We start from the raw sequence: 60,948 nt of genomic DNA on the forward strand, positions 1-60,948 counted from the left end.
CTATGAGGAAGAGGCTGTTGTCCAGTACAAGCAGGCTTCAAAGCACCTCAGGCAGGGTGGACAAGTACAGCTGGAGGCCACTGAAAACTTGAAGAAACTCTGTGGCTATGGCCTTGAACCTAGCTACCCATGTCAGATGGGGGCCTGTAAGTGTAATGAGTTGTGGTACCTGTGAGGACAGGGTGCAATGCAAAACATGGTGTAGTCACTTTAGAGGGATCACTCTGTATTTACCTAAGCACGTTTGCTTAGAACTTGTCATTTTTCCTCTGCTTTGAAAAAAAAATCTTTTAAAAAATATTATTTATTTTCACAGCATCCAAAGCTGTGGGGTGTGACCCACACAGAGAGGAAGCAGTGTCATGGAAGCAGTTACCTTTACACTAGCACTGCTATGGGCTTGTGCTAGATCCTCCTGCTTTAACTAGCACAGAAAATACCCAAGGGCAAGATTTGGCCTGCACTTTGAGGGACAAAAGCCACCACTGCCATGGGATGAAGCAATCACACCAGCTCCTCCCTGATGTATAAATGCGTGAACAGATTAGATAAGTGATCTGGGCTAGACTGACTGCAAATGTGCATGAAAATTGCAGCCCACAAGACCTGATTTCAGCAGTAGTGTTAGAGGCCCTGCTCACAGGAGCTTTAACTCAGTGATGCACATACCTGGAGGGTCTGCAATCAAGGAGACCCGTGTTGTTCTTTCTGGGAATTTTCGAAGTTATATTAATTAGTTAAACAGCTAATGTAATGGCAAGGCAAATACATATTGCTAAAGCTCATGAAATTGCATGGATTTCCAACGTGGATCTGATTAAAGGGGTTCTTCATGTACCCTGATGTCTCATTAGCATAATTAGCTTTGCTCTGAGTGAATTGATTCTTCAGCAGGATGAGACTTTTCAAAGTGGACGTGATTTTACAACAATGAAGTTTGTATTGGACTAAATGAAATGCTAAAGAAAAGCCTTTCCTTCCATGGGCATTTTGAGTTTTTGAACGAAAGCTTTTTTATTGTTGTAGGATGTTTTTGTTACAGTCAAATATTTTGACAGAATATTTATCTCCTCATTTTCATTATTTTTTCACCAGAGGAAAACTCAGCTTTTTTCCCATAAGAACTCACTGAAACATAGAGAAGAACAGTAATGGACTAGGTAAAGGAGCGTAGCTAATTCTAGTATAATTACCGAAGAAAATAAAGTGTGTAAAAAAGCAAATGTCTCTTTGGCTTAGTATTTTTTACAAATTGCATATGCAAGTTTGTTTTTTTTCCTGAGATTTTATTTCACTTCAGTCAGTCAGTTTAATCCCACACTGACCTCCATGCACAAACTCCACTGAAGACCTTGCTTGAATAAGGAGATGAGTGCAGAATAGATTTGGCAGCCTGCTTTTGCAGGCTTTACTCCGAGAGTAGCATTAATTCATGTAAGTAAGCTTATGTCAGTTGGACTTGACCATTAGTAAACAGCTAACAGGTGTGGAATCCAGAGCCCCTGGGCAGTGGATATTGGGTATGTGGTAGATTTTTGGGAGGATGAATTTTGAAGGATGGGGAGTATGAATTTGGTGCTGTGAGAATCTGAATAGCTCTCCTGCAAAGCAAAGGATGGGAACTTTGTTCTTTTGAATTATATTTTCTTCCTGCAAGGTGGGTTGAGGAGGTCAGGAATTGGGAGGCTGTTAGCAGACTCCAGAGAGCTCGATGCTGTGTTAGAGTAAATCACTCAAAGACAGTCCAAGCTCCTTTTCTAGTGCAGCTTACCTTCCTGCAGATAACTTGCAAACTGGTACAGCGTCTAACATTAGGAACAGATTTCACTGGGAGCAGAGGGCCCTCCTGTGAATTTGGCATTAAAATGAAGGGGTCATGGTTTCCCACTAAGGGGAAGTCAGTAGGGTGGTATCACCCTCCTTGACAAGAGCCAAGCTCCACAGCACAGAGCTGACTCTCTAACAGTAGACCCTAGAAGACAGCTCTGTCAGCTGAGATGACAGATGGGTCAGGGAAGCTCAAGTGCCCTCATTCATCTTTGGAAACCATCCCTCATACTGTGCTACTGGGCACATATAAGCTGTCCTTAAACCCTTTCCTCTTGGAGATGTGGGGTGAGGAGTTGGTGCTCCTGAGTAAATGATGGAGGACTGATCACAGGCCAGTTCTTTTTCCTCATTCTCCCAATCCACCTGAAGGTTACACTGAGCATGGCATAGCTATAAGCCCATAATCTATTCCTCTGTAAAGGAGAACCATTCTGAAAATATCTCTGTGTCTGTTGGAAGGGTCCATGCCTGAGCAGCAGGGAACGTTTTGCACCCCTGGTGTTTGGCAGGTTCTGAGGCTACAGAGGCCACAATATAGTAAGATGATAGTAGGTTCATGAGTCACTTTTCAAACATACCATTAGCAAAACAGGCTGCAAGAGGCTTCATTGCTACTTAGGATATTATAATTATGATGTCTCAATTTGATGTGCTGCTGCTGAAAGGGGACAAATGCATGACTATTTATAAGTCAGTGTTAGTGCAGTTGTATTCTTCTCTCAGGGAAACCCCTGATTCCTGACGAGACGCAGCCGTGACCTCATTGTGGAAGCTAAGATGAACCCCTAATGTCCTGTGCCTTATTCACCCAGGTGACAACTAAGCTCAAAAGAAAGCATTTGTGATTGAGGTGTTCTCTTGATTTTCTCTTCCTCCTAATGACCTCATGTTAGCAAACCAGGTCTCCCTTCTTTTAAATAATTAAATAATTAAATCCTCTTGACTGAGGATTTCTGGTAAGTGAGAAAATACTGGAAGTTGCACTTCACTAGAATCACCTTGGTTTTATCTTTTTTATGCACGAGCGATTGTCCCCTGTCTGAGACAGAGTATTGAGTTAGATGGGCTTTTGAATGGGCCCAGAACTGTTGTTCTTATATGCTGCTGGGAGTCTCTGCTTGTGCAGTGCCCGTACTATCAGAGCTGTTTAAATTCTGGCTCCCGGAGAGGTCTAAGCAGAGAATTCTGTGTAGCCCGTTATTCAGGTTGGTGCACATTCTTGGGAGCAGCAACTTAGCCTTTTATAGTTCTTGCTTCAGCTGCAGTCTACTAAGGCATTTTTCCTGGTGACTCTTGAGATCAAATCGTTCCTAAAATTAACTGTCCGGTTAAAGTAGATTAAAAAGTGGTAAAACTCTGCAATATGAGTTTGGAGAAGAGGAAGGTAGAGCCCATGCACGTTACAAGCCTGCCTAGAGTTCACCCTGGCCACTGTGACCCATTGCACAGCCTGGGAACGGTGCGTCAATCGACTGCATTGGACAGAGTAGATCAGATACAGCAGCAGCCAGTGTGGGTAAAGACAGTTGCTGCACCTCAGGAGATATGGGTGAATGCACACACACACCAACATCATGGTCGATCGTAGGCACACTGTCAGCTCCCACGTGTATCTGCTGTGTTCTCTGGCATAAATTTGTTTCTGATGTGGTTCCCGTGCACGTGCTTAGATGCAGCTGGTCAACCTACCCTGATTCACCACATGGTTGTAGGTCACGGCCAGGCAGGAGGGCTGTGCTGCAGCTCCAGTGTGGCTGGCTGGGATTAAGCATGCCAAGAAACCTGTTCTCTGCAGCCAGAGCCATGGCACCATCCCCCTCACTGCACTGAACATATGTGAACATATGCCTGAACTCCCCTCACATGGGACTCTACAGCCATGTCTTATTCATCAGAAAAGAAGGTTTTGAGTGGTCTGTGAGTTGAGGAAGGTGAGAAAAGACATATGGGTAAAATGGGGAGGACTTTCTGCATTTACAGGAGGGCTTTGAAAAGCATCCTCCATGAAAAAGAGGCCCTTGAGTTTTGATTACTGAAGCCTGGCCAGTTATACAGCTGTGCCTGGCATCTGCAGTGCACAAGGCATCTCCTGGTTGTCTGCCCTTGTGTGTTTTCTTTTCTGATAGTCACAGGTGTGTAGACAGGCATGTGGCTTATTTACTTCTCCTGATTTAGCTGATACTATCTTTTTAAATCAGTGCATCCTTAGGTCAGACCAAATTCCCATTAAGTCCCACTGGATAAGAAGCATGTCTTGGCCCTCTCGGCTGTTTGGGATCTCATGTTGTTTTTCGAAGGGAGAGGAGGGTCAGCCACAATGTCTGAGTCAATCCCTCATTGCCAAAATACCAACATTTAGCTGTTTTTGTCTTCAGAGTCCTGTGCAAAGATGCATGGAGCGGAGCCAGCATGGATCCTGCGTTGTCTCAGTTTTATGTCTGAGGACAGTAATGCGTTGCATGTGATCTGGGCAAACTGCAGAGGGAATTGGTGCCAGGGAGAGGAGCAGGGTGAGGCTGTGTTCAGCTCCGAGACCTAAACATGGACCACCCCCATCCTCCTGCAGAGCTGAAGTGTTGCCTCAAAAAGGCTGTGCCCTGGCTTTGAGAGCCTGGGACCCTGTGCCTGGGCTGCCTTTACCCTTCTCGCACTGTGCTGGTGGCTCATCAGCCTCGCAGTGGGCTGCCACAATTCACAGTTCTCCTTTATAACTGCTCTACAGGAGGAATAGCCCCTTCCCAGTCTCTCACCTCTCTCGTACTGGTAGGCAGCGAGGGAGAGGGAACATGTAGGGGCTGCCACAGGAGCACCTGCACTAAGCCAAGAAGCATCTTTTTTTGCCCAGTGTGCCAGCACGACAAAATAGGGCTGGGGTGCTTGACATGAATTCCTCAATGCTACCAGAATGCAAATAGGAACCTGTTGCTCCTAAGTAGTTACAAACTGACCACAGCTATGATGAAGCCCTGTCTTTCCATTTTAAGACCATTTGTGAAAGGAGGGGTGTTTTATTTTTTTTCTTTTAATGCCAATCTCTATTGTTCAAGGAAACATTTGCTAGGAAACCAGGGCTGGGGAAAAGGAAGCTCAAAGACAGAGCAGCCAAACCCTTTGCAGGAATCTGCTCTCTTTTGAAGGTTAAAGCTTGTCATTTTTTGATTTACTGGAAATGATTGGTGTTTCCTTTGTTCTCCTTTGCAGTGGCTGCTCTGATAAGCCCTGAGGGATGCTTTCCTTGGACAAATCTGGAACAATTACAGCAAAAGAAATAAGGAAAATAACCACATGTCCTGTTTTTCCTTATTCCATTTTCATTAATCAGCTGTTTGCCTTGTTTCAGACATAGGCATTTGGACCCTGCCTCTCTTATAGCTGGGGGCTTTAAATGGCTACAAACCCAGAAACACATCCATTACAGGCTGCTGTAATGAGAGTATCAGCAAAAGTGCTCTGTAGTCTGATCTTCTGATTTTTGGAGAGCTGGCTTCTGGGGCTGTTATGGCTCAGAGATGAGAGCTGTTTCTGAGTCGTGCTGTGAAGCTTGTTGGCAGCTCTGGGGCCTCTCCATATTCCCACAACGCAGTGTCTCACCCAGGCTGGGCACGCCTGTGTGCAGCCCAGAAATAGTAGGGGAGATGCTGTAGGTTGAAGTCCGTTAGCAAAACCCCATTGATTCTGGGGACAGGGATTTCTGGATCTTACTGTAACATTAAACAAATATCTTCTACTAGACAGGGTGTAGATTGGGGGAGCAGGACAGTGACTTGGCCAGTGCAGGATGCAGAGCACATGTAGTATGACATGATGCTACAAAGAGGGACAAAGCTCACCGCCCTGATGCAATCCCTGACCTTCTACAAGTGGAGTCCTTTTACAGTGCAGGAGCTACTCGACAGGGTGCCAGTCCTCTTGCTGTTTTGTTTCACTGTGCCCATGGGCCTCCCATGTGGAGAAGGCCAGAGCCTCAACCCCTGTTCCCACTGAAGTACTGTGAGTCTTTCTCGTTTACTTCATTGGATTGCTGCCCCGTCCATGACTTCTCTGTGCCTTGCTGTCTCTGTCTGTAGAAATGCAAGGTAATACCCATCATCTCCCAGCAGCACTCTGAGGCTCGTTTATTTTTTATGAAGCACTGTGAGATATGTGGATGAAGTATCATTTGAGCCCCCAACTCACAAAAGGCACAGCCTGAGGACTTTTGACTGCTATTCCTTTGAACTGTAGGGGCAAACTTTGAATGTGGTGTTACTTGCTGTAGCAGCTTTATTCCATGCAGTTTGCTCAGTCCCAGAAAGCTGGAGATATCTGCTGATATTATGACCATGTATTATAGCACTGAGTAGGAAGAAGAGGGAATCATTGCATCTCTCTTTTAGCCTAGAGCTTAGACATCAATATGAACATTGTTGAGAGGACAGTAGCGGAGTGACCCACTTGTCCAGTCCTCCTCTGCTCCTCCATATGGCTTTGTATTTCAGGCCTGGCAGTGATCAGTAGCTCTGTTCTGTGTTGGCTGCTGCAGCACAAACACAGCCCACTGAGTCTGAGAGAATATGCACGAGCTACCAGCTGGGCTGGTCACCTCCCTCTTTCCTTGTTCCTATACCATCCTTTAATGCCAAGAGAGCAATGTGATGGCAGTGCACACCAACCCGCTCCAGACATCCCAGAAACCTTCTCTGGTTTTCTTCAGGCGGACAATGTTGGGCCACAGCTGATAGCTGGGTAGTGGGGGCAGCTGGAAGCAGATATCCAGCAGCACTGTTCATAAAAGTCCAGATGAAGGATTGAAACACCTGCTAGCACCAAGAAAAATGTTTGCTATGGGACGTTAGGAATTACACCCAGTGGTACACATAACTGCTTGCATGCATAATTTCTTCATCATTGCCAGTTAAAAGGGCAGGTGATGGATGGGCCAGTGTAAGCCAACAGCACTGTGAAGAAAGTAGGCTCAGTCCTTGCCAGTCAGTGGAAATGATGCCTTGCAAACTGTTGTCTTTAATACTTAAATGTATCCTAAGTATTGCGAGGCATCTCCTTTTTATTGCACAGATATATATGCACATAGATATGTATTAAATAATGCTTCATCCTCTTTCCTTTAGATAAAATCCTTCAGTAAGAAAGTACATTGCAAGAATGAGTCCCTCCCATTCAGAACAGTTTTAAAATGCACGGGGTGAAATCATGGCTGTAGTAAAATCAGTGACACCTTTTCTATTGATTTCCTCTAAAGACCTAGTACAGTTCATACCTTGAGTGAACCCAGGCGAAGCTAAAGGATCCCATCAGCAAGAACCACAATGAGAATAGGTGCATGATGAAACAAGCCATCTGCCACAGTCAGGGAACTTGGAGTCACATATCTGAGCCACATATTGCCAGTATGAAGCTGGTCCAAGGGAAAAGAGTTGAATTAGCTGGAAGATACAGGGCCTTAACATTTCTCCCACGCTGTGCCTGTCACCACAGCTTCCCTCCAAGAAGCTGCTGGAAGTTGGTGGCTGCAAAAACTCTACCACAAATTCTTCCTCAGGGCTGAATTCCCTCCTTTGCATGTAAAGTGCCTGTAGGGCTGGGTTTGGCCCATGACGTTTTCCTAGCAATACTCAGCAGATGGAGACGGGCAGGTGAAGATGTGTGCCCTGATGTCTACCTACAAAGCAACAGTTCACTGTTGCTGGTGAATGCAGGGGATGGAGATTCCTTGACGCAATCAGGAGTAGACAGTGCAAGCCTCCTGGTACTTTCCCACTCTAGCACACTATGTTTGCTTCAGCAGCTCACCTTTCTCACTCCTCCTAGAAAGTCTGTGGCAGCAATAAGTACGTGTGCTAGCAGCAGCTTGTGGCAGCTCACTGGCTGGCCCTGTGGAGAGGAGTGCAATCATCTGAGCTTTGTAGGCAGCGGGAGATGTACATAGTTTCATGGCTTCAGTGTCAATTCTGAGGGGAGCACTTGAGACTGGTGCAGCAGGAGGACTTTGCCCAACAAGAGATATGCTGTATGTGAATGTCCCAGCTGGGCTGTACTACTTTCACGTCATACTATACTTGAGGAAGCACTGGTTTAGCAGCAGGGAAGTAGGTGGAGATGGATGGCAAAGACGCTTACCTCTAGAGCACTCATGTGGATCCACCCTAAGCTGACAGTGACTGGGAAACCTTGTCAAGTTGCTCAGGAAGCTCTGCTCAGAGGAGCATCCTAGCACAGCTGCCACTGCTCTGGTGCCTTAGCAGAGAGAGACTGCTTGAATGGTGGGCCTTGAAGGCAGAGAGGTCTCTGAGCTGGCTGAGCACATGTGGGCAGCCCAGCACAGTCCTGTGTTGATGTCACTTGCATGGTGCATCCCTACCCCTCAGCACACGCAGGGTCAGTGGCCACAGCTCTTCTTTCTGATCCACTCTAGCTCATGGGAGGCCAACTGAGGTGTCTCTGCATCTGCTTTCTGGGGGCAGCTCAGGAACCCATGCCCTGCATCTGTACCCCTCTGTGGCAGCTTCCAAGGAGAGCTGTCACTCACATCGCTGCTCTGGATGTTCTGCCTGGGCATCCAAAATGGAAAAAAAGAAAAACAATGAAAAAGCCTGTGAAGCTTATGGCAATGTTTTGCAAATAGTGCTTCTTGGAGAGGCCTCCTTTTTCTCATAGGTCTCTCTCAGATGGTTTAGAAAAGACCTTGTTTCTAGAAAGTGCTGAGCCCTTGGAAACATCAGCTTGGGCGCTTGTCAGGGAGGTAACCAAGTAACCAGAAGTACTGGTTGCTTTGGCAAATTTGGGTAATTACCTTATTTCTCACCCTCCATGCTATTTATCGTTTCCTCACAAGTCATGAATGAGGGAAGTGAATTACCAGTGTGGTCCTTGTTTGTGAGCTTGCAAAGCCTGGGATGGGGCTCAGGCTTTTCAAAGGGAAGGACTAAATGTCAAGCCAAAAGGCTGTGTTGGCTAGCATTGCACAAGAAAGGCTTTAATGTCCTACTAAGTTTCGTAACAACCCCTTCATCTGAAAATTCTTTGAGCCTAAACCTAATACGGGGGTGTAATGAATTCAGTGCTCTTTTATTAGACAGCTCTGATTTCTGCAGTTTTGTAAACATCCCCAAATCCATGTGGCACTGTAGTAGCTGTCTTTCAGCCACATATCTCACAGTGCCTCACAAAGGAAGGGAGAGATCCCATGTCCCCACTTTTCCAGGTCACAAAGGACTAGGCAGCCGGATTTGGCTCCCAGCCCTTGTCTATGGAAGGAAAAGCTTGCCAGGCAGAGATCAGTATCCCCTGATGGCCCTGAAGTGGAGGAATCTGTTCAGGCGATTATTTGTTTGCCTGTATTTGAAGAGCACTTGGTGGAAATAACTCCCAGCTTGCAGGGGTAGAGTCTTAACTGGTGCAAGCCTGATGTCTCAAGTGCCTGCTGGGACATAACCCACTATGCTAAGTGCAGTCTGGGCAGATGGTCATCCCAGTGGTATCTGTAGGACTTGCAGCCGAAGCACCGGGCCTTCCCTTTCCCTATACTGTGGCAGGGAGGTGGGTGCATGCTCTGATACCAAATGCTGGCTCTGGGTGACTTTCCCTGCTCTCTCTGTTAGCCGCAGGCTTGGGCTGCCAAGCTGGGATGTTCTGTCTGTTAAAAATTAAAGTGTAGGCAAATAACCATAAATCAAGTCACTAGGTTCAGGGAAAAAAACAGGTACAAGGCTCACCACAACCTACACTGTTATTACTGACATTTCAGGAGAGATGTCACTGTTCTTAACTGAAACCTATGCTGTAAACTCAGCTGGGATGATGAAGTTACTGTCGGTGTTGCTGGGTGCCCTGGCAGAAGCTGCAATGAGCTGCAGGGCAGGAAGCTGGGCAATGTAGAGGTGCTTTATTGGCAAAAGAATGGATTTCAGCAGCAGGCTGATGGAAAAGGGTTTCTCTGTGAACTGAAAAGAAAGAGCTTTCCTAGCTTGGGCAATCTAGAGGCAAGCTTTGGAAACTGAAGCTCTTTAATGGTGTCTCTTCATAACCATATTGCGAGGGTGCAGGACTGTTATCTCCAACCCAAACTGCTGACTCTTGGGATGGCTTCCGTTGTTTTTTTTTTTTTTTTTTTTAATATTCTGCCTCTTTATTTAACAGCTGAGATGGTAGGTTTAGGCCAGTATCTCCTGAGAAGTCTCTAATACTAGTAGTTAAAAAAATAGATTTTTAAAGAATCACTGACTCTTTATAAAACATGGAGTCACATTTAATTTGGAGATAATTTTGCAGATGTAGCACATCTTGTCCGTTGTTTCCTCCCCTCTTTATTTTGCTAATAAGCTCATTTGCATGGAAGCAAGAACTTCATTCATCAGGAATCTTTCTTCTTCCTTTCTTTTGCCTGTACTTCGCCTTCTCTGAGTGATTCACAGAGTTTTTCACAACACCTACTTGAGTTTCTGCAAAATGAGAGTGCAAATTCCAGGTGTGGTGGGTCAGCCGGGTCTTTACACTGGTCAATCTGCAGTGCTATTAGTGCACCAGTTACGGTGGCATCACGCCTGGTTTTCACAGCAGAACTACGAGCAAGCTCAGCCTCCAAGGGGAGTGTAGCACAACATAAGAACAGAGAGTGCTGCTTGTGTTTACAGACTGCCTGAGATCTGCTTGGTCTTGCTCTCCTGATGAAGCGTCCTTGCTAGTGAACATCAGGGTGCAGACCCACCAGTGTGGTCAGTCCATACGCTCCCCCTCCTCTACCCAATAGTTTTTCCCCATCCTGAGGATGCAGAGAAAAGGCTTGGAGGGATGTTTCTGGGGGTCAGCAGTACTGTGGATGGCATCAGAAGGCAGGGAAGGATTTAAACTTGCCCTGTTGCCGATTTGTCCTTTCTGCCAACTTTACAAAGATAGTAATGTTGGATGAAGTTCTCAGACTTATGTGCATGTGGAGACCTTGAACTTGATCCTGCTGTCACCTGTATTATGTCCAAGGGAGCTACATCTGATTTAAAGTCTGCGTGAAAGATGACACAGAGGTTTCTCACAAGGGTTACTATTGCTACTGTGGTTGCACGAAAGTGTATGATAGCCCCAGGTATGCAGTGGGAATCCCAGTTGTGTCAAATGCTGACCAGCATAGAATACGACAGTTAATGCCCCAAAGAGCTACCTGCCTTTTGATTGGTGTAAAGATATAATTTGCTTTTCATTACATGCAAGCATTGGTTAAGTTTCTGCAAATTTCTGTATTGAGCCTTTTCCAGAAAGGTCTGACTTGAAGACTCCCGCAGAAATTTCTTCAATTAAAACAGTTATGAAAATTGTTTTTCACTGCAGAGGAAGCTGCAACTCTCTAGGCTACCTGCTGCAGAAGAAAAACCAGGCACCATATGCAACACAACTATTGCTCTCTCTCTCTGTCTCAAAAATGCTGAACTATGGGAGAGAATTCGTCCCACCAAACGCCCACTAAGCACATTTTTTAAATCTGGTTTCTCAGCCTTTCAGGAAAGGAGAAGCAAAATCTAACTATGTTCTTCTTGCCTGCTGGAACTGGGCCCTGTTTCATGAAATTAAATGGCTAAGGAGGAAAAAAACTATATCCAAGTTAAAGATGCTATTCTCAACAAAGAGAACAGTATATGCAACAGCTTCTGCAGCATTTTTGCAACATGATGTCTTTTCTTGCAGACTCTGAGTTAGGGATTGATTGTCTAAGCAGAGAATTGCTTGATTCAGAAATGCTTAAGGCACACTTCATGAACTGTTTGCTAAGAGGATGAATAGATGGGCACATGTGTATATAAATTTATAAATCATGTCTTGTTCTGCCCTGAAGAGGACAGCTGAGATTGGATTCTTTGTCATTTGGTTTCATGTTGTCTAGGCTAAGGATAAAGGCAGTAGTGTTTCACACATGGGGCCATAATCTGATGCTGAAGCTCTGAATGAAATCCATGGAAAACAGGAGACAGCATTTACAGCGAATGCTAGTGTTAGAGGAAAGGGATATCACCACAAAGGCAATAACAACATTCTCGCTGCCTTGAGTGTTCACAGTTATGGGGAAATCGATTGAGTTTGTCTCATTTTGATTCCCCTTTATAGCAATGGGCTTTTTTTGTATGAGGGTACTCACATTCTGGTTTGACGCTATCGTGTCTTTGTCAACGCCAGTGTAAGCTACTGATGTCCATCTTGGTCCTTGCCCCGCTTTACCCAGTGCTGCTTGTTTCTGCTAAGTTGGCTGGAATTTTTCGACAGCTTCATCCCACTTTGAGACTGGGGGGTTCTGAAGCTGCTGTCAGAGTACTTGTGACATCCCTGCTCTCTGGCTTGCGGAGGAATCACTACAAAGTTTGCACAAGTCCAGCCTGTCAGGAGCCCATGTAGTGTGTGACTTGTGGTGAGGAACTGAGTGCAGTGCCTTCTGTGAGCGTTGCTCTGTCCTGAGCATATGTGTACTCTCACCAAACTGGTGAGAGTACTTTGGATGATGGTGCTTTCCCATGCAACGTCTATTTTGTGAAGGTTAAGATTATGGACAGAACTGGAAGAGTCAGTACTTTCCTGCTTCCTGGGGATGGGGAGGAGAAGCATAAATCTCCAGCTGAAGGGCAGAGATGACAAAGAAGAGACTTAATAAAGAATAGTAGAAGGAACAGAGAGGACACATAGTAGATTTGCAGCAATACTCATTGCAGCTGTTTTGCCTTGTAACTACACAACAGCAGATGTGGTCAAGGCACAGGGGATTTCTTCTAGGCACAGCTCATTTCTAGGGCTCCTTAGGGCATGGGGGCAGGAGTGGGGGCTCTTCTCTCAAGAGGACATTTGTTTTCCAATCGGGAGAGAGTTTTGGGAGGGAGTTTTGGAGGAGGGATGTTGAGGCTGAGAGACCTTCCAAGGAAGCAGCACTAATGTTAAGAGCAGAGATGGTCTCTGCAGAAGGGACACTGGATGGTGGAACTTCACCTGGAGAGTGCAGGAGTGTCTGTGTCACTGCTGCTATCAGAGATCATCAGAGGGATGCTCTGAGCAGGCATGGGAGGCTGAAAGCACAGGGGCGGGAAGGCTCAGAAGCTGGCTGACCTCATGAGCTGCAGCCAGATTCATGCCCCTTAGAGCCTTCCCTAAGGATATGGCGTTAACTGCTGTTCCTATCAGCAGAAACACTGCTGTCTGGGCTGGTGTCCTTCCCACAGTGCTGGAGTGCCAGAGGAGAAAACCTGAGTCCCTCAGCTAAAGATGTGGTTTCCGCTAGCTGAGTTTGCTGCCTGTGGGTTATCGCATCTAGAAAACCGCCAAAGAACAACTATTAGACCACATGGCAATTCTTATGGTGCCCATGGGAGAGACTACGAATCGCAGGCCAAAACCTGCACTGTAGTTGTGGAAAATCCTGAACCCACCACCTTCTTCCAGAGGAGCTGAAGGGACCCATGGATGAGGGAGCATATGTGTGGGGCTTGGGTTCCTGCCTGGCTTTGGCTCACCTCAGTTCAGTGCTGAGGCAAATGAGGCTCAAAGCCCACAACGTGCTCCTGTGCTGGCTCAGCTTCTCAAAAATCACGATGGGTGGCTCTCAGATCCCAGACAAGTGTCATAGTGACTCTGTTCCCCACTGGCAGTTCAGGGTGAAGTAGACATGGTCCTTGAGATCTGAGCTCCTTTCCTGAGTGTTGCATGCAGGCAGAGAGGGGGCGAGCACTTCACAGGCACAGTGTACAGACGCACATGGCTGAGGCACGCAGTGATATCACGGTAACCAGGAGAACTGCAGCTGAGTGGTTGGAGAAGTGCATCCAGAGCCCTGGATGTGTGCGCAAGAGCTTTGAGTCATCTCTCGTCTCGCTTGTGCTGGAGACACTGAATGAAACACAGAAGATGTGCAGAACAAAGACTTTGATCATTGCAATGTCGTTACCTTACAAGCTTGGCTGGCCCCTACACGCATTTTTCCACCATGGTGATGTCCAGGAAGACAACCATGTGCAGCCTCCTCTGGAGCCCTGGCACAGTAGGTTCAGCTAAACAGCAGTGAAGGTTTTCGGCAGGCTGTGCCCTACCTCTGCCCCATGCAGGCCATGCACAGAGCTCTTGCAGCCTGTCTAGTGACAGCCTTGTGCCTGGGTAGCTGACATGGCAGCCCAAACATCCCCTGGGCACAGAGCTTCCACCTTGTAAACTGACCACAAGCTATCAAGGATCGACTGCCTCTTGCTGCAGTATGTGTGAAAAGGATTAGGAAGGATGAGCAAGAAGTGAAAGCTGTTTCTTCTTGACAGTTTTCTGAGCTATCCAGTATCCCTCTTTCACATTTCTTCTCCTTCCTAATTTTATTTCCAGAGAGTAACTCTCAAGTATGGACTGAAGAAGTTGGTCCTTTGTTTGGAATGTGTTGAGGGTAGTAAACATGCTTTCTTTTGCTTCAAACCAAATAATCTATAAGCTCCTAGAATACAAAATATTATCAGCTACTCATTTAAAAATGGTCTTTCAGTCATTGCCCTGTCTGGGGAAATGAGTAACAGGCGAGAGAGCTCGAATCCCATGTTTGTATTTCTTGCTTGTCATGTCTTCTCCAAAGGGCTCCTGGAGGCCACTCACTACTGTCTGCCTGCTCCGTCCTTCACAGGTGACCTTTCTTCCTTTACTGGTGGTTGGGAAAAGTTGGTCTTTAGTCAGCTCCAGGAAAGGTCAGTTATCTAACCCAGATGTGTCCCAATTCTGGCAGATTTATTTTGGCAGGAGCATGCTGCTTTTCAAAGAGCTTAGAAGAAACCTTCCTGCCAGTAAATGTAGATCTTATGTCTTAATTTCTTCTGAGCGAGTTTCTTTTTCTCTCTGGGGGGATTTTGTAGTCTTCCAAAATTCCTCCCTTGATATTTGTGTCTCCTGAAATGTGTCTTCCTTGCCATTAGAAATATGCTGCTTGCTAATACTAGACCATCGTTTGCACTGAAAAAGCCAAACTGCATGGACTCAGAAGGCAGATGAGTGAAGGGAGTGGGGCAGCTTTTGAAATGGGTACCTGGTCTCCTTACCAGCTCAGGACTCTTTGCTAAATATGGGCCAGCTTATGTTTAAGAAGAGCAGAAGGAATGGAAAGCTTGGAGGGAAAGCTTGCAACTGCTAGCAACAGTTGCAGATGTTATACTCTGGGTTTATTTATTTGGATCTCCTTAGCACATTGTGATCTCAAACTCTTCCGTTCCGACGAGTGTAACTGGGTAAACTGACTCTGGTACTTTTAGTCCAGCTTGAAGTGAACAAGTGTTCACGTCTCTTAATTCACACACACACTTCCATTTCCTTCAGGCTGGCTGCTCGTCCTCACTGTTCATCATTGCTCCATGTCATGCGGTCTCTGCTCCAGGCAGGAATCAGACCAGTTACAAATGCAGCTCTTACCCCAAAGCTGTCTGAAGCACAGTGGAAGGCCCTCAGTCACCAGTGCCTGTGTTGCCCCTGTTCAGCAAATAACTAAAAGATCTCCGTTTCCAGGCCTGTTGACCCTACACTGTTTGTCAAGATTGCAGTACCCTACAATGTTTGGTAATGGCAGGGTGGTCCCCAAGGATTCTTATTTGTCTTTGGTATATCAACATTCATCAGAAATTATACTCATTTTCTGAAGAGTCACAGTTTGCAAATCTGTGGATCTCCCCTTAGTGCTTCCTGTTCTTCACATTTCTGAAAATCATTCATTATTTCAACTTAGCTTGTAATCAGTATACATCGCCCAGAGAATGTGCCCTGGGATTTTCTGATGCTACTTCCCTAAATCAGCCTGTTGCATTCAAAGCAAAATAATTCTGCTTTTCCTCCCTTATTAAAAGTAATAATTTGCACTTATGTAATGCCCTTCGGATCTCCTTTGTGACCATTAGCTAACCCTTTTATGAGACATAGGTATACTTCTGCTTCACAGATGAGGAAAGTAAGGCAGAAGGAGGCTAAGGCCAAGGTCACTCAGCAAGTGAGCAGCAGAGCTAAGTCTGTAATTCAGATAACCTACCCTTTCCTTCCTGCTCCAGTCACTACTGCACAGCGCTAGAAGTCAAAATTAAGAGGTTATGATGCATAATCAATACTGGCGTGCCAAGAATTCTCAAAATTATATTATACTGTCACACAAAATGATGACTCATTTGATAACAGCCCACGGCCAGTTTCTTCATGTTAAAATTACATGGACAACACCGGATTTAAAAAGGAGGGCTTGTTGTATGTGTAGTGAATGCCGAGTTATAGATGCTTTCTTTGAAGAAAATGGGAGGGGAGTTATTTTTTTTGGTTGATGCTGAAGGAGCATTTGTGAGTGTATTTGTTGCCAGCGGTGCTTGGGACCAGGAGATGCTTACATTCCACTGACAATAATAGAAACTGCCTCTGTTTCTTTCTAAAGTGGAAACCTTCCTCACATGGGCCCAACCACCCACCGCCCCCGCCGGAGGAAAGGCATTCAGCTGGGATGGACGGACAGAGCATCTCCCTGCAGTGATGGTGCCCTCGGGACTGCAGGGTCAGACCTGCGTTAGGTTGTGCCCATGAGGCCCTCTTCACCCTGTGCCCTTTCACAAGGATGGGGAGCAACTTAAGGCAGTATTTTCTTGTTTTTGAGACGGAAAGCACCATTCATCTGAAGGCATTAATAAATGTGGTAGAGCAATCAGCCTAGCCACACTCTTGCCAGAAAAAGATGCTTTCAATGAGCCTCCCTGTTGATGCTTTCCCTCTGCTGGTTGCACTCTCCTTGCTCTTCCACACAGCCTCATCCTCCTCCTGTAGAGCTGTGTCTTCTGCCCCTCCTCATGGTCTCTGCTGCTGTTTGGTGACTGCACTATTTTACTTAGCAAAGGAGCTTGGCATGAGACTTGTGTGAATGACACCATACTGCGTTCTGCCACGCTGTGGTTTCACTCAGCTTCCTTTTCCTTTTTCTACATTGACTGTAGTTCACTCGGCAAAGGAATCCATCAACAACGCCCTTTTTGCCAGGAATGCCCACACTTTCTCCAGCTGAGAGTCACTCTGGCATCTTTTCAGATATTAGTTTTCAGTGTACTGCATGACTGGTGTGTGTCGTAGTTGATTGCTGCTTTTTGAATACCCAACTGTGGTGAGGACAAATTGCCACCACTCCTTTTGAGCAATGCAGATCTGCTTCAGCCATGGGACTGGTCATCTCTGGTGGGCTGTGTTTCCCTGTGAAGTTGAGAGTGGCTGGCTGGCTGGGTCCAAGCTCACAGGTCACCTCTGGGCTTTTGCCATTCTGCCCTAAATGTGGTTTAGTCACCCTGGATTTTGGATAAATAACCCTCAGAACAGCCAAATCTCCTGCAGGCAGTAAGAATTCAGTCAGGAAACAGCTTCAATTGCTTAGCAGTCAAGGCCAGTTCAAGAAGCTCTCTGGAAGGTGTAGATTTTCCTAATGTTGCACTTGAAGCTCTCACTTCCCTTGATTTCTTAAAGGAAAAAGAAAAGTAAAAACAGTTTGTGTGTGTGACCTGTGGAGACCCCATGCATCCTGTGCTAGTGCTGAGAGCAGAGGAGGAAAGTAATTGCTTTCAGCAGTTGGAATGAGTGGGTGGCAGGATGGCGTTGCTCGGTGCCTGAGGACGCTCTGTACATGCATCTCTCCTAAACAAATATCTCTTTAAATGTGTATTATGGGAATTCAGGGAACAGCTTTTTTGGTCTGCTTCAAGTAGGAGTGAGTCTTATTAATACTCTCTTTCCATAGACTCCCCTAGATGCTGAGGCTAGGAAGTGGTGAGATGAGTAACATTTGCTTTTAACAGTCAAATCCACACTCTCCCTAGACAGTTGCTTTAACCAGTAGGATGGGGGGTAGGGGGGGAAGACTAGATGCCAGCAGGAGTGTGACTTCTATAGGGGGAAGCACACATCGCCATTCAGCACAACTACAGAAACAAGCTTTGCACTGTGCATGTGTGTCAATAGGAAAGAAATTATTTCCATGGTGCAGCTTGGTGCATTTGCATTGGATGTATGCTTACTGAGGAAGTACTATATGTCGCTGATACATGTCTCGGGGTAACTGTGTTCCCATTTTGTACCCTTTCAGACATGGTGAGATTTGCATGCTTGAAGAACGTTTTTGGCTTGTAGTCACATATTTTTACAAGGTATCTTTCACCTGCAATCTCTGACAATTCCCAGAGAGCTCCTGCTAAGGTAGGGGAGAGAGAGGAAGGTTTCAAGGTGAGATGTGATGGAAGTGGAAGGGGCTTAGGTGGTCTCGGAGCTCCCCACAGCTGGAACTGAAAGAGAAATGGGTGCTCTGACACTCCACTCAGATGTAGAGTCATAGAGTAAAGAAAAAGGGAAGAGCTGCAGTTGAGTGGGTGTGAAATTAGAGTTTGTGCGGGCTGAAAAGCCCTAGTGAGAGCTGACAGCCTAGAGGCTGTGGAGCAGGGTTAATTACAGCTCTGGAGGGAAATGCCTGTGAGCAGCAGTCTGGACTCCATTAAAAGAGATTTACAGAGGTCTTAACTGTGGGAAAGGCAAAACGGTGTGGGTATGGCATGAGAAAGGTTTTCCAGGGAGCTTAGCTCTGAGCAAGACAGAACTGGCCAGTTTGAGAGTGGAAGAGCAAAACTGGGACTTCTCCAGCAGCTTCCAGCAACAGGGTCTACCTGCAGCCCTGCTCTTCGATCCGTGGGCAAGGGAAGTTGTACCAGTTAGTGCAGTCATAATTGGAAATTGGAGGAGAGTACTGCTGTCAAGCACAGGAGTTATACTTCGGGTTGGTACCAGTCAGTGGAGATTTAGCTGTTCCATGCAAGTTCTTTCCCTCTCCTGAAATGTTACTTTTAAATGAGTATTGCACAGTGGTGTGAGAGCCCAGCACAGCCTGTACCATCTCGTGAAAGGCCTGATCTGTGTACACAGGTTTTGAGAAGGCTCAGAGCTGTGTCCCTGCCTGGGTTTGCAGGCCAGCGATTCTCTGTAAGGCACCTTTCTACTCCTCTGCATCCATAAAAGCCAATCCCAACATTTTTCTAGGCCACAAATTTCACTTCTTGATTTCTCTGCTCCCTAGTTCATATTCAGTGAGTTTTTGAGACTTGAGCTCAAAAATGTACTTGGAATTCAGTACATTTTGGTTTGGAAATAATATATTTGCATGTCTTATTTGTCCTAGATTTTAAAGGCCTGGATTATACATCCAGTCACAGTAAAATTTAGAGGTGATGAAAGCGTTCAAGAAGTAGATATCTTGCATCAGTGCGAGTCCTTCATCAACATAATGCAGAGCACCTTTCAGATAATTTTTCTCTTGCTTGGTATTACTATGATCTTACTCCATTGCTGTCGCTGAGCTGAATTCGTTATTTTGGGAGTGATTATCTTTTTGCCTAGATCAACGTCTTTGTTGTGCTGTCTGTGCAGAGAGTCACTCGCTGTGGTGCTGTGCAAAGTCTGCAGCGTGCACCGTGGCTGCCTCGCACCTCTCCGGGGTGGGGGCAGTCACAGGGCTGGAGTCATCGGAAAGGCTGCAGCGTCGCGCGTCCGAGGGGCTGGGGAGGATGACGGGAACCGAGACGCCGCTTGCCTGCAGAGGCAGTGGACAGATGTCGTGGAGAACTCATAAGCAGTGGTACAGTGTGTGTCGGTCCTGTGGGTTGGATCCAACACAGATAAGTAAGTGTTTGATGGCTCCGCTGGTGCCCCACAGGGTGACCTTGTACAAATCTCTGGAGTTTCTTATGTCTCGGTTTCATCACCCGTAAAATAAGGATAATGTTACTAGCCTTTTAAAAGTGCTTTAAAATCTAGAAATAAAAAATACTAGGAAGGAGCTCAGGTGGTGGTATTATTTTATGGCTGTAAGTAAGAATACAGTCAGACAGTAAAAAGAAAGGACATGCACGTGCAGGCCATTCTGTCCTTCGGTCAAAAGGGGGATGAGAGGGGGAAGGGATTTCTTAAGAGCAGCTGCCATCTGTCAGGTTTACAGAAGAAATTACTGAAGTGTGTTATCAATAGTTATCAAAAGTTGCTCAAGCAGAAATAATTTTAACATGCTAATGAGCTTTTCTTAGTGGTGCCCTGCTCTAGACAGTTGGTTTCCTTTCTATGTTACTCCAGGCTGGGCAGTGACTTTATATGGCCTTTCAGTCCCCATTCAGTGATCCTGCTGATACATTCTGCTTCTCTTGTACTCAGTGTGGTTTCTGGGGAGGGTGAAATCGTCGTCACTGAATATTGCTCATGCTTATTATTTTGCATTGTATGAAGCAGGATTATTTTAACAAACTCCACATTTTTACAATACCAAGAGGCAGGAGCACTGATTGCATTCCTGCAGGCTGCCTCTTTGTCCTAAGGATGTGCATTTCCATTTTATTGTCTTCTATTTTTATCTCGTTTTTGGGGGGAGGAAGGGCTGGAACACCCTTGGGAAACCCAGTGCCTGTATGTGCTGGTGTGCAAGGAGGGACGTGGTGCTTCTCCTGCCTGCCCAGGGGAGATGGCATGCAGCCCACGTGTGGCAAGCGCATGAACTGCCCGAACAGCCCGCGTGTGCGTGCAGCGGGAGAGATCCAGCTGCAAAGAGACCCCTCTGCTGCCTCTGCCTTCTAAGGCCTGTTAAGCCCTAAGATAACAATTACCACTCTCTGCTGAGGGAAACTGCTCGGGATTAGCCACAGCCTCCCGTTCCCCACTGTCTAGTGAAACAAGGACTTTCCCCTTTGTGTAAATAGTGTGACTTTGCTCCCCCAACCTTCTCCCTGAAGGCGAATGCTGTGTTGCAGTGCTCTCGCTCCGGCCCGCTGACAGCTCCCACATGTGGTTTACGGCTCAGGGCGGCACAGACAGTGGTACGACATATGTTAACCTAAGAAGACAGCAGACGGGTGCAAGCTCTTTTAAGAACAGCTGCTGGTGTCTCATGTGATAATCCCATTTTTAACAAATCCATGTGATGGCACAAATACTGGAAATTAGGTTTTTCTGTCCCTTCTCATCATCATCCCTGAGCCATATTTGACCAGTTCAATATGATCTAGGGATTAAAGGCTTGTTATTGTAGCTTCTCTATGACAGATCTAAGCCTGATCTCTGCCTGGCCATTGGGCTACTGGCTCTTGGCTCTCCACCTCTGTCCACCGTGAACCTTACTATGTCCCAGGGCATCTGACAGTCAAGGGACACAGCTCTGGTAGCGAGGTAAGAGCTGTAGCCTCTCCCAAACGGCATCATTGGTGTGTCAATCGCAGCAAATGGTGCAGCTCTGATCTTCCCATGTCTCCATTCCTAAAATGAAGAAAACAGCATTGGAGAATAAATGCTTGGCACTATCACCCCTCATCAACACAACTGGGGACAGACGGAAAAAGACCCCCTTGCTCTTTTGTAGAGCTTTTTGCTTTTATGGTTGAGCCCAGAAAAAAAGATAGAAATGGCAAGGAAAATCACGTCAATACTGCACTTCAAGCTGTCGGCCGAGATGTCCTTTGTCACCATGGTATCGGTGCGCTTCAAACTAATAACAAATTTGCCAACACAACACTCTTGTTAACATCCTCAATTCCCAGAGGGTGAAGCTGTGTCACTGAGACGTGAAGTGCCCGATTCAAGGTCACCCAGTGAGTAAATGGCACCGAGAGTTTATCAACTCCTTGCATTTACCAAGGCGGCTCGGCCCCTTCGGGAAGGTTTTGGCGAAAGATGTGTTCTGAGGATAAAGTTTGACTTGCCGTCGCCGTGCTCAAAAACTGCGGAGGCGAAATTTCTGCAGGGGGTAGGGGGAGAGGCAAAAAGTGCAGTGCCGCTGGAGGGGCCCTCCCCAAAGCAGGCAGCCTCGGGCTCTCCGACAGCGGCGGCCGCAGGTGCGCGGGCGGCGGCGGCGGCGGCACCGCGACCGACGGGGCGGGCGCGGCCCGGCGGGGCGGGGCGGGGCGGCTCCGCGGCCCGGCGGGGCGGGGCGGGGCGGCGCGGCGCGGCGCGGCGCGGCGGAGCGCGGCGGCGGCGGGAGGCGGGCGCTGTCCATGGCCCTGCGGAGCGCCGGGCCGCCCCGGGCTCCGCCACCCCGTCGAGCCGAGTGATGGGCAACACGGTGCACAAGACGCTGGCAGGTAACGGCGGGGCGAGGCGACCCTGCGCGGGCAGCGGCGGCTCCGCGGCGCGGGGCTGCTGCCGGCCGCCGCGGGGAGCCGGGCGGGCTGCCGCGGGCAGCGCGGAAACTCGCGTCTCCTGTGCGGGGACCGCTCGGGACGGGCGATGCCCGGGCGAGGCTGCGGGGTCCCCGTCGCTCCCCCCTTCCCCCCAATGCCCGCACTCCTGCGAAGTGGCCTGAAATTAAGCTTTCGACAATAAAAAACCGAGGGGCGCCAGGCACAGTGGGCGTCGCGGCGGTGATGCTTAGGCAGCCGGGGAATATCCTGGTGCGTGTCACACAGATCGACAAGAAGAGGGTGAAGCGGAGCTGTTCTTGCAGCCGAACTGGAGACCTCCTCCAATCGAACCCTTTTTTAGGGGCTTTCTTTTAAATCCGCCCCCCCAACCATTTTTAAAGGACTTTTATGCAACTGTGCAGTGAGTGGTTAGAGTCAGTGGAGGAAAACTATTTGAAAGCAGATCTGAAATGTTTGGTAGAGTGCCTTGATTTTAAACTGCCTTTTTAGAGAACGCTGCTTGTATACAAGAGATGTGCAGGTTCTTTTCAAGTTCAGAATTGTGGTGCTTTTTCCTCTTCAGAGAATCGGTGCATAATAAAAGCCGCTGGTTTCTATAGAATCAACAGTATTGAATTACTGAGCCCTTGCCAGTCTGTATCTTCAGCTAGTTTGCTTTTCTTTTCCTTTCTCCTCTTGCAGAGTTCCTGCATTGCATGCTTTGTATTTTGTGTTCCCATAAATAAAAAGGGTATTATTAAACTTATTTAAAGAAGCAGGAGGACCTATTGAGCACACACACATGCCTCCCTGTAATCAGCCAGGGAGCTGAATATAGAAATAAAGAGAGAAATAAATTTGCATTTGGATGTGCCTTATATTGTATTTGCAAAGAGAGGGTGCTTAGGACCTTCAAGGCACAGAAGAAAGCTTCTAGACTTGTGGTTTAGCTATGAACCTGTTATTAGATTTCTAGCTGAAAGCTTATGCATTTCCTCTCGCTATTACATTCGTATGGGAAATTAGCTTCTTTCACTGTAAAGTTTGCATTTTATTTAATACCTCACAAACTGATAAATAAAGGCATTGAAAGAGTGCATGACCTTGGAGAAAATTCATTTTGTCTGCAGGCTTTTCAGCCTAGAGGCAATATCAAGGCTCATATGCAAAGAGCTGAGAGGGCAATGGAAAGATCCTTGGGTCAGGGGAGGACACTTTGATAAGGCTGGTGCTTCCCAATAAAAAAGAGCTGTACCTCCTGGGAAGTGGGATGCAGCTGTGAGCTCTTTTACAGAGGGCTGAGGTTTGAATCAGCCTTTCTGCCTATTGCTGGAACAATCTTTCCTGAGCAGCCTTCACATGCACAGCCTTACACATGTGAATTTAAAAAAAGAGATGACATCAGTTGTATCGCAGTTCTGTGATTAAAGAGTTCCTAGTGGTGTTTTTACAAAAATTCTTGAGGAAGAGGAAAACTTTGATGGAAAAACTTAAGACCTGATTATATAGACCTCCCAGCTCCAACGTTGTTCTAGTGGCCTAGAAAGTCTCAGTGCTGTCTTGCCAGGTGGAAGCTGTCTATAAAGCCTTGCTTTGCTGGGGATAATCCATTTGCAAACATTTGTCAAATTGCGCAAGGCAAAAAACATGCAGGACACTTGAAAACTGTTTGCTAATGTGCTGAAAGATGCTAAAAATGTCTCTTCCCCAGATTCAGCTGTGTTCAATTTTTATGGAATAATGACAGTCAAAAGAGGCTGTTAACATAAGAAAACAGAAATTTTGCATGTTTACATTTTTAAAGTTTATAAACATATTTTGTCAAGTTGGATATGAAGCAGTAATTTTTTTATGTGGCTGCTCATATTGATCTTCTTGGTTGCACTGTTTGTCTTTCATTATCCAGATGAAATTTCATTATCCAAGAGAAGCAGGTTTAGAACTTTTCTTGGACTGGTTGTTTTGAACATAATAAAATTTTCCTTAAGGCTGAATTACTGGATGAAATTCTATTTATAAATGCCATGGTTGCTTAGCATTACTCAAAGATATTCAATCAGAGTTAAGTCTTTCCTCTCTCCATTAAAAAAAAAAAAAATCAAAATGCACCTCTTTTTCATCCTGTTAGACTGAGCAATGAACTTTCACTCTCATTTTAACTAACAAAGGAATTTCCCTCTTCTGTCCCAGAGGCTACCATAGTTTGTTTAAAGAAGAAAAAAAAACAACAACTCAAATCTAAGATTTGCCAACTCGCGTTAAACTTCTTACTAACTGTAGAAGCATACAGGTGTTGTTCCTCTTCTTATCATTTTATTCAACAGGCATAGCTGAATGTGGAAAACGTCTTTCCATTCTGATCAGACGAAGAGAAAATCTGGAAGGCATCCATTATTTGGCTCACAGAAAAGCCAAACAATCAACAACTTGGGGTTTACATATAAATGTAAATACTCTTCTCAAATAATGAAATTCACTTTTAAATGCTAGTGAGCACAATTCAACTCTTTTTTATATATAAATACATTGGAATGGGTTTTGTGGGTTTATTGCATCTTTCAATCCTGCCCAGCCTCACCCTTTCTGACCACATTTCCATTTAATGATACCAGAACACATGCTATTGATGCTGGAAAAATTTGTATTGGGAGCTTGGGAAACTTCTGCTTGCCAAGTATCTCACGGTTAACACACAGTGCATGAAGGCATTGTCAAATTAACGGCGAGGTTTCTAACTGGAGTGGTATTGAAATGAGTAATAGGCTGGGGCTAATGAAAGGCAGCTTCTATATTTGAACTGGTTGAGGAGGCATTTGAATGGAAAAGAGCTGCGATGTGTCAGATATGCTTAACAACGGTCCTGAGGTGGTGGTGGAAATTGCTCTTATCTAGATGACAGCTAAATGATACACACAGCCCTGCTCCTGCGGCTGCTCTGACCCTAGCAGGACGACGGGAGCCGCTGCGCCCGGCCCCTTGATGGGCGAGCTGAGCCGAGCCACGTCAGTTCACTGCTCACCCATTTCCGACCCTTCTCCATCTCCAACAGGAGCAAGTGCAGGGAGGGAATTTCCGCATGGATGTAGATGTTTCGCCTCCTTCCCCTTACCGCTGCCCATTATTTGGGATGATTTGCGGGCTGGTGGTTAAGCAGGAGTGAATTCTTTATTATTGAGGCATGTCATTTTTCTGTCTCCTGTGGGTGATAAACTAGGTTTGCAACATTGCAGTCAATGGGTGGAACTTGTTCTGACCTGCCGAGCGGGCTGGGAGGCCAGGCGGATGTTGCTGGTTGATACGTTGCATGCCAATATCTGAGTCCATGGCCCCAGACCGACGCTGTGGCTACTGGTACCAGTGGTGCCGATGAGTTGCTGTCTTCTGTGTTAGCTTGCTGGGGAGCGAGCTTGCAAACGGCACACGTCTGCACACTGCCTTTGTGCATGGTGCTAATTTCTCCACTTTAAGGCACTTTCATAACCACTCCTTGCCAGACACTTTCACCAGGGCTCAGCAAATGGCCAATAGCTGGATGAGGGCTTGAAATCTCGTCTGAAGAAGCAAAAAGCCTAGTGGTATTGAGGGTAAAAAATTGCTCGTCTGACAGGCTGGGAGAGGCTAAAATCCCCTTGACCCGGAGAAGCCTTTCCCTGGAGCTGAAAAGTGCCAGGAGATAGCTGGGGATAACGTGCAGGGAGCAAGTGCCCTGGTGGTGCGGGGAGGCTCTGCGCAGCGCGTGGACAGCTGCTGCCGCAGCAGGGCAGGGCGGGCGGCAGGCAGGCACTCGCCGCCCCGAGCACGAGCAAGGAACTTGCCAGTTGGGTTCCAGCTGTTGATCCTGGCCCAAATAGGGCCGTTGGTATTTAATGAAGCAGCCACATTCCCTTTTAAGAATCCGGCTGGGATCTGATTGCAGTGCTTCTCCCACTGCCTTTCTCACAACTGCGAGGAATATCAAGTATGACTGGCATTTGTGTCTGGTAAACACAAGGGAGAATGGGGCTTGTTCTCGGAGAAATGACTTTAATTTCGTATTTTCAAGAAATTATTCTGTGCTTTTCAGAAAATAGTCTTAATAATTAACCCTTTCTCAGCAAGTCAAAAATCCCAAGTTTAGACTGCTATCAGACTGATGCTTCCTCCTGCATGTCTGAGGCAAAAGAGTGGTGGTCAGAGGGTCCCACTTAGAGGAGCGCAGCAGGAATTTATAGCTTGTGGGTAGAAGATAATGATGTTTCTGCGTATCCCTTTTAAAATACTGGTACCTGTTGTCATAATATATGCACTTCTTTCTTTTATATGAAATTAGTAACAAAGACCACCTAGTGGAGAAAGGACTATCTGCCTTTATCATAGGGTAAAAGCTCAGCTTGAAGGAGCATTTTTGTTTTGATTTGTTCTCATCCCTCCTTCGCCTTTGGTTACTAATGATACACTGTAGGAGGAGATATCAGTGCTATGAGCAGGGAGTTAATTCAGTAAATTGGTTTATTTCCAGATTGACTTCAACAAAACTACAAAATAACACTTCAGGTTGTTCTGGTTTGAGTGAAAAAGATACCTGTTCAGACCAGTTTTTGGCTTGGGTTTGGTTCAATTCGGTGATTACAGGTGTTATGCCTGCCTCAGTAACAGCCCTGTTTTTTGTCTGTTTTCACACCTCGCTTAGTCCAGGAGGTGAGATTTCTGGAGTCTGTCATTGCTTTTGCTGCTTACTCCCTGTCTGACCTTTGAGCAGGTGGCTTCACCCTACCATGTCCCTCTCTTTATACGTAAGGGAGGTAGAAAACACTGGCTCACACAGGTATATGAGAGTTAATTAATTAACATCCAGACATGAAACATCTCCAAGAAAAAGGTCAGTGAAGTGCAAAAATAGATTAATTTGCTGCTTCTTTTGTTACTTTCTGCTTTTCCACTCTTCAAAAGAAACCCGTGAAACTGCTCAGCCTTCAGTGTGATTTAGAGCTGGAACAGGTTGATCATATACAGAGGACTATCTTTAAACAGCCTTGCACAGTACATACCCAAAAATGTGCTGCAGCCAACTGGCACGCTGAATTCCCTGCTATCATTGGCATCTAGATTGCTGAAACTGTACGAACAACTGTGCGTGGATGCAGGAAGACATCACCTATCAAGACAGTCCTAAGTGGAGCTGGTGCCCCATGGCCTGTTGTGTTGTCAGGCACACAGCACGCTGCCAAGTGTGTCATTAAAGTGAGAGCATGTTTCAGTACCCTCCACTCTCCCTCCGTATGGTGCTGTCCGAGCGCCTCCTTTTCTATTTTATTGCTTACACTTTAGAGGGGATTGTGTTTCTGGGAGGCAGGATATCTAGGAGACGGCACTTTTATCCTTTTGTTGCTCTAGGTAATTGCCACAGGTCAGTAGGACCTCTGCGTCACTGCCTGACCCTGGGGTCGGAATTTAAAATCACACACCTACATCTGTGTTTGTAGGCAAAATTTGTATATGCAAACAGCCCTCACTGCAGGCAGAGAAGTCACTGCTGCCCAGCACGTTGTAATTTGACAACTTATGTAGGTGCTTAAATATCTTCAAGGTGTTTAAGCAGTCAAGTTTGAATGTGCAGGCATTAATGTTTACTTGACATGAAAAGGGTGAGTCACTTTGAAGTTTATGCTGTGCTTCCCATTATAGTAAGGATCCTCCTTGTATATCATGTTCACTGGCCTATGAATTGGGAGTGCAAATACACACCTTGGTCCTTGGCATCCACCACGGCTTTGGCATTCAGGGCAGTTCAACTTCTGAGTTGCGCTGCGGGGTAGGCAGGGTCCTGCTGCACCATTCGCCTTGAAAGGAAACCTTTTCCCAGCAGCATCCAGTTGTTTACAGAGCCTGTCTGTGCTGCTTGGTAGCTAAAATAAGCGCTAAGGTGGAGCATGAGCTTCACCACGGCGGACGTGGTGGGTTTCCGAGAGAAGCGGGCAGGCGAAGGGGTTGAAGTGGGCAGGGGGGAGAGTGAGTGAGAGCCACGAGCGGGAGATCCTCTGTGGGGACCTCTCCACAAGCCACACGGTGTGACCCAGGTGCAGCCCAGGCTGAGCCACGGAGACACGTGGCCCATCTCAGCGTCCTTATGCAGGAGCTGTGCGCTGTCTCCTCCATGTCTTTGGTTCCAGCCCCTGCCCACCCATCTTCCCCCTTTGGTTTGTCTCCTGTCTTCTCGTGCCCGGAGTGGTCTGGCTTTCTGAGCCTGCTTCTTGCCATGGCAGCCAAAGCGCATGGCTGACTGACAGCTTGTACCTTCCCTGCGCCTAACGAGCGACTTGGCCACACACTCTTTGGGGGCTTCCTGGCGTCGAAATATAGCTTGGCCACAGAACCATTTTCCAGACTTTGCCCCAAGGGCAGACGTGTGCTCACTTATGAACTGACGCCGAGTGAGGTGAGTGCCCAAACGGCCCGTCAGGAGGCAGCTGGCCGGGCATCCAGGCTCAGCAAAGCTTCTCTCTCTGTGGCAGCTGGAGGAAGCTTTGCTGGAAAAGCATTTCCATATTTTGTTTGTTTCTCCTCATTTAGGCAGTTTCTCCCCCCTTGCCCTTGGTGTTGGTAGCCTTCTGGGTCCCAGGGGGGCTGACTTCCCAGGTTGCTGTGCTGGTGGCCCCAATGTCCTTAGGTTGCAAGGTCCTGCTGCCTCTCCAAAAAACCTCCCCATCCCACTACTTGGCCTGGGGAACAAGCAGCAGGACCGCACAGCTGTGGAAGTCAGCGCAGCCCCCTCCCAACAGTTGCTTCGGTAGGTGTCTGCCTAGGGGACACCGTGCTTGGCCGGGAGCAGGTGTCATTTGCTTTGTTTGATCCTTGTCTTTCTGGTTGGCAGCTGTATTTTTTGCCATGTGTTAAAATGCATGAATCACTGGCATTGAGATGTCTGTCTGAAAGCTGTATCTCAGCATACCTGTGCCAGCTTTTCTGTTCAGACCTAGATGCCCTGTTGTCTTAATTACCAAGTGCTGGAACATGAAATTCCTGGTGGCTGAACAGATGCAGCAGGGCTTTGGGGAGGAGGGAGGGAGTGGAAAGTGATTTCTTGCTTGTTAATTTGTTTTTCCCTCTGTGTCCAGGGAGATCTTTTCCTCTGCTTTGTGTTAGCAAGGCTTTCTTTCCTCCTAGGAGTTTTTGCTCTCCCAGTTCTTTCAAACCTCTGGCAGTGGTGTAGATTGGAGCTCTCCCACCGAGAAAAACAGACCAGGTCCCTTTCCCTGCTACAGCAAAGCCTTCCTCCCTCCTTTCCACACCACCAGGAGGGGTGTGAAGAAACCAGATCAGAACAATCAGAACATAAGAAATGACTCCTCACTTGCTGAGGGAATTACACCTGAGGATCCTTAAGGAAAAGCCATTTAACTACATTTCAGAGCTTTCCAGTACAGCAGGGAAATCATACTTTGGATATCTTTAAGAGCTGCCAATTCTTTAAAAGGTAAAAATGGATGCAGTTGTGTTTATAGAGTTGTCTGCTAGATGGTTGTATATAACAGCTTGTGTTGTCTCTGTATTCTTCTTTCACTGTGGATATTTACATAATAATGAGACTTTTGTACTTTAGGATTTCTCCGGTTTTAACCATCCATTTGTCTATGACTCTTGTTTTCTTGTGATTGCACTCCTGATGGCATAATGTCCTGTGACTATATGGGAGAAATAACTATTCAGACTACATAAAAGCAAATCTCTCTCTTTCACAGCCTGTATAACAACACAGAAAAGATAGTCAATCAAGGGAGAATTTTCCTGAGAGAAAGTTTTCCATCAGGTTTTCAAAGGTTAGGGACAAATAGTTGTTTAGTTTTTGCCCTCCTCCATAACTAGAGTGTTAAAACTGCTGAACCCTGCTTGACAAGCCACAGATAAAAGATAGAATATCCCATTTGGGAGCAGAAATGAAATAATTTCATTCAGGTTTATCTTTCTTTCCTCAGAGATAACTAACACTGGCAACAGCTTTTCTGAATTTGTTATCTATTTTGGTCTCATCAGGGGCATTGGCTCTCAGCTTAACATGTTCTGTAATTTATGGAGTAGAGTTCAAAAGTTATCTCCACTGTTTGATGCTAAGGTTGAAAGCATAATTCCTAATGAGGGGAAGTTGCTATTTCTTGGGGTCTTGAACTTGACATTATTGTACAGACCATTTTTTTTGGTCATTTGAAACGCTTGGCACCTGCCTCACAGCTGGGGCTGGTATCCTACAGAAGGAATGGGTCTGGGCTCCCCGACACACAGACCTGGCAGAGGAGTTGATTACCGCTGTGTAGCTGTGTAAGCCTGACCTTGCGGGTCCCACAAAAGGTCTGTCTGGTTTAGTGTCCTGATTGCAACCACAGTTGCTGCTGAGAGGAGGAGGGGACCAGCCAAGGCTACAGTGAGTGACTGTCAGTGGATGAAGACAGTCCAGGACGAGGAGTGGATGGTCTCAAGGAAGCAGCTTGGTGGGATTCACAAGGTGGTCTTGGTGGAGTGTGTAAATCGGAATAATCCTTTATCATTGGAGATCTTGAAGAACAAGTTTGTTATTCATCTATTAGGCCTAACAATAGTACAGTTGGTCCCATCAAAGGGAAAAGGTGGGCTAGATAATCCCTAGAGGCTCTTTCAAAACATGTATTTACAAGAAATGCCTATTTAAGAGATTGTTCTTCAGAGCTGCATTCTTCAGGATGCCCGTAACACCTCTTGGTTACCTTCTCCTGCAAGGTGAAGGGCTTTCTGACCGCAAAAAACGTCATTACCTGCTAACTGGGTTTTGCTTGTTAGACTGTTGCTTCATTTTTAGTGATAAAGAGCATTAACTGGTGTATTGTGCAGTTTCCATTGTGCTGACTTAGAAAAAAACAGAGATAGCTTTCATTGTGGCAGTTCATGGGGGTAAATGTCACAACGGAATAAGTGTTTAAGTGGCCCAACTTTTATCGGATAATCAGCGGCAGATCTGCAACGCAGTGCTCCCTGGGACTCCACTGCTGGCTGGCAAACGCAGCCTGCTCTGCTAATGCTAGCATAAATCAAGCCTAGTGGGACTTTTCTAGAGTAAAAACATAGGTGGGACTTGCAGGCTACAGAGATATCTGGGAAAATGGAATATTGCTTCTTGAGTAAAAGCTGGGTTGGAGGAAGAGGGAAGCTGTGTGTCGCAGGGATATGCAAATCCAGGGCTCTCCGAGAAGCTATCCACATGATGCAGAAAGAAAAGACATGATAGACCGAGATTTCACAAATAGCCTAAGCACCGGAACATAGAGAGTCTTGTGATGAATTCATGACTGAAGTGAGCCATTTGGAGAGGAAACTGGAGAGGTTCTGAGAAAGGAAATGGTATTCCCTGGCTGGAGCTGCGAGGGAAGAACTCTTCTAGCATTCAAGCTGACAGATCGGAAGGGAAGGAAGGTTTTCTGGAATAAGAGCGAACTGGAGAGTCACTGAACGAGGGGCCGGCTCTGCAGTGGCGGTGTGGGGACGGAGGAGCGCTGAGACTTGCAGTGCTAGCGAGCTGGGGAGGCCATCCCCAGAGAGCAGGGCACGGGCCAGGGGGGACTGGGCAACTAGACCGTTTTCAGCAGAGGCATCTGAAAAATGAAAGCTGAGGACCATGCGGGCAGGGAGTGGAAGCCTAAAGCCCACAGCGGTTCCCTGCGCTCGCATGGAGGAAGGCTTGCAAGTACTTCAGTATGCCAGGCATTTTTGATGATCTCTCCTGGAAAGGAGATGTCCTGCTCAGAGTATGAGGCAGAACGTCATACTGCTCTCTGATTTGTGAGTTTTAAATACCAATGGCTGGGTGATTCGCCGGCAGCATAGCAGCGCTGTTTGTGCTGCCAGTGTGATCAAAGGGAGAGGGTGAGTGAGAAGGACAGATGCTTCGCAAGTCAGAATTTCAAGGAAAGCCATCTCAGTTAAAGTTTATAAAAACTAATCTTAACCGACAAAACCTAGAGTGTGTGTTCACGGCCTTGAGCAGCAGTCTGTACGGAGTCATGCCAGGGGACTGCTGGGGATATTAGGAAGACCAGGAAAGGATAGAGCAAAATCACAAGCGAACAAACAAAGAAAAAACCCAAATCCTATTAAGTATCTAGAATTTTCTGATTCTCGGTGTTGTTTCCAAAAGTGTCTTAGGCGTCTTGGGGCAGACTTAGTCTGACTGCGCTTTGAGCGGTGTCTGCCCTCCATCAATGGCGCTTGCCCTGCGCTGTGGATGCTGGCCTCGTATCGAGAGGCTTGGCAGCTGCAACCCCGTGCAGGAGAGCTTACCTCTCATTCCGCCTTGTAGATTCAGAGATCTCCCGACAGATCCCTTTACATAAGACCTTTTATATACACGGAATTGTCCAGGAAGACAGATTTTTCTGAAGCAAGAATACCTTCTTCCAAATTAGCTTTGTCTACAGCTTACGTTATCCACGCTGAAAAGGCATGTGAGCATGCCAAATACCAGCGTCTGCACGTGGGTACTGGCAGTAATGAATCTGCTGCCCGTTTACACCCTGCTTTGTTCCAAAATAAGTTTCATGTCTAGACAAAGGATGCAGCTCACCTGCAAGGCTCAGCTATCTCTTCTATTTGTTTTGCTATTGCATAGTAATTAAGCTATTAATTTATTTTAAAAGGTTCCAAGAAATGTCTTTGCAACCCCACTGTTTATGTTAGAAAGAAAGTCATAATTTATTGAATTTGTATGTGTTCATTGGAGAAATGTGCTAAGTGATTTTTCTGTATCCTAGTAACCAACTGTGATTGCTTTTCCATGAATAATCTTTATGGTTTAACTTGACCAGCCAAATCTAGAAAGGAAAACTCAAGTGAATGTAAAATAAATGTATAAAGCCAACTAATTACAAGGCACAGATAGCTTTTGCAGGTGAGTGAGAACAAGATTTTTTCCCCCTTATTTAACTACATAATAATCAGATTGACAGTTGCTATCTTGAAAAGTTGATTTTACACAGGAGAGTAATAATGAAAGTTTGAGTAGTTAGAAACTGAACTCCAAAACTTGATTTGTTTAATAGTCATAATTAATTAATTGGTTAAAACAGTCTTCCCCTCCCCAAACAAGAAATGTGATATTTCTAGAATTTCTTAATAGACATGCCAAACCTTTCCTCTCTCCTTCAGAAGGGTGGCAGGGCCGGCAGCCCGGGTGCTGGGTCCCCCGGGGCTCTAACTTCCCCACTCTGTTGTAGGCTCCCCAAATGTACTTAGGAAAATCACTTCTCTTTTCTTCTTCTTCTTTTTTTTCTTTTTTTTTTTTTTTTTTTTTTTTTTTTTGGCAGTGGGTACGTTGAACAAGACGTTATCTGCCTCATAAGGACACCGTGAGGCTTAGTTAATAAACTGCTTTGAGAACCCCTTTCCCCCTGAAACACAGGCCCCATGTGAAACAGCTGAAATTTATCACTTAATGGAAGCATCCACATTTTTCTCTTCTAAAATTTATTTTGATTAAAAATCAGACATTTTCAAATTTGAGTTTCAGAGTTACTGTATTTCCTTTCAAATATCCCTTGCTCTTAAAAATATTGAAAGCTGGTTTTAAAAGCAAAACAAAAATAAAGCTTTGGTTTGTAACTGCCTGCAAATGTTTATCTTTTCTACCCCTTTTCAGCATTCAGTCGACCATCTCTAGGAAGAGGGCAGAGATGCATTCCTCACAGAGAGATCAAAACCACTTCTCATTTTAAAACAAACTATTTTCAAATCCTCTTTTTGTATGCATTCCTAATTAGTAAATATTTATATGGTTTTATTATGTGGTTCAAAAAACCACACTACAGTAAATACTGAAAGCAGGAGAATGCCAGCAGAATCCGTCACCAAACTATGTTAAGCAGCCGTTAGCTCGTCTCCCAGGTTTTCCTTGGTGATGAGATTAAATGTGCAACTACATGAGGAGGTTTCAGAAGGAAGGAGAAGCTTTTCTCATAGCAGTTTTGATAATTTTTTTTCTTCCCTGATGTACTCACTAGCTCACAGCTTCCCGTGTCTAGAGGGAGCCTGTGTCGAGTAGGTCTTGTTTTCTCCTTTAAACTGGACTAGAGGTGATAGGGAGAAATGTTCAGTAGGTCAGTGCTAAAGATGTTTTCTTTTTACTGTGTTTATGTTCCTCTTCTGAGCTCGGGCGTCACTTCAGAGTGGTTGCTTTGGTGCATCTCCCGCGGCCGTTAATCATTGCAGACTTAGCACTTTGCGTCTCTACCTTGGCGAGTCCGCGCTCTTCCAGGACTCTCCCCATCTTCTTCATAATCCTTTTATCCTGAGGCTAGCATCAGAGTTTGGAGCACGAGCTGTGGCTCGTCTCCCCGCGCTCGCCCCTGCAGCTCTTTGGCAGAGATGTGGATTTGGGGAATACCCTCCCCAGGGCCTTTCTTTAAGTGACGTGCAGGGGGAGGCTCCCTGGTGCTGGGTATGCGAGTGCTTTGGGACGCAGCCAGGTCTGCACCAGAGAGTCTTTGCTGGTGTTGCCCCATTAGCAGCTCCTCCGTGCATAGGCACCACCTTGGACCAATGAGAAGTCATTCTGCAGCATCTTTTCTGCCAGTTATCCAAGCAAAATAAGTCAGAAAATCAAAGTGCTTTTATATGCCGTTAGAGTTGTGTCAAGGCAAGGGCTCACGTTGGTTTAGAAATGGCATTAAAAATGTCAGCCCCATGTTTGTGTCACAGCCAAACTTTCTGCTCTTGCTCTTGCCTGACTGGGGTATCCTGGAAAAGCCTGGGGGCCACGGGAGGCCAGGCTGTCATCTTGCTGAGCTCAGTGCACGTTCTTAGCAAGCTGAGCTGGGAAGTGCCCCAGGCTGTCCATGGCAAGGCAGCCCGCTCAGCCCAGGCTGCTGCATTGGAGATTTGCTATTTCCATGTCCCAGGCACTGCCTGAAAAAAAAAAATGCAGTGGTGCTAAAGACAGGGCTTGGTCAGTGGAAACCAGCAGGTTTAAGCATATCTCTCAGTACACACAAAAGCGTGGTAAATGGAGGGTGAAAAGCTAAAGGAGGGCCAGATCCAGAGCAGGAGTGTGGGACGCCGTGTACAGCCCAGAGTGATGCTGGAGGACAGGCTGTGCTGCGTGTCCCCAGGCTGCTGCCTCTGCCGTTTTCACTCTCATCGGCTCCCGTGGAGGCTGAAAGCATGCAAGAGCCTCCGATGTTTGCCAGCTAATCCGCCATCCACTGCTGGCAGCCCCTCCGAGCAGCAGGCTGGTTTCTCCTGCTAAGTGTGATGGATTTGACCTGGGAGTGTGATCTGGCCGCCTTGGCTGCCAGTGAAGGCTCAGGCACCGTGGTGCGTGTGCACCTTGCCCAACACATGCAGTGTGTATTGGGGCTGGAAGTCCTCCATGGATATGAACCGTGGGGCCATTCAACAGCACAGCCAGCCAGCTACTACCTCTCCCCTTTGGGGATGTTTGACAGTGGATGTTGGCTACTGCCACTTAGATGATTTTTCAAAGCTATTTTTAGATATCTTTAGTGCTGTTCACTTCACCTCAAGTCAGTTCCTGGATGTCCTGGAAGAAGATGGGTTGGGCATATGGGAACATACCTGCTGGGGGAGGAACATGGCTTTCTGACGGGTGCAGGGGTTGGTTTCGGGGAAGCTGATCATCTCCCCTTGTCCACCAGAAGCAGAGAGCTGCAATGAATGAGCGACTTAAAAGCAGGCTTTACTGCAGCTCTTGAAGTGACTCCTCAAATCTGTGCAAGCCTTTGCATGTAAACAAGCTGCTCGGGGAGCAGTGGTAGCCATAATGCCTGGTGTCGTGGATTTGGGGCTAGGGGTATGCTCCTGCATGTTCCCCTCCTCCTCCTGGCCTGTTCTAATAGGATTATCTTCATGGGAACTTCACCTCTCTGAGAGTTTGGGTGCAGAGGCTCAGGGGGTTGCTGGAGAGGGGAGGTGGCGCACGCAAGCCCCCAACAGCTGTAGTTCCCACGAGAGGGCTGCATCAGGTATGGGGAGAAATGAAGGGTCTTCTCAGGAGCTTGGTTGGATGAATTCAGTCTTTCCATAGACTTGGCATGCTCTTTTCAGCATATTTTCAGGTTCCTGTTCCTTCAAAAATCCTTGGGAGAAGATGTGTCTCAGATGTAGGCTGAGAGATGCTTGGTGCCATGTGTTTGAAGCAGACAGAAGGACAGTGTGCGTGTGCATCCTGCTGCCTATGTTTACTGTAGCTGGAACCACAACAGGCTCTAAGCTGTCAACATATAATTGCATTTTTTTTGTCTGGTAATAAAATTCTGTTCTACCAAAAGAAAAGAAAAACCAGAAAAAATTCTTTCACTCCACAGTTTTTCGCATGTGATTTATAGGTGTATTTTTCCAAGTAAATCTAAACAAGGCCAATGACTGACTCTAAATTAAAGTTTGATTCTGTTAATTAGAACAAGAGCCATCTGGGTGGAAATTGGAGTTTTCAGACAGCTGTTTATACTGTTTCATTGGGGATTTCTAAAATTTCCAAGTCCATAGTTACTCAGGAGCCTGTGGTTTGACAGTACAGTGGGATTTATAGATGTAAGTGGTCTCTGAAAAATATAAAAACAAAAAACAGCTACAAAAATAACAACAGCTTGCATCCACACCGTAAGCTCTCTTGAAGTTACTGACTTGATGCCCTCTGCTGAATCGTGTTCCAGGCTCCACAGTAAGCAGGTGGGCAAATGTACCGAACACTCGTGTTTTATTTCTCCTCCTCCCCCCGGCAGGCAGGTTTCCGTGTGCAATCTCTTTCGTGGTCATAGCGCTGTTGGTGGTGTTTGCCAGACACTTCACACATTCGCTCCCATCCCTTGGGAGAGAGTCCTTCCTCTGGGGCAGGGAGGCAGGAGCAAAAAAGGCTTTGTCTAGAAGTTGGCTTTCAGTTCAAGGGGAATTCAATTCAAGGGCGATGTCTCACATCTCCCTGGCTCCTCAGGTCACCTGCCTTTATCATCTCTTCCTTGCGGTACCATGAAGGAAGGGCGAGTGAAGGGAGTAAAATGCTGACCTAGGTGTGCTGGGATCAAATCCCGCTGCCATGAAGACTGACATGGAGGCTTCAGAATAAATCTCTCTTGCTCAGTGTGGATCCAAATCCTTCTGTTGAAATAACTGAAGACATTGAAGATGAGGAAAGAGGCTGAGGTCATCGTGTGTCCAGTAATGGTATGACTATATTTGCTTTTCTTTGGACAGTTTAATGTCTTCAAGTGGTTCTTGTTTCCTCTTATTAATTCCTGTAAATATCATGGAAAAGGATCTCACGTCTCAGCCGTGCAGCAGCCAAGTGTTGCACAACCACCTTTCTCTCAAGTTGGCTACAGAACTCAGCAGAAAATGACGTATTTCAAAAGGTTTTGACTAAAAGGAAAGTGTCTTTTCTAGTGGAACATTTTCCTGTTTGTGGACTGGCAGAGAAATTTTTTGTTTGTTTGTTTTTAAGCTTTTGACTTTATTTCTTAAGATGTAATGTATTTCAAAACAGCTTATTTGTCTGAACATTCTTTAAACAGCCAGAAAAATATATGGCATTACTGTACTGTACAGGTTAGACTGTCACATTAGTTGAATGAAGTTGCACCTGCCTGTTCATTTTACAATATACAGTTGCCAGAGAAAGATCTGCAAGATTAAGCGAAGCATTCTAGAGAATCATGGCATCTTGAGCAACACTAACTATTCCTTATAGCCAGAATTATGTTGCTTGTGATACCTGAAAGGATTCTTCAGCACTGAATCTTTTCATCCCTGACATCTTGTCCATCCGCAATTGCATTGCTGGAGCATATCTTCTGATGAACAGATTTCTTCAGCCTCCTGAAAATTCATCTCTTCCTCAATCTTGCAAGAGCTATAGTTAAACTCTGTTGATTCCTAACTTAAATTCTATCTTCAAGTAGAGAACAGAGTTTGAACAGTTGGGAATGCTTCCATAAAAATAGCTACTGCAAAAAGAGGTGAGGGAAAAGACTCATCTTGAAAAAGGAAAAGAGCCTTGGATGGTAATGACTCCAAAAATATTCAGCAAATTATCCTACTTGTTAGCTGTTATGAGATTAGAAAAATTATGGAAGATTATGGTTACACTGGATGACCTGAGAAAAAAAGAGGTGAGGAAAAAGAACCAAGCACAGCATGGGCAAGGAGGGCCTCCAGTATTAATTTCTGTGCTGCAGAAATGAATTAACCTATTCAGAGGAACAACTAAAATATCGTTATCTTCATTCCAGCCCTTCACCCAGGCAGACACTTGCTTTTCAATTATTGGCAGGTTGGTGGAATTCCCACCATCAAAAATCTCGATGCGCTTTAGGATTCCTTCAGGAAAACTAGCCTGGCAGCGTGGAAGAGCTGTGCTTTTTCCCCCCTCCGATTTAATTATAACCAGTTATTCCCATCCCTTTGCCCTGTTTTGGATTCTTTACATATTGTTTCTGAAAAGCTTAGTAGAATCACAGCCTTTGTATATATAAAATATAGGATGATTGAAGACCTGGCCACTTCTTTATTTAGCTTCCTCAGCCATGCGTTCCTCCCAAAGCATTTTCCCCTGTCTCTGCCAGATCACTGTTTAAACTGTGTGTAAATATAAAAGGAACTGTGGACAACGTTAAAAAATGCTGCACCATGTCGGGAGTAGGGCTGTTGGAAAGAACATCTTCCTAGAGGCCTTTTTTCTCCTTTCACTGTGGTTTTGTGGCTCGCTTAAGACAGATCAAAAGCCCTGTATGGGTGCCACTGTTAAGTCTAATGGCTATCCGGTTATCCATCCCTGTTTGGACTGAAATAGCTCCATCATTTTTTCTTTTAAACTGAATTCTTTCCTGGCCTCTAACTATATAGAAGTTGTAATTAGGAGGAAGAAAAAAAACAAAAACCCAAAGCTCTTAGGAGATAAAGACGAAAGAGGCTTCTGTAACAAATCAGAGGCAATGAAAAACAGCAGGTTTGCTCCCTTTATCATGGGGTTTTATTGGAAAAAGTTGAGAGCCCAAATCAATGTTCAAGCCTTTCTGCTCTTGTAACGTCACTTTGAGTGCTGTTCTTGTTCTTCACCTGCAGCTTTTCCTTCCTGTGTAGCCCTGTCTCAGAAAAAATTTTGGTGCTTATGGTGAAAGTCCTCCTATGTTTTTATTGAGTGTGGAAAGCACGCTCAGCTCACAGCACTTCTCAGCTCAAGCATCATGCAGTCCAAGTCGGACACACACAGTACAATCAGCTATAAAATCATGTAATTCGTACACAAATCCATGCAGGGATTTCACAGCACATCTTATGTGTTGGCCTTTCTCCAGATACGCTTTTTGGAGGTGGAGAGGGAGTAAGTATAAACTGTATAGTGCAAATTCGCAGTGATGAAGACAGTGCTTTTGGGGGGGGTTCAGAGAACAATGGAATCTATGCTAAATTACTACTATTACTTTTTAAATCTTTTTTTTTCCTGTTTCACAAATGCATCCTGGTACAATGCAATCACCTTATGTGTCTGTAGGGGATGGGTGGGTTTCCTGCATCAAGAACAACAAAATTCTTTCCCTCCTTTTGTTCCTGCCTGTGCTGGAAGCGACACATTGACAGGCTGATTGGAATGGTGTGCCAAGCTACCACGCTCTTTCCATGAGCCCTGCATCGAAGCGAGGGGATAGAATAAAATTGCTGCTCTGAGAATATTAAAAGGGAATGCATTTCATTCTCCCAATTTCATTAAAACCCATTAACATTGCAATGACATGGTCACTCTTTATAAATCTCCAGTGCAGATGACTTGCTACAGCTGGTCAGAAGAAAAGAGGTTTGCTAGAAACCGAGTCTCTTTACATTAATGGTCATTATGCGCCCCTGGGTGCTGAGGGGAGAGGTGAAGGCACAGACCATTTCAATGTCGGTGATTATACCAGTCATTTGTTCTTTTAACTCTTCAACAGATCACTGTCATGCTTGGAAAAAGAAAGCAGTGCTTCAAAATGATGTTTTTTAAAACATAAAGCATTGCTCTGAGAAAGAGTTCTAAGCTGTTTATGCAGTCTGTAGAAGAAAAGGTCATCTTGGGGGTGAAGAATTAAGGACTGGAGAGGAATTAGGGGCAAAATGTGAAAATTTTTCAAATTAGGATCTTTTCTATGCAGCTTAAGTGATTGACCCGTAACATATTATGCATCTCCCAAAGAGGCAGCAATGGGGGTTCCTCCCTTCTTCAAAGTGAGAACGACGTGGTGATTATGGTGACTTCAGCGGACCAGCAGCACTCACTAATACAGCAGGATTTTGGGGGCCTTTGGGGTACTCTGAGGCAGTGCCCACTCTCCTTGCTTCAAGGAAGGATGTCTGGCCTGGAGCTGGGAGGCAGAGGGAGTGATTTCTCGGACATATCCCAGTGGCAGAATATGCCATAGTTGTATATCTGTGTCTATTCTGATAAGCTTAATCCAACGAAAATATGTATTTGAGCTGCACTGTCCAGCACTGAAGGCACTAAAGACAAAGTTCTTCTACTCTAGTGTTTGTAGGACCTGACGTTAGAGAGAAAGGCATGCTGACACACATGCCGTGGGACCATCCTGGAGTCAGGTGGCTGTGGAAAAAGGGAATGCACGAGTGAAAATGGTGTTTGACATAATGGCAAAAACTCTGTTGGAAATGAGATCTTGGGGCATTTGCCTTCTAAACTGGGTTTAACTTGCAGTGAACACAATGCGCTTGATTTTACAAAAGTGGTATGTCAGAATACAGGAGTCAGCTTCAGACCTACCTGAAGTAACAACCATTGGGGAAAAAAAAAACAGCTTATCATTGTAAATTCATGGGAATTAGCCATTAAGGCCCTGGCCCCCTCAGAGACCACTGAGCTTCTCTTCCACCTGTCTGCTCTTCTCATCCTGTCTTGTGTCCCCAGCTGAGTTCTTTTCTCCAGCCCAGTCTTACCAGCCTAAAGTGTTAGGTCTCCCAGGGCCCTCTGCTTTATGGTGCTTGGGCTGGCAGCCTTGGTGGACTGTAACATTTATCATTTCTCGTGATCCCATGAAGTGTGTGGTATGCAGAAATGTGTACAAGCTGTAAATCATTTATGTTTGGGGCGCTTTATTATCTGCTTTTGGAAAACAAGGAAAATAATCAGAAAAATACATATTTTGGCTACTGACTGAGGAGCTGAACATCTAGAATTGGAAAATACATAGTCTCCAAGCCCAACAGTCCTCCTTTGTGGAATTGCTTAAATGGACATCAGCCACTTTTAGTTTCCATCAGCACTGTTGACACTTTTGGTCACCTGAGTTCAGGATTCAAAGATAAAGTGAGCTAAGCAGTCCTGCGCTCTCCCAAGTCATCCTAAACTTCATAAAGAAGACAACAATTTTGAAACAATATAATACATCAAGTAAGAAACACAGGTTTGTTCTTTTGGTCTATGAAATCATACACTTTGCATATGCAGTTTATTAGTAAGAACATAGCCCCACATTTGCCGATAAGAGCTATTTATAGTAAGAGTGGATGACAGATTATTTTTGATAAGATGTTTTTATCTTTAGCCAGTAGCCGGAAGTTACATCTAGTTTTGCATCCCATGTTTTATGGCTTTCAAATCGCTGCCATCTTTCAAAGGACTTTGGCTCATGAGCATGACCTTATGAATGACACGAACCAGCGGACTTGGGTGTCCAGGCCGTGTAATAGATTACAGTAAACTGTACCCTTTCCAAGGCTCCCCATCCATCACGCAGCTGCTTTCATCACTCGCTCCGAAGACTTGTGACATGAACTCTGCCTTTCCTCCATCTCCCTCCGCTCTCTCTCCCTCTGCCTCTCATTAACCAAGTCTAAGAATTTGCTACTAGAGTTGCAGACTCATTGACCCAGATTCACTAATAATACGGGGGAGAGGAGATTTTTTTTTTCTGCTGGATCGCTTGCTTCTGTGTATTCTGGGTGCTATTTATATACAGGAGAACTAAAAGCCTCTAATAAAGACTGGGCTTGCTTTGTGGCAAGGTTCGTGCGTGCACCCAGCGAGGGCATGGCAGGGACTCGGAGGCGAGCGTAGCCGACTTGCCTGTGCACACAGACCCCATCGTAGCTTTTGGGATGCCAGACCCTTAGTCCACTAGAACATACTGGTTTAGCTCAGGGTTCCCCACCTTGCTCTGAAAATCACTGCCATCAAAGCCACATACCAACTTTGTTTCCATCATACTTGTTTTCCTTTACCAGCAGAGCATAGTTCCTTGGCTGTCTCACTTGTGCAAGAAAATTTGAAAAATATATAGCTTACTGGATATTTTTCATTTGGTTACAGAGGATGAAACGCTATTCTGCACTTTTTAGTTTAAGTAGTCTTTCATTTGCAGGTGAAGAAAGGAGTTATTTCATTAAGAAAAATAGTATTGTTAAAAATAATATAGTTAAGAGCAAAGTACCTTCAGCACAGGAAAAAAGAAAAGGAGACAAGGCCAAGGCCTGGAAACATCTCAAAAGTGTAAGAAAACTGTTCACTATGTTGTTATGGGAGGTAGGTAGGTACAAAGACAAAGAGACATTAATATCCATGAAAGGAAACAAAAAAGCAATGACAAAGGATGGAAATTGCAGATTTCCGAATTGACAGGATGAGAATAACCTTAAAAATGTTCACTGGTATCTCTTGAAAGTGTCTGGCAAGTTCACTCCTTGCATGCAGTTTTGGGGTCTAGATTGGGGATGCTCTCGGCTTCCACAAAGCAGAGGCCCAGCGGGACCCATGTGCTGCCCTGTGGCACCGCCTGCAGCCGCGTCCATGCCACGGGACCGGTGTGGTGGGGCAAATGGGAGGCTGTGCCGCCTGGCCCATGTGGACACTGTCTCCACTTGGTGCCGCTTCTGCCCATTTTCCCAGGGCTTTGGGCTAGAGGGTCGGTTTACAAGTGCAGAAAGGCTGGAGAGGACTTAAGCCTCCACGTCCCCAAAGAAGTCAAATTTTGCATGAAAGGCAGGAGGTGATCTTCAGTAGTCAGTTCTGGAAATGGGCTTAGAGAGCAGTTTTCCTGACTGCTTTGGGCCAGCGCTGGCTTTTCCCCGTGTTTTGGGGCTATGCAATCACTTCTAGGTCATGGAAGATTTGCTCTCAGCGCTTTTCATCCGTGGGGTAGGCTTCCTGTCATGGTTTATTTTCTGCTTGAAGCCAGCTGGTGGATCTTGGAGAGAGAGATTGGTATTTTAGCTGCACTTTCTGCCTTTTGGCTCTGATGTTAATGTCGTAATGTGACATTCGGTTAACCATGATAACTAGGGCCCGGGGTTATTTTTCCTGTCAAGGGAGCTATTCTCTTGCGTGCTGCTTTTTAAATGATGTGGTTGAACTTTGCATTTGTATGAGCTCCCCACTACACAGAAAGTGCTTAATTTGAAAGGAATGGCCATGCACGAGTTCATTTCCTGAGGACATAGGAGATAGGGGACAGCAGCAGGGTGGAAAACACAGCGAGTCACTGCCACATGGCTCCCGTTGTTGGCCTGGGTGTTGCTGTTCCAGAGAAAAAGGATCAGGACAAAAGGATTATACCTGATGCTCTCTTGCAGATACCTCTTTGCATTTATGGGGAAATGCCTACAAGACCACAATAAATGTATGATTAACTTCTACCTAAAAAAAAAAAAAAAGGATTTTACTGTAAAAAAAAAAAAAAAAAAAACACACACAAAATGGTCATTTTCAAGCATGAGCCACACAAGCAAGAGGATTCTCACGCTTGAAAATCCCACCGGAGCCAGGCACAACTTCTTGCCTTGATTTTGCTAGTTTAAGTCAATCCTCCTTACTCTGCCAGGGATTTCTCTTAACTATATTGCAATGAAAGCAGCAGTGTTATATGTCCATTGGATAATTGAATCCTGAGAGTTACCTCAGAGCTACAATGTACCTTCTTACAGTGAAAAACATTTCCATCTAAGCCATGAGAGAAACAAAAGTGGTTTCAACAATTTCTAGACATACTTACGCTGTGTATGAACTTCCCTCTTTCTTCCTCCTCTCCTCCTCACCCCCCCACTCAACCGCTTAGAAAAAGTCACAAAAACAGATTTCACTGGATATACTACAGGCTCTTACATCTCCCTTTAGCACCTCAATTTCTATCTCATTCTGTTGCAAGTGAACAACTTGTGTTTTTTTAACCAGCTGGAAACTTGTCTCAGGTTGAAGGAGGAGCTGGCAGATGGCTCAGTCAGAGCAGGGCTCTGGAAGGCAGGTCCTGCGAGCGACAGGAAATTAAATGTAGGGTATTTATTAGCTGTAAATTTGAGTTTTCCAGTTGGTATGGGTTTGTCAGCAGTACAATCAGAAATTTAGCAGCCTTCTAGTGGATTTAGTAGCCTAACTTTAAGAATTCCCACTTGCGAGTGTGGCATATGTGAAACCAGCACTTCTGAGGGAGCTCTTGGACTTGTTTTCTTTATTTAAAAAAGACCTAAGTAGCACACTAAACATGTATGTGAACAGATTCCTAGTTCTGTTCTCATAAGATAAGATTGCATTGGATAAGAATTTTGTTTCACTTTCCTGTTAATATTTTATTTCCTGTAATAGCAATCCAGCAGCCGAGAGCCGCTTGGGCCCCGGGGTGCTGGTGGGCTGCTGCGGGCTCTCCGGCTCTGCGTGGTGCGTGGTGTGCGGCATGGCAAGGGCTCCCTTCTTACTGGACCACGCTAACCTGCTGCGATCAGCTTGAGATCCGTGAGGGCTATTTCTACAAGCTTTCCAGAGGTGTACTGCTCCTCACCATGGTGCCCCTGCTTGTTGGAATTTGTGATGTTGCCTGTTTTTTTCTTTTCTTTTTTTTTTTTTAAAGCCCTACCTCCCCCTGCAGAAACCTTGTTTAATGTTCAACAGGGTTGTTGCAGCACTGACCTACCTGCCTACTGTAATAGGAAACGGTTCTTATGGCACCGATAAGGCTGTGCCCATAAAGATAAGGCCCGGGAGTACTGGGCAGATTCCCTTTGCCTTGTGCAGCGAGCGTTAACGGGCAGATGCTACGCTGCGTGCTACCTGGCAGCATTTTCTCTCCCTCTCTGTCTGAACGGCACAGGGAGACCATACTCCATCTGCATGCTGATGAGCTGCTCTTCCCTAGTGAGCCCGTTTCCCACTGGCCAGTGGGCCTCACAGTTTCCTTTACATCCGTGCTCTATCCAGTTTGTGTGGCTCTCTGGGACCTTGCTGACCCGTGGTTTTCTTGCCTTGCGAAAGCTGGCGCCTGTGTTGCAGAGGGCTTCCTTGAGAGGGGACCTCGGTGAAGAGCCGGTCCCAGCTAAGGGACCATCTTTTGATACAGCCGTTGCACAGTTAGTACAGACCGGCCGTGGCTTCACCCGTAGCACGTCGGGAACCGAGTGCTCTGCTCCTCTGCGCTGTCAGGCTGTGCTCTTCGCAGCTCTCTGCCAGCAGCGTTCATCTCCTCAAATGTTATCATCTTCTCCTTCATTTAGGGCTCTCCGTAGTGCTGTTCCTGCCTGACTTGCCTGTGCAAGTGAAGGCAGCATCAGTCTGGTTTAAGGTCAGCTCCCCGAGCGAGCAGCCCTTCTCTGCCTTGCACCCTGGCGAGCAGCAGCTTTCGAGAGAGCTCTTGTAGCAAATTTTGTCTGCTGCCATCAGTGGGATTTCAGTGCTCTAGCAAGCCTAATGTTGTGAACAAATGGGTGGAAAATGTTTATTTTTAAAACTGAAACCATGATAAATATGTGGAATTTATCCAGGGTCCATCCACCCTACCTTTTTGAAATGCAAAGTGCATGTTTGTTAAAATACCTCTCCAACGGTCAGCATAATCTAAGAAGAAATAAATGTACTGGCTTTTTGAGAAGAAGGTGAAGTATCAGATGTGCAATAACTACATCTGTACTCGCTGTTGAGAGCGTGGGTCTCTGTTAGCTCAGCTTTGTTTTAGTGCAGCACATGGGACACTGCAAAGGATATGCGTGGAAATACTGAAGTCCAATCAGTGTTTCTTGTAGCAAGTTTCAGTGAGGAGCCCTTATCTACAGCCTTCACGTTTCATCAGTTGAGCTTTCTCTTCCATTTTCCTGGCTTATGTCCCTTTTGCTGAAGCCCCCGTCTTGTGTCTGAGAGAGTGATGCCGTGAGTGCTGCAGTTACAGGTGGGGAGAGCAGGAACGAGGAACCCCAGCAAACTCCAGAAGGCAAAGAAGCAAAGTACCGCATGGGGCCTCGAGCCGTCACCTGTGGGTGCTCCCCCAAGGCGAGCGCGTCCTGGTGATAATCTAGCCGGGCTCCTTAAATGCTTACAGCGCTCAGACGCCGAAGCAGTTGAGAACATCACATTTTTTAATCCTTTCCCTGTGAAGTGCAGGAATACTATCACTGTCTTTTAGACAGGGAAGTGAGGCATAAAGAGAAGAAATTGCTTGTTCAAAGCATCGCAGAAATTTTGTTGCTGAAAAAAAGAGTTGGCATCGCTCTTGCTGCCTGTCGCTGCGTCAGGCGCCCTGCGATAGGATGGCTTTTCTGCTGTGAATTTGGCTGTCACTGACCCACTAACAGGCTTTTGGGGGGGGAAGCACCGAGAGGGGAGGTGAAGGTTTCGCAGGGTTTAGAGGCGTTGCAGAGGGACTAGAGCGTGAGCGAAACAGTAGAAGTTGAGTCGCGATTTAGGGCAGTGCAAACTCACGGGCATATTTTTGGGGCTTATCTAGAGCCCTGCCAGTACATAAAGGCATAAAACACGTGCCTGAGTTCAGGCTCACGTGCCCTTCTTGGGAAGGCTGCGCCTCGCGGCTTGGGCTGCGTGCCGCTTTGTGCGCGGTGGCAGCCGACAGGTGTTCAGGCGAGGAGGGACCGGCGTTATAAATAAATTATCCGTTCATTTCCTTCTGGAGACTTTCCTATTGTTTAGTCACAATGTGCTTTCCTGTTTTTAAAAAACAAAATTAAAACTAGGAAAAAACCCAAACCCGGGCCTGCAGTTCCTTTCTGGCAGGGCGCACTGAAAGCCGTGTTTGAAGTGGGCGCCCGTGTAATTGCTTTTCCGTCCTCGGCGCTGCTGTCGCTGACACTCCCCTGTCAGTCTTCTGCTGTTTCTGGAAGCGATCGGAGACGTACCGTGCAGCGCGGTGGATATTGCTTTCCAGAAGTGCCGGGCTCGTTCTTCAGGCCAAGCTTTTCTCCGCCAGCTTGATGTGGGAGGAAAGCTGATGCGGCGCGCTGGGCGCCAAGCAGGGGACTTTGGTGACGCTGGGGAGGAAAGGGGGACCAAAACGCTCTTCCCTCCTTCCTCCTCCTTGCCAACAAAGCAAAATTGAGGTCAAGCCACTGTATTTTACAGGGGAGTTATTTTTAAGCCTCCAAGAAGAATGCAGCTCAATTGATGATTAAGCTAGCGCTGCTCTGCACCGGGCAGCTGTCATCAGACAAGGTCTGGTTCAGTGTTAGGTCCCTGCAGGACCCCTCGGGTCTGTCCCGGAGCACCGATCAGTGGCTGAGCTTAACCCACGTCCGCAGCCAGGCCGTGCAAAGGGCCCGGGAAGGCGGGAGAAAGGCAGGGAAAGCGTGAATACTGCCCTGGGAAAGCGTGGCCAGAACAGTGCTCACATCTCTGCTCAGACACGCCAGCTAGCTCGGGTCGTACCACCGTGCCTCTCTTTACCAAGGAGACTCCAAACTGTTATTTCCTCTGCAGCAGTGCAGTTTGTTGGGAGTATTTGCAGGCAGACACATGTAGCAGCACCCACGTGAAAAGTGGTTGGGTCAGTGCTGGAAGAAGCCATCTTCTGTATTTTAGCTCTTCAGAAACAAAATTTCTCCATGGAATATGCTAGAGGATTGGTTCCCACAGCCCCTGTTTCCACAAAGAAATTCCCTGAGGAGCATTGCCCGAGCGAGCCTGGCCAGACCTGGCCTCCTGCAGACGGAGGGAACCTTGTCCCGGACCATGGTGATCCTGCGGGAAGGTGTCCCCGTGGCAGTGCTGCAGCGAGGTGCTGTGTCCCGCAGGCACCGCTGTGACCGGCAGCCGGGCACGGGATTTAACTCCCGGGGAGGCATTTCCTCCTCCCGCTCTTCCCCGGGAACTCTTGTCTTGTTGGCCTTGGCAGCAGAATGGCAACTGCCCCCATCGCTGGTGTGAGGGCAGGGGTATATTTATTTACATTGGTGTGCAGACAGGATTAGCCATTACCTAGTACTAAGCAGTGAGTGTCACGTGCGGCTCAACTGAAGGGAGTACAAAAGACCTTTTATTTAGCTACTGCTTTTGGCTGTGATAATTTAGGACTCTCCTTTTCTCTTTCTGAAAACAGGAACTTTGTGCCTTGATAGCTCTTTGACTCCTGTTACAGGTGCCCCATTTTGAGGGGTAGTCCTGCATTCAGATGCTGCCCGTAACCCCTCTTCTCTTGCATTTGCAAGTACAGCTGTTGCTCAGAGGCTTTAGTAATTCGGCAAATGCAAGTCTCAGCCTCTCACTGCCCTACCTGGTATCTTTTTGCTTGCAAGAAGGTGTCACAATTGTGGATCTCCTGCCAGCTCTCCCAGTTGAGTTCCTAGCATCTTCTGTTGTTTCTTTCCAAGAGAGGAAAAAGTCAGAAAATCCTTCCCTTGATACGAAGCAAAGCCAGAGGTTACACACAGGGAGGAAGCAGCCTGAAGGAAGGGATGGACACATGGTTTCTAAAGCTTCAAACATGGCAAAAGATTTCCAAATAAATGTGTGCATATGATGCAGTTTTATATTTAACAGGCTGACTTTGAGCACCCAGGCCTTCTTCCATTTTTGCTTTAAAAATCTATGAAGACAAATACAAAAAACAAGAAGTGAGGCAGGGTGGATGGGAGAGGGAGAGACTGAAGAAACAGAAGTGTCTATAAAAGCAGTGGTGGTGGTCGTCGTCATGGTCATGGGAGTCCCAGTCTTGGAGTAAGACCCCTTGTGTTAGAGGCTGTACAGAAGAGACTGTGTAAGACTCAGTGAACTAGTGGCTAAGGCTCAAGATTGAAAGGCTAGGTTCTTCTTTCATTTCTGCTTCACGCTTGTATGAGCTTCACTTTAGGCCTCAAATCTACTCTTTTTTTTTTTTTTTTTTGAAATTGATCTCGAAATTGCTATTGACTTTAAATGCTGCAAGATCTCATCCATAAATTCTTCTCCCATCTGTAAAATGAGGATGGCAGGATTTCTGTGCCATCTGTGGTGCTGTGAAGCTAAAAACAATCATCATTTATAAAGCGCTTTGAGCTCAAATAGGAGGTTCTGTGTAAAGGCGAGGCTTTGCAGGATGAAATATTCCTTAATGCACCAGTTGGATCTGATATCTGAACCAAGGCTGGGTTGAAAGTTTTGGAAGAACACTCTGGTGATACGGAGGGAGTACTCCAGCTCCTAAATGCCCTGGTTTACTTGTATGGGTCAAAAGCTCCTTTTCACTGCTACAAAATTAAGGGCAGAGGAGACAGGGGCTCTGTACTTTGTGTCCCACAGAAAATCAGTATCGCCTTTCAGCTTAAGCATCTCTGATCTTAATAATCATGCTTCGCAGCAGTGGTGTGAATCTGATCACAGTCAGCCAAGCTGCTATTTTAACAACACATGAATTTTAAATAGGAAACTTAGAGTTACAGTCAAAAGTATCGGGCCTTTCTGAATGGAGTAGGATGCATTGGATCAGAACAAAAAGATGTTATTTTTGTCAAGCTTTGCAGGGTGTAAAAGGGCAGGCAGGTTGCCAAACCTTTGCCCCAATGTGCCAGACTGGCACTATGTTTGCATAAAGCCGAGGGTCCGTTTGCATAACAAAGAGCAGACTGTGGCTGGCCACAGCGTTTCAAGTGTAAATAGAGCAATTTTCAGCAAGCAATGCACAGCAACATTGAAACGCTGTCAGAAAGCCAGTTGCAGGGTTTCACAGGCTGTGTAAACCAGGTTAAGTATTTCTAACAGTGCTGGTGTTTTCTCCTTTTGCAGACACAACTCACCAGACCCGCTCAGTGTCCAGCCGACCCTACTACAGTTTGCCCAATAGCAGCCATGAGAGACGCTCTGTCCTCGCGATCACAGAGCCGCCGCGTTTCCATTCCCAAGCCAAAGGCAAAAATGTCCGTCTGGATGCTCACTCTCGCAAGGCCACTCGGAGGAACAGTTTCTGTAATGGGGTCACCTTCACCAACCGGCCCATCCACCTCTATGAGAAAGTGAGGCTGAAGCTGGTAGCTGTGCACCATGGATGGAGTGGTGCCCTACGGTTTGGCTTCACCATCCACGACCCATCGCAGATGAGCTCTGACGACATACCAAAGTACGCCTGTCCGGACCTTGTGACCCGACCTGGATACTGGGCCAAAGCTTTGCCAGAGAGGTTTGCTGTCAGAGACAATATCTTGGCCTTCTGGGTTGACCGTCATGGGAGAGTCTTCTACAGTATTAATGATGAGGAGCCAATATTGTTTCACTGTGGTATTAAAGTTTCCGGTCCTCTCTGGGCACTCATAGATGTCTATGGAATTACCCATGAAGTGCAAATACTAGGTAGGTGTATATTTTGGCCAGTGGCATACTCTTCTGGTTGTTTTCCACAGAGTCAGTGGCATGGTCATGGAGAAAAAAATACACAATCTGTCTGGTCGATCATTTCTATGAGACACTTAAGAACAACTAATTTATTGTTGGCTTTGTACCACAAATTAATTCTTTTTCTTTTCTTAATGGTGCACCATCACAGGGATCCAGAAAGCACTATATTTCAGACATGTCAGAGATGGAAAATCCTAAGGCTGCACATTGCAGTAGCCCTGTGATGGTCTAGATGGAAATCTTTACAGTGCAGTGTAACTGTATCCAGCCTTGTTTGGAGCTCAGACCTGCTGCTGTGGAGTGCTGCAGCACAGTGCTGTGTTACAGCAAGGTCCTTAGTGACAGAAGAGACAAAGCTGACCAGCTCTGGCTTCCCCTGTTGTTCTCCAGCTACCACTTACTATTGGTCCCTCAAGAACTGTGACCCATTCCCAAGCATGTCCTCTCACCTTGCCCAGTCCCTGGCTGAAACTGCAGCCTTCATCTCTTATCTTTGCTGTGGACTGCTTAGAGCCTCTCACATTACCTTCCTGAACTACTGTGGGATTTTTATGAAGCGCCTAGGCATGAGTGAGGGCAGTCTGACAGCCGCGGTGGTGCAAACCCTGAGTTTGGAAACTATTCCCACCCTATTCTCTTCACATGCCCTTCCTCTCCTGATTTGTTTCATTTAGACAAAAGAATCATAGAATCATAGAATTGTACTAAGACTAAAAGGTTATTTTTGTCTTTGCTTTCTCTTCATTGTCTTGTGTTACAGATGACGGTAGCTCTTGGCCTTGATGCCCACCTAGATCAGTAGCTTAACAAGCTGTGTTTGCAAACAGAACCTGACTTACCTTTTCTCTTGCAAATGGTCATCACTGTGGGCTTGCAAAAGTGCCGGCTGTAGCTCAGGATGTAATCTGCCAGCTGGAGAGTGATGAGAAATGTAATGCTGCTCCTCTGTGCTTTGGGGTCCTTGCCACAGCATATCACATCTCCCCTCTCCCTGCAAGTAGATCGTCCTGTACAGTTTACAAGGAACTGTCCATTGGATGGATGAATTTGTTCCCATTAGAAAACCGAATGAATTGCCATGGAATGACTTGCCTTCTGTGACTTTTAAGGCATTGAAATTTCAAGTAAATTAAGTGTTAGACAAAATATTTTTAATTAGTCTACACCGTAAGGAATCCTTTTAAAATACAAATGTGTTTCCCTTGAGGCTCCCAAGGGTTGATTTAGTCTTAACAGACAAGCTAAGCTGCACCTTCTGCAAAAGACGGTGCTTCTGTCCTCACACTGAATAGATACCAGCTATAAGCTGTGAAATGGTTAGTTTAGTGGGCACGCAGCTCTGATGGATATTCAAAATGGTACCAATTATTTTACAGCCAAGAATGCTATACATAAACAACACTTTGCGCTGCCTGCTCTGTTTGTCTCAAATGTGTAATTAAACCTCACCAGTAGCTTATCCTATAATTGCAGTTGTGACATGCTTCAGCTTCTGGTGCTCATCACAGAAGTGAAGGAACATTTGCAGTGTTGGCCAGTACAGCTGCTTCACCACAGCAGTCCTTCTTCCTCTTTAAATTACAGTTAGAAAAATAAAATTCTGCTTATTTCCTCCCCTAGTCCTGGCCTGTGGCAGCTAAGTGTGCAGAGTGAAAGATGAGGCCTGAGAGTACTTGTGCTCTGGGTTTTCTTTTCCATCAAAGTCCCAAGCCCCTCAACATACCCAGTGGACCAAACTGATTTACTACAGATGCAGCAGTGTTTTAGCAGATGTGCCCATCTTTCTGACTCCTCCTTCCAACATTTTGCAAATAGAGCTGAAAAATTTATCCAAAATGCAGATGCATGAAATGCATCTTTCAGCATCAGGAAGCTTAGCTGCATCTTGCTCCTCTGTTGGAGCAGTTCCTGTCAAATTCCCTCTTGCAAGCAGCAGTTGGTCCAGCCATTGAGACTACACATTGAGCCCTCCACTATGTGGAGCCTCTGTGGTCTACTGGAGCCTCTGTGGAGCCACAGTGGTTCTCTGTGCTCAGGCAGCCTGTCCTCCGAGGCTGCTGAGTGGGTTTGGGTATTTTACCTTCTTTGGTAAAAGCCTTGTGATTTTCTTCTCCAACAAGCAGGCAGGGTTGGTGCTGGAATGCTTCACCCTTCTCCATCTTTGGGAACTTAAGGAATCTGTTTCATTCAGATGCTCTTATTTCCTTATGCTTTGACCTTTCTCAGCTCTTTAATGCCTTCCCTTCAAAAAGAAATGTCCAAGCCACCCCAGGCAGTGCTGCTGGTGGGGGGGGGGGGAAGGCATGCCCTAACCTACCCACACCTTAAAATTCCCCTTTAGCCCAGCATGGCCAAGGTAAAAATTTGGGAACTGAGGTAAGAGTCAGCATCCTGGTTCTCTCTTTGCTGTGAAAGTGGAAAACAGTGCTCTTATTAAAAAAAAAAAAAAAACAAAAAAAAAAACAAAAAAAAAAACTTCTGTCTGACACCTGCAGCAAGTAGCTGTGGCAAACTTTCAATTCAAAATCTCCACTTCCAGTTTTTCAAATTCTACACTGGTGTAAACACCCCTGAGAGACTAGCTGTGGTTTGACTTGCTGATAAAAGACATCAGCAACGGTAGTGGGCTATGTAAGGGATGATATTTTCTTTAGTCAGATGGATATCTTTTAACAAGGTGACTGTGCCTGAAATACTTATAAAAAATGGCCTCCCTTGTGCCTAGACATGTTACAGTTACAAATGAGTGATATATTCATGCTTCTGCTTCTTCATCCATTACTGTATTGAGGATTTGGCTTGCAGGAGACCTTTGGACAACGTGATATTTCCTTATTTTACAGAGCAAACTCAAAGCTATTAGACCAATCTACCAGAAAAGCTGTAGAACCACACTGGTGTTTTACAGCTTTTCCCAGTTCACCAGTGGAAGGGGCTCTCAGGTTACATGAGTACTTTATAACACTTGTTTTTCAGTTAGTGCCAAGGTGCAGCCATGCATTGCTTTTCCATTGAGAAGAATGGATTTCAGATAGTCTGTATGCTGAAATAGTAACAGCAAAAATAATAGCTAATTGTATCTTGACTCTAACATCCCCTATTTATCCCTGGATTTATCTCACAGATAGCATGTTTGCAGAGACCATGACCACTGCCCGTCTCAGCTCTGCACGACTCAGCACTTGCCTTCCCCAGAGCAACCATGATTCAGCCAACTTCAATAACAATGAACTGGAGAATAACCAAGTGGTGGCCAAAATTGCTAACCTAAACTTGAGTCGAGTACCAGGACTTCCGACAGACAACCACATCATCCCCTGTTGCCCAAACAGACGGCAGCGTGCCCAAGGGGTCCCAGCCTTCCTGGATACAGATCTGCGATTCCACCCGACTCGTGGACCTGATGTTACCTTTTCTCAGGACCGAATGATTGCATGCACCAACTGGCAAGAAAGCAATAGGACTTTGGTGTTTTCTGACCGGCCTTTGCACATTGGTGAAAGTCTTTTTGTGGAAGTAGGACATCTTGGGTTGCCATATTATGGGGCCCTTTCATTTGGCATCACTTCTTGTGATCCAAGTACTTTACGGACAAATGAGCTCCCAGCAGATCCAGACTTTCTCTTGGACCGCAAGGAGTACTGGGTGGTTTACCGAGCTTTCCCTGTCCTCAACAGTGGCGACATTCTCAGTTTCATGGTCTTGCCGAATGGAGAGGTGCATCATGGGGTGAACGGAACCAGCCGAGGAATGCTAATGTGCGTGGACACCTCACAGTCTCTCTGGGTGTTTTTTACAATCCACGGTGTAATCAACCAGCTCAAAATATTGGGTAAGTGCAGCCGAAAGAAGTAGTAACAGAGAACACCTAGCCAGTGAAGTTTCTTGGGCCAGAATGCAGGCTGCAGGTTTGCCTTAGCAGTATTGGCTTTTGCAGAGCTACATGCGTGAGGAAAGTGATACCGATGTGAGTAAGCAGCTCCTGATCTGGCCTTGCTTTCACAAACAAGAATGAGCAAGACATAGTAGCTGTAATGTAGATGTATACAGCATATATAAGACTACCAGAAATGGATGAGACTTGAAATCTAAAATAAGCAACTGGGAAGGAGGCAGCAGTGTGTGTGTGTGTGTGGTTGGCTGGTTTTTAGAGAAGTCATGCAAAAAAGATTCTTTATAAGCCCACTATTCCAGCCAACAGGTATGAAACTCCTACCTCGGCAGCAGTGATGCTTTCTGTCAGAGAAGCGATGGTTTAAGCAAACACTCCGCAAGCACTGCAGCAACTCTGGTAGTGAATGTCACTTTTTAACTATTGCTGGTGACCCAGTAGAGTGCTTTTCTTTTTCTCTCCTTAAGAATACTGTCAATAAATCAGCTCTTGATGGCTTTGTAGAACAGGATTTCTCATTTAAATCATGATGCTTTCCTAGCTGCCTCTATACTGACAGGGAGACAGTGATAACCTGAGGTGGCTGCTGTTAGAGAGATCAGGACGCTGGGGAAGTGACTGAATACCACAAAATCATGGGTATCAGATAACCTATTATTTTTGACCTAATTGAAGTACTGGACAGAAGTTATATGATAATCCAGCAAGGTCTACTACTTGATGTCCCAGGAGGTCGCATGTGAAATTATCTGCCTACAGCGTTGGTAAGGGGCAGCTTTTATTCAGCAGCAGCTATACTTTATTGCTAAAGCACATATTGCCACACAGTGTGGAGGTGCGTCACCAGGCTGAGGAACACATAGCTCAGGGTTTTGGGATCTCCATGCAAGATGTGCATTTGTCCTACAGCTGGCTGAACTTCTGCTGTATTTGCAGGCACTGTGCAGTCCAGCCCAGTGACCATCTCTCCCTCAGGATCTCCCGGTGGCTCACAGTATGACAGCGACTCAGATATGGCCTTCAGCGTGAACAGGTCATCGTCTGCTTCAGAGTCATCGCTCGGTAAGGGAGAGCTCAGCCCTGACCTCTGGGTTGGGAGATGTGCTGCTGTCTGTGCAGCGTGTTGAACTGCAGCTTGCCCCCTGTGGAGGCAGGGGTACAGGTTTCCTCAGACTACGGTACGCCGAGACGTGAACACACACTGATAGCATATGCTAGGACTATATAAAATAGCAGGACGAGGCTACTGGGGAGATGTTACATCTCTTGTAAGACTAACAGAAGCAATTGGAAGGAAAAATAAATAGATGAGAAGCTCTTCATGGCCTGAAGAAGGGTTGTGTGTTACTTCCCATCAGTCAAAGAGAAAATGTTACTGGTGCCTGCAAAGTTTACCTGGCTGCAGCCGTGGGGTTGGCACAGCATCTGCAAGTTAATGGGACTGAGAAAGCCAGGAACTCCCAGGCTTCTGTCCCAGGTCACCAGCCACATGCTGCCGAAGACCTAGGGAGCAGCCTTGCACGAACTGGGCTGCATCTCTCAGCGCTGGCAGTTGTCCGCTCACGGACGGCTGCCCAAGAAAATGTTCATATGCTATTGTTTGGCTCTCAGGCAGAGGTACATGGTACTGTCACTGGCATGTGCCATCGCAGGGTGTGCTGCAGCAGCATGGCACAGATGGCTGGACGCCGAGGCATCCTGCTTGGAGCACAGCTCTGTCTGGAGTGGGGGGAGGAGGAGGGATCTGCTCACCATCACCTTGAGATGAGTGTGCAGATAGCATTGCTGCTTGGGGAAGCTCAGGCAAGCAGCACTTGGCTGTCTCTGTATAAAACATGTCAAGCTCTGGCTGGAATGATACTTCTGCTACCAATTAGATAGGTAAAATAAGCTGGGATTTTATTTGGTTAAAGAAACTAGGCAAGAACTAAGGAAAGAAGTGCCTTAGAAAATTTACTTGAGGGAGTGGTGCGTGTTTTACATTATCAGTCAAATTTGTGCCATCCTGGGGACTGAACTATCTTGTTTCTTCCTCCTCCTTTGCAGTGACTGCTCCCAGCTCTCCTCTGAGTCCTCCCATCTCTCCTGTCTTCCCCCCTCCGGAGCCATCAAGCAGCAAGAACGGGGAATGCACTGTCTGCTTTGACAGTGAGGTTGACACGGTGATCTACACCTGTGGACACATGTGCCTCTGCAACACCTGTGGTCTTAAGCTGAAGAAGCAACTCAACGCCTGCTGCCCAATCTGCCGACGGGTCATCAAAGATGTTATTAAAATATACCGTCCTTAGTGCCCGGCTCGGGCTGTAGAGGGGAGAACTCCGCTAGCAGTAACCATGCCTTTCCGTCCCTGCTTATGGGTTATCGTGCTGGTCAATTGTTATCAAGTGGCTCGTTATCTGTGTTTCCTTATTTGACCGATAGGGCACAATTCAGGGATAAAATTGAGCTGAGGATCTAATGAGGCCCAAAGCCAAGGCTGCCATACAAGCCAGGCTTCAAAAAGTCGCGTGCCTACAGATAAAGCCAGTAAATCACTTTATGGACCCAAACCAGCTGCAAATGAGAAATTTCCTGTGCAAAGGCTCTTTTTGTTTCCTCCTGAGGAGAAGGCTAGCTGTGGTGCGAACCAGGAGGGGAAGGTTGCTATAATTTCAGTGCTGGGTGTCCCTGAAGTTCTGAAGCCCAAAATCCAAACGTCTCTGTGCTGCTACTGAGTGCTTGCAGCAGTGCCTGGCACTCTGCTGTGATGGAAAAAAAAAACTTGTCTTAGGGAAAGACCCAGATGGAAAGGTACAGAGTGGACAAAACTGATCTGGTAATGTAACATTCATCTTGTTTGTAACTGGGGAACAAGTTTAGACTAAAACAGTAGCACAGCAAGATTCTCACTTGTTTGCGTTTTGGCCACCTGAATAGGCTGTTGGGGCACATGGATAAGCTGGTTTGAACTTAGGTGAAGCAGCTTTTGCTTTTTCTTTTTGGCAGAGCAGGATTTTTTTTGGACAGAGAGGCTGAGTAAGATGTAGGGAGCAGCCACTGGGGCTAGCAGCGATGAACATGAGCCCTTCAGCAACCCCCAGACAATCAGAAGAGCTATAGTAACGGTGACTTGAGTAGCGGTCCATAGTGATGGGCTGTTTAACGCCTCTCCACTATGGCTGGCCGGTTTACATAGTTGTAAATTGCAGCCTGTTCCACATGGTTGTGGATTAAGCCAGCTTTTGGAAAACTATGCTATGATCTTGGCTTAGGGCAGGGACTGACAGGGCATCTTGGAGGACGCTGGAAGCATATCTGGCCAGCAACTGAGAAAGAAAGAGGAAAAGCAATGGCTTACTGTCATCTAAATGATAGTTGTTAAGGGAGTGTTTGTCACGGTCATGCACGTGCGCCTGCACATTTCTCTGCTCCTCTTAGGACTTGGTGTCATTGCCATCTTGCAAAGTCCTGCCTGCCTCACTTTTCTTGTAACCCTTCCCCTGTAACTGGCATCACAGCAGGGCACAACCTTCCTCCTTCCACATCCAGGTCCCGCAGGGACTTATTGGAGCCTGTTCTTGGCTTTCTTGTTCTTCTTGGAACAGTGAGAAATCTGTTTCTGACCCAGTTCAAGCTAGCTTTTCTTTCCTGGGACCATGTATGCTCTGATTTTATCTGCTGTCTTTCTCCTGCCTCTCCAGATTTTCTCAGCAAAGTTGTCATCTGCCTGGATGCATTGGTTCCCAGGAAAAGGCATCAGAAGTAGACAAGAACTTGTTGAAGTGAACAGGGATCTCACTTGGCTTTACTTGGGAGAAGGACAGAAAAGGCTCTGAGGCTATTATTAGATGTTAAGACTTAAAAGGTAAATGGATTTCAGCTGTGATATTGGACAGCTAGAAGCAGCAGCAACCTACATGAGCTGGGAAGCATGCAAGCAGGCTGCAGCAGGGCTGGGTGTGGGGAGCTTGATGCCCTCCTTCCCACTGCGCCCACAGGAACTTCTGCTTCCCACTTTCACGGAGCCTTTCCACTCCTTTGACTCATGAGCCCGCTGAGCCTGGCCAGGTTTCCAGCCAGGAGAGGCCAGGTTGGTAAGGAAGGGTAAATGGAGGATGCAAGAGGAGCTGTATTTGAACTCAGTGACTGTGTGTGCTGCCATGTGCATGTGCACTGCTGTCTTCAGAAAGGTGCAATTATCACATCTTAGTCTACAAATGAAGAAAAAAAAAGACAACAACTCATGCATGTCACAAGGCTTCTTGGCCCAGAGGCACAGCTTGACTTTCTGAGTGTCACTTCTCTATGCCAGTCCCTTTGCGTAGCTGCTGGTAGCTCTGGGTGTGTTGCTACATATCCTGGTTCTGACTGCCTGGGTGGTGGTTTGGATGTGCTGTTGACAGTGGTGTAATCACTTACATAACTGTAATCAATCCCTATCCCAGATGGTCTCTTACATCATGGAAAGCACACCCAGGGGATCAGATAATGCTTTTCCCCCACCAGCCCATGTCTGCTCTGCAGTCTGTTCTAACATGCCATCGTACAGAGCATAAAGCAAACTCCCCTTCCTGCCTTGAAGAGCTAATTAATGTTTTCATTAAGTGTGTAAATGAGAGGCCCCTTTAGAATGAGATCTGCTCTTACCCGCTGCCTTGCAGCATCAGCACGAGAGCACGGCGGCTTTGCGAAGCAGAGCCTGGTCGGGACCTCAGCTACATCGCGCGTTGGCCGTGTCCCGCCTGCGTGCGCTCAGCCGGGCCCTTAAAGCAGGCACCAGCTGCAAGCATCAGTGACAGCTTTAGGTGGTGCGGGCAGGCCTGGCACGGGGCTCGGTGCAGGGGCAGCGCGGGCGAGCTCCGCAGCAGAGCCGTCCCGTGCCGTTGGTGCTCAGCCGCGGTTCCCAGGTGGAGGAGTGGGGTCCGGATTGTAGTATGCGGGTGCAATGCTAAGAGCAGGGAGGTGACATAAGAATGTGATGGCAGGGCAACCCCGGGGGTAGCTCGCAGGCCGGAGTGGGAAGCCGTTGCGGGAGGAGGAAGCCGGCTGAGATTGCTGCACGAGGTGTGAGCAGCGCTAGCTGGGACCAGCCGAGGTCCGGGCTCGGAAACGCAAGCATCTGTCCCCCCGCCCCGTGCTGCTATCCCAGTTTCAGCGCTGCCTGGGCCCTTCCAGTATAGACGCAGAGGCTACGTGTGCGCAGGGCTCAGCCCGCAGCTGTGCACGAGCGGTGCAAACGCTCCGCCAAAGCCTCCGGTCCCCAGGTGAGCGCGGCTAACTGTACAGCTGGGGGGGGGGGGGGTCGGTGTACCCCTTCTCTTAAGCCGCAAGGAAGAAACACCAAATCCAATGCAGGCTGGAGCCAGAGCTCTGCCGGCTCACGGAGGAGGCCACATTGCACAGGTTTAATTTTTGTTGTAGCAGCTGTGACGGATTTCCAAAAGGGCAGCATCCAGCAGGGCCGGCAAGGGATCGAGCTCATTCAGGGTAATTACACGAGTCAGGGTCCAGGGCGCAGGGCGCAGCGGGGCGGGAGCGAGCAGCAGTGGACACGTCGCCCTGCCTCTCTGAGAGCAACAGGAATTTTTCCAAATAGGTGCAGAGGCCTCTTAAAAAGATTTCCAGGAAAAGGTAGCCTCTTACAGATTTAATCGTTAGTACTCGTATTGCTATTTTTTTTAAACAGTCTGATGATGTATGATTTGTACAGAAGATCTGTTTGTGCCTTATAAGGGTGTCTGTGCACTTTTTATCCTTTTTAAAGTAACTTTTAAAAAAAACGGGGAGAAAATAACACAGATCGATGGTAGTTTTATAGAATCTTGTGTTCACTGAGAATCCTGCTTTTTATATCTATATATCTATATACATATATAGATATAGGAGTGAAAAAGTGTTTATTTCCTTGGATTTTCCCCTCTCTCCTCCTAACCTATTTGTGGAGGGGAGGGGGGAGAAAGAAGGAAAAAGGAAAGTAGAGGGAACCCTTTTACCTTCCCCTTCCCAGGGCAGTTGGTCTTTTATCGTTACCTTTATGATTCAATACTGTGATCTGTACATCATGTTTAAGCTGAATCAGATTTTGGACTCTGTATTAGGCTTTTCAAGCAAATCATTTGGGGGAGCGGGGAGGGGGGAGCCGCACGAGGGAGGGAACTGCACTTCTACCTGTCAGTACTCTATAGCGTTGTGTTCAGTGCTGTGTGTTTTATTTTTGTCCATTTATCTGTTTTACATTAATATAATTTTACTTGTTTATGAAACAAATAAAACTTTGGCTTGTAGGAGTTCTCCCTGACATTTAAAAGCTGTTGCCCTGCTGGGTGAGCAAAACCTTCTTCTTCTTTTTTTTCTTGGGGGGCTTTTTTTTCGTTTTTTTCCCCTGAAGAGCGATAAGGCGAAGGCGCAAGGCAGCCGGGTGCTGGGTCTCCCCCCTCCCGGCACCGCTGGCCCTCGCGGCCGTGGCGGCCGGGGCCAAGTCCCGTGCAGAAGAGCGGCGCGGTTATTATTATTATTTTTTCGCAGCGCTGCCCGCTCGCGATTTAACGAGC

General features: G+C 46.5%; 1 protein-coding gene across 2 annotated transcripts; it reads left to right on the forward strand.

The window, feature by feature from the left end:
- Positions 1 to 21,807: 21,807 nt before the first annotated feature.
- On the forward strand, positions 21,808 to 60,704 carry NEURL1B (neuralized E3 ubiquitin protein ligase 1B). 2 transcript variants are annotated; one of them, XM_062587608.1, is made up of 5 exons: positions 21,808 to 21,923; positions 49,918 to 50,478; positions 53,648 to 54,355; positions 55,352 to 55,477; positions 56,462 to 60,704. In XM_062587608.1, the coding sequence occupies exons 1-5, from the start codon at positions 21,893 to 21,895 to the stop codon at positions 56,704 to 56,706; spliced, it is 1,671 nt and encodes a 556-aa protein (XP_062443592.1). In that variant the 5' UTR covers positions 21,808 to 21,892; the 3' UTR covers positions 56,707 to 60,704. The 2 variants fall into 2 exon arrangements, with proteins under 2 accessions (XP_062443592.1, XP_062443593.1); XM_062587609.1 differs by lacking the exon at positions 21,808 to 21,923 and having other exon boundaries at positions 50,458 to 50,478; positions 53,652 to 54,355.
- The last annotated feature ends 244 nt before the right edge of the window (positions 60,705 to 60,948 follow it).

Source organism: Rhea pennata, chromosome 14 (genome assembly GCF_028389875.1).
Source record: "Rhea pennata isolate bPtePen1 chromosome 14, bPtePen1.pri, whole genome shotgun sequence".
NCBI lineage: Eukaryota > Metazoa > Chordata > Aves > Rheiformes > Rheidae > Rhea > Rhea pennata.

What these genes read in the sequence shown, in the direction of transcription:
- NEURL1B (XM_062587608.1), top strand. Translation starts at nt 21,893, where the DNA reads ATGGGCAACACGGTGCACAAGACGCTGGCAG. An exon ending in CAACCAGCTCAAAATATTGG is followed by an intron (nt 54,356 to 55,351) that starts GTAAGTGCAGCC and finishes CTGTATTTGCAG; the next exon opens with GCACTGTGCAGTCCAGCCCA. An exon ending in TGCTTCAGAGTCATCGCTCG is followed by an intron (nt 55,478 to 56,461) that starts GTAAGGGAGAGC and finishes CCTCCTTTGCAG; the next exon opens with TGACTGCTCCCAGCTCTCCT.